The sequence below is a fragment of the Hippopotamus amphibius genome, chromosome 4, assembly GCF_030028045.1.
Source record: "Hippopotamus amphibius kiboko isolate mHipAmp2 chromosome 4, mHipAmp2.hap2, whole genome shotgun sequence".
Lineage (NCBI taxonomy): Eukaryota > Metazoa > Chordata > Mammalia > Artiodactyla > Hippopotamidae > Hippopotamus > Hippopotamus amphibius.
The window spans coordinates 123,177,214-123,235,955 of record NC_080189.1 but is presented as its reverse complement, the minus strand read 5'-3'; the positions used below and the strand labels follow the sequence as shown (position 1 = coordinate 123,235,955).

The following is a 58,742-nucleotide window of genomic DNA, read 5'->3' as shown; positions in this document are numbered from 1 at the left end:
GTGTGCGTGACCCCCAAACACCGGGTGCCCTCAGGCGGGCTCAGAGCCGCCATGCAGCTCCGGGCTCAACAGCTGGCAGGTTCCTGCCGCCCCCATCTTGCTAGGCTGACCCTTGACCCTCCGTACCATTCGTCAGTGCCCACGCATGCGCACCCTCACTATCGTGTAATAGGCATCTTTTGGCTCCCATTATGCATACAGCAACATACAAGCTTTCTCTACTTCCTTCTCTCTCTCCTGCCTCTTCCCATTTTGAGTTGCATTCTTGCTACTTTCTCAGAACATATATATGTTTCTATATTATTTTTACACCCATAATCTCACCTTTATTTTAGCCATGGATCGGCAATTAAGTGTGGGACGTGCTCACCATCAGTCCTTTTACGCAAGTTTCCCCAATCATCTCTTATTAGGTGAAACTCATCCCACTGAACCTCAAGTGAGACCCAGGGCTGACAACTTAATTGCAGCTTCATGAGAGACCTTTAGGCAGAGGCACCTGGCTAAGCTGCCGGTAGATTCCAGACCCACAGAATCTGTGAGATAATGGTTGTTTGCTATTTTAAGCTGCTAAATTTGAGGGTAATTTGTTATACCACAATAGATAACAAATACCCCAGGATATCTCAAAGTTGATCGTCCCAGGTTCATTTTGAGTGTGCCCAGTTGTTCCCATTTTTTTTTTAATGTGGTAAAATACACATAACATACAAATTTCCATCTTAATCATTTTTAAGTGTAGAGTCCGGTAATGTTAAGTACACTCACACTGCTGTACAAACTATCTTCAGAACTCTTTTCATCTTACAAAACCGAAACTCTATACCTATGAAGCAACAACTCTCACATCTCACCTCTCCCAGACCCTGGCAACCACCGTTTCACTTTCTGTCTCTATGAACTTGACTACTCTGGATTCTTCATATTAGTGGAATCATAAAGCATTTGTCTTTCTGTGACTGGCCTGTCTCACTTAGCATAATGTCCTCAAGTTCATCCATGTTGTAGCATATGTCAGAATTTCCTTCCCTTTTAATTATAGTATACCATTTTATGTACATACCACATTTTATTTATCAATTCATCCACTGAGAGACGAGTTGCTTTCACGTTTTGGCTGTTGTGAATAATGCTGCTACAAACATGAGTGCCAATAGGTCCTTTTACTTACTTGTTTATTTATTTATTTAATATTTATGTAAATATTTATTTATTTTGGCTGCACTGGGTCTTAGTTGCACCATGCTAGATCTAGTTCTACAACCAGGGATTGAACCAAGGCCCCCTCCATTGGGAGCACGGAGTCTTTTTTTTTTTTTAAGAACTTTTATTGAGATATAATTGACATACAATAGACTGCATATATTTAAAGTGTACAATTTGATATTTTTTTCTTACTAGTAATGTATATATGGCAATCCCAATCTGCCAGTTCATCCCCCCCACCCCCCCACCCCCTGCTTACCCTCTTGGTGTCCATATGTTTGTTCTCTACATCTGTGTCTCTAATTCTGCCTCGCAAACTGGTTGATCTGTATCATTTTTCCATATTCTGCATGTATGCGTTAATATATTTGTTTTTCTCTGTTGACTTACTTCACTCTGTATGACAGTCTCTAGGTCTATCCATATCTCTATAAATGTCCCAATTTCGTTCCTTTTTACAGATGAGTAATACTCCCTTGTATATATATACCACAGCTTCTTTATCCATTCCTCTGTTGATGGACATTTAGGTTGCTTCCATAACCCAGCTATTGTAAATAGTGCTGCAATGAACATTGGGGTGCATGTGTTTTTTTGAACTATGGTTTTCTCTAGGTATATGCCCAGTAGTGGGATTGCTGGGTCATATGGTAATGCTATTTTCACTTTTTCAAGGAACCTCCATACTGTTCTCCATAGTGGCTGTATCAGTTTACATTCCCACCAACAGTGCAAGAGGGTTCCCTTCTGGGAGCATGGAGTGTTATCCACTGGACCACTAGGGAAGTCCCTAGGTCCTTTTAACAGAGAGGTTCAGAGTTTGGTTGTTTTTTTTTTTTCCAGGAAGTTTCTTGGATTGTAATTTTAAATATTAGTTTAATTCCATTGTTTTGATCTTCTGCAGAGTCTCCAAGTATCACAATATGGGACCTACTTTGCCCTCCATTTCAATCACTTTTTCTATGATCCATTTCACATCTTTATTTACCTATTTATTTTTTTGCCTATGTTTTTCTTCAATATCCTTTATTAAAATTTCATTAGAATCTATTCTCCCTTGGATACCTTGTAACTGAACCTTCGTTTCTGAGAAAATTTTGTATTTTCCTATTGTTTTCCTGAGTTCAATATTCCCTTGTTTCATTTCTCACCTTTCCCTTTTCATTTTTGTATTTCTTGTTCAGGATGTTTCATCAAATCCCCAAATGCTGTTTGAACATATTTAATCCAGGATGAAGTATTACATTATAGTTTTCTTCAGCTTTCACACTTGTTTTTCTGTGGAGAATTTTCACTGCTGGAATACTTTATTTTCTAATTTCACAATAGTTTTGTATGGATGTGATCTGGTCTTTTCTATTTTCTTGCATTTCCTCAGCAGGTTGGGAGGAGGCATTGGCATGCTTTTTGTTTCTGAAGGATCCTTAAGTTTCTCCTTGTTTCCTTCTTTTCCTCACTGCCACATCTCCAATAGGTACCTACTTTCCCTGTAGAGCTGAGTCTCCCACAGAAGAGAGGGGGAAACTTGGAGAAGATGCCACTTCCTTTCCTATACACTATCAAACTGCTTTTCTGTAGCCAGTGAGATGAATTACCAAGTCCTAACTTGCATTCTGTGTTTTGTGTTGGACTTTTTCTTTCTGAAGGTAACTTTTCTGTCTTCTGTACCCCTCTACTCTTTTTTATTGAGTCTCTTAAATTTCCTTTCCCCTGCTGTCCACACCCATAGGTTTGCAGTGGTGAGTGGATGTGATGATGACTGGAGCTGTTGGAATTTGGTTAATTTTCTACTTACAAGTCATTTGAGCATCATGGTATTCTCTGTCTCCTCATACTGCTGAAGAGGTGGGTCATGTGTGGTTTTATTTGCTCTCCTTATTGGATTTATAGATATTTCAGGAGGGGAAGCGGGAAGGTTCAGAATTAGGCAGCCACCATTTTCCTCCAAACCTGAGAGTTCTAACTGAGATTTACATGGTGTTCCCTGGGGTTGGGACCTGGGTCCCCTGCTCACTGTATAAAACCAATTCTAGTCAGTCTCAACTACTTTCATGACTCCAGTCATCAACTATACATCATTAACTCCCACATATATATCTCCTACCCAGATGTCTCCTTTGAGATTCAAAACTTTAGCCAATTGCCTACTCATCCTCTTTATTTAAATGTTTCAAAGGCCCTTGATTTACAGATCTTGCAAATGCCAAACTAAAGCCATGCTCTTATCTTCTGCAAACCCAGGCTTCCTCCAGTGTTTCCTCTCTTATGCCCATCTGTTTAGGTGTATAAGCCAAAATCTTAGGAGTTATTCCTCCCCAACCTCAATTCCATCACCCCTCTGACATCCAGTAATATCATGCCTCTTTTTCCCTCCTAAATGTCCCTCAAATTCACCCACTTCCTCCAAATCCACCTACCCTGTTTAAGCTCCAGGCTTCATTCAGTTGCTCAAGCCACAAACCTGGGAACTTCCATTACTCATTTCTTTCCCTTACTACCACATTCCATTAATTAGCAAATCTTGCTGGCTTTTCTTTCACAATATCTCATTCCATCAATTTCTGTTTCCACTGCTACCATTCTGGTTCAGGCTGCCATCATCCCTCACCGAGCACCCTTTTGCTAAAAGGTATTTTCTTTTCTTCCTGAAAGGTAAATCAAAGCATGTCACTCACATGTATAAAACTTTTCAGTGGCTCTCATTCTACCTAGAATAAGATCCCCCTCCCCACATGGCATGCCATGCCTTAGATCATATTGCCCCTGCCTGGGTTTTTTGCTTTTTTTTTTTTTTCTTTAATTTATTATTGTCTTATTTCTTCAAAAGAATAATTTTCTATTAAAGTATAATTGACATGTAACGTATTAGTTTCAGGTGTACAACATAATGATTCAATATTTGTATACATTGTGACATGATCACCACAATAAGTCTGGTTAACATCCATGCTTTACATAGTTACAAATTCTTTTTTTCTTGTGGTGAGAACTTTTAAGATCTACTCTCTTAGCAACTTTCGAATATACACTACAGTATCATTAACTTTAGTCACCAATGACTTGTTCTCAGACTGGTTTAAGGTTTCATTTTTAGGAGCCCCTCTGGAGTGGGGCACATGGTCAGGTGTCTGTGCTTCAAAGGGCCCTCATAGGAGACAGAGGGACTACAGCTATCCACACAGCAATCCCAGCACACTGCTAGTTCTCCTTTCTCTTGGTGGCTGCGAGCCTAGATATTATCTGCCTGTGTATTAAGTGGGTAGGGTGATACATGGCAGCTTCTAAAGCCCTTGTATTTACAGAGAAAGTTGTGGGTTCGCCTTGAGTTAAATTCTCACTTCCACATTCTCCATACGCCCAAGCAAATTTCATATGTCTGGTAACACCTAGGTGCTGATTGGCTGGGCCTTCTTGTGGCTGATTAAATCACACATGTCAGGGACAGTACCAGATGTAGATTCACCTCCTCATTATTCTTAGAGTGAATGTCAGTTCGGCATTTATAACTTTTCTTGTGAAAAATAGGATGTGAAGCTCCCTTCTTCTTTCTCCTTTTTTATTTCCTCGCTTATTTTCATGTATTTGTTATTCCCCCAGCCAGAATTCTCACAGGGGTAAAAACAATTGAAACATGTGAATCAGATGTCAACAGCAAGCCCTGGTGTTTGTGCAGGGAGCAGCCTTAACAGTCAGCAAAGGAAGGGAGAGGGCTGCACGGGTGGACTGGGTCCCAGACGCTTATAAAACCCAGCCTGAGACTGAGAAAGTGCTGCCAAGAAACAAGATATCTGGATGAACAGAAACATCTTCTAGGATTTGATGAGACAGAATTGGCATCATATTCTCTCATCTAACAAATTGTATGGAGCTCCTGCTATGTGCTAAGCTTCATGTGAGCCACTGAATATGTAAAAGTAAATTAACTAAAATCAAGGAGCTTACGGGCTAGCATAAGAGATAACAACAACGTCCTGCCAGCACTGGAGGACTAGGGCTCCCCAGGAGGTGGGACCATGCCCTGGGGACCCTCATTCTAATGGTCTGGGCCCCTGTTCTCTGCTCGCTGCCTGCAGGTAGATCTGTGTCTCCCTCATACACTCTATTTCTAAGTGGAAAGCTCAAGGTTCTTCTTCCGTATCTCATTATGAGAAGAGCACAGAGTTTAAAATCATTCAGATCTGAGGTTGAATCTCGGCCCTGCAGCATGACCCCAGGGGACTTCTGAGCTTCATATCTATAGAAAGTGTACAATCTATAGCTCACATGGCTGCTTTGTGATGAAGGGAGATAACCTGTGTTATGCACCAGTTTTAGGACCTAGCACATAGTAGGTGCATGTGTCCCCCACATCACTCAGGACTCTGGGTATTTATTAGATATTGCTAATTTATTAATTAGAAGGAATAATCAAATCCATATCCATATAGTCATCTAACACAACAGGTGAGTACAAAACGGCAGATGCTGGATGGTTGTAAGAGACCTGTCAGCATTCTGTCCTCATCCACAGTTTCCATTCCTTTCTATTTATGAGTCAAGTTATCAGAAAATGGTCCTTCCCTCTGTTCACTCTTTCTTTCAAACTTCCTTTCTTAGGTAGTCTTATGATGTCTCAGAGCAAGGTCAGCCACGTCTAATATATCAGAGCAAGGATAACGTTTGGGGGTTATGATTTGATGGGTAGATATGACAAGGTAGGTTCTAAGGTAGTAGGAACAAGTGGGTCACCAAACAGGACCAGACTGTGCCCTAGACAAAGTGATGTCTTTTCAGGCAGTTACAGAAAGCAGCACTGGGACTTCCCTGGTGGTCCATTGATTAGGACTCCACATTTCCATGCTTTTTTTTTTTATAGGAGAGACTTATTTGAAGAAATAGTACAACATATAAAAACTACATAAAGTCTTAATTTCCACTCATACAGTGGTAAATTTGATATAATGCATAATATATCATGGGTTTGATCCCTGGTTGGGGAACTAACATCCCACATGCTGCACAGTGCAGCCTTAAAGAAAAAACAAAACAAAACAAAAGAGGGACTTCACTGGTGGTGCAGTGGTTAGGAATCCTCCTGCCAATGCAGGGGACACGGGTTGGAGCCCTGGTCTGGGAAGATCCCACATGCTGCAGAGCAACTAGGCCTGTGCGCCACAACTACTGAACCCTCGTGCTGCAACTACTGAAGCCTGAATACCTCAAGCCTGTGCTCTGCAACAAGAGAAGCTACGACGGTGAGAAGCCCATGCACCAAAACTTGAGTAGCCTCCACTTGCCACAACTAGAGAAAGCCCGTGCATATGCAGCAACAAAGACCCAACACAGCCAAAAATAAATAAATAAAAATAAACCAAAAGAAAGCAGTAATGAGAGGGTAATAACTGCATAGAACTGGGGACCTGCCTCAGGAGCCTGGGCTCTGGGGGGAAGGAAGGGGAAACACAGGTGAGGAAGGAAGCTGACTATTCACCTCCCACACCGACCTTCCAAAGAGAATTTTCTCCCAGGCAGGTAACGTGACAGAATCTCACCTCCAGTGACATGAAAGCAGCTTTGCAGGGCCTGGGGTACACATGGCTCTGATGGGTTTTCTGCTGGGACGAGAACTGTACCTGAAGGCGTCATAAGAACATGTTAGACATATGTTTCTTCACCTTCACTTGCCACATCATCACCCAGCTCCTTGCTCAACATCCTCCTGAAACCTTCCTCTCTGGCTAATGGCTTCCAGCCTGCTTTTTCTCTACAGGGAGAGACCCTCTGTGTGCAGACCCTCTGTAAGAGTATTCTTTAGAGGATCTAGGATACAACTCAGAAAAAAAAAAAAACCTCCATTAGAGTAGGAGTTCAGGGAAAGCATGTTGGTGGGTGTGTTCTCGTCTTGAGAAATCAGAGGTATGGGGTTGGTGAGTGAGAATAAGTCTCAGCTTCTTGGATGTTGTGACTAACTGATCCTTAGATGCTTTACTGAATTTAGAAGGCTAAATAATGAAAACTTCCTAAAACGTTTTTGAAGAGCAATGAAAAAATTTTAAAAGCATGAGAAAAAAAGATGTCAATCTCATTAAATTATAAATATAGGCAAGGTCACAAAGAGAAACTCAATGACGTAAATCCCCAAATCTCAGTTTTTTGCTTGTGGCTTAAATCAGCCGATTCTTCTCGCTTCCAGGGGATCCTGTTCTCAGAGCTGCCAGGGGCCCACTGAAGAGAATCCCACTTAGCAAAGGTCAAACCCATCAGCCAAGGTCAAAGCTGTGGTGTCCCCTCCTGCAAAATTCTCCTGTCAAAACTTTAAGCACAGATTGGATAATAGCATGTCTCATAATCTAAAAGCAAGAATAAAAATGTAAATAAAATAAATTCCTATTTATCAAGAATCAAAGTTATCTGAAAACAAGAGTTGGCAGGATGCCTTTGCTGAACTCTGTGATGATAAATGATACCCAGGCACTGCGCTATCCTAAAGGGCTTTATGACTCACCAAAGAGTCTCATCAATCATGGCTGGATTGGTCTGTGTGGTGTGAATGTTATTAGGGCCTGTGAACACTTTTTTGAAATTAAGTGGTTCATTTAGGGCATATTAATCAACTTAATCAGAAGCCCCCATTTTCCAGTGATCCATGGTGGCAGGATCGGGGGTCTACAAGGAAAAGCATTGACTGACCTTTCTTTGTGATCATAAAACCTTTCACTCTATCCATCCCATCCACGCAAACAACAAATCCCTATCTACGCTCTGTGGTGCCTGCAGTTCTTCTATCCATCCAACACCCCTGTTGACCCATCTGTCCTTTTCTCCTCCACCTCTGTTTCTAATCACCTGCTGGTCCAGTTATTTGTGACAGAAATTGTGAAAGAAAGGCATGCCCTGTTTCCCCCAAACCTCTCATAGGTGTGCAAATTGACTGTTAAATGCTCGGAACTGAGACATTTCCTCAAATGCACAGCTTCTTCTGAGAAATATTAGAGGCTTTGGTGAAACAAAGTATTCATTTATGCCCTGCTTCTCAAAAATCTTTTTACGGTGATTTCATGCTCAGATCCAAAGGCAGACATCATCTCATTTGACTGTCACGTGGGTGTCACACATTCACCCTGTGGTAACCGAAGGTCAATCTGCTGCTAAGAGCCTCTTCCTGAGACTGAGGCTGCTTGGATGTTACAACACCTGTCAAATGCCTTTTCAAAAATAAATTTATCAGAGCGTCTCACTTTCCCTTCATAAGTCGTCAAATTAGGGGAAAAAAGAATTCATTATGCACGAAATCTGAAATAATAGGATTACTTTCTAAGCAATTAAATACTTAACCGTTTTAGCCCTGTGGATGGGAAACCCAGCCAGATGTCTCTTTCACATAGAACAATATTTTAACAAGGTGATGGCAACTTCTTTTGATGGATACACTTTAGTCAAGCTTTAACATGGCTCTTTATTTACAAACAGTAAGTGTAACCTGCATAATGTTCATGCAGTTGCAAACCTTGTCTTTACTTTTTTTTTTTTAACTTTAAGAGTCAGGAATTTCCTCTTTCTAACAGCAGCTGATGCTTTCTTCCTTAAATGATAACACTACTTTTAATTTTTTTTTTTTTTGAAATCAGTAAAAAAATGCATCCACATTTATGTCCGCTTGCTTTGCCAGTGACTGCAGGCACTCTTGTCAGCACGTGCTGGCTCTGTTCTGTGTCTTTAAGTTAGTCTGTCTCCCCCTGATTCTTAATACATGTTGACTTGGAGAAACTGGTCCAGTTATTTTAAGGCATTTCAAAAACGTAAAGTGTCATCACAGGGCAAATAAATAACCATGATGAATATGGAAAGAGCAATAATGTTACAGCTAAATCCATTGCCCCTGAAGTGAGAGGAAAGTCAGTTTGGGGATGGCTGGAGGGGGGTGGGGTGCTTGGTGAGGCCTTACTGCTTCTCCAGGAAAATCACCTTCTCAGATTTTTTGTGTTCAGCTGCAATGGGACTATTTTGCCAATAATCAATAACTCTAAACTCTGTTTCATAATGATTTTTATTGACGTGCATGTCTCTGAATCTGGCCTGAATCAGCCCATGGCACCGGGGCTTAGAAATAATCTGAGAAGGGTCCTGTAGGGGGACCTGATGTCATGATAGTATTTAAGCCATCAGTTCAGACTTTTATGTGAAACACTAATTAAAGGCTCTGAACACTCCTGGAAAAGGTGGCTCCCCCTGATTTCCAAAGAACAAACAAGGCACAGAAGGTGAAGGATGTCTCTAGCCACGCAAGAATCCTGGGGCCACGACAAAGGTTAGAATTGGACGGGTCTAATTGTGAGTTTTTAAATCTTGCTAGGAGAACATGCTCCCTCCCTTTAGGCCAGTAAGTCATATTAACCCAGGAATTGATGTTGCTATTCCAATCTAATCATAAAGGTCACTTTCAGTAATGGGAAAAGGACACATTTGCATATATCACTGGCAGTCCATTGTCCTGTGAACACTGCCACGAGCTAAACAAAGGCTTCTTCTCGCAGTGTAATCATGGGGGACTTCAGAATTCTTATCTGTCTCAGTGGCCCTGAATATATGGCCCACGCCACAATATAAAAATATGACTGTCAGCTCAAGGCAAATTTGTGTTACTCTAAATGCCATGGGAAGTGTCTTGTGTACATGTGTGGGTTTCATCAAAGCCATTACTTACTATAGACCATCATGTTTTCCCTATGACCCTCTCTATAATTTCTAATTTTAAAAGGGGAAGGGGAAATAGGATGACTGGTGTAGGCAGAAATTTGTGGGGAAAGTGCAAATATATGAATTGATTATTGCGAACTACAGGGTTGGCCTGGGTTGAGTTTTTAAGCAGCTTCTCCTTGTTGGCAGAAAACAGCTCCTGACAGATGAGAAGACAAACATCACTGAGAAACACTGCAAACTTCTGTCTCTTTTCAGCTTCAGCTGTGATGAACTGAAGGGCCTGCATCCTTCCCCCAAGGCTGGGACCGCTGGACACTGAATGTATTCATCTTCCCTTCAGGCTTTCCTCACTCAGCATCTTTCCTAACATCTATTTCCTACCAGTCTCCAGGACAGTCTTCAGATTCAGGAAAGGACTGGGCTGGCTGCTGGCACTGGAAACTTTTCTCCATGAATGATTTTTATATGGTTTTGGCAGACACATATAATATCAGAGGAGAGAGAGGTCCCGCTGGCGGGAGAAAATAAAACCTTAACATAACTGTAATGGCCTGAGTGGTGTTTTACATGTTCTGCCTGCTCAAGATTTATGTTAAAATCAACCTTGCAAAAGAGGTTTTAAAAAAAGTCTATCAAGCTGCCAAAATTTAAACAGCTCTTTCTTTCCTATCCAATGACAGTTGGTTTAACAACCTAAACAACCTGGTGCGAACTGGCGTTTCCCAGCAGTCAAAGACCTTGCAGGCCTGGTCTAATGTCACTGGGCAATTTTTCATTTACTTTGTAAATGTCTGAGTCCTTTTATCCTCTCTCTCCTCGCTTCTCCTCACTCTTCTCTTCTTTCACTCTTCGTCTATCCTGTTTCTGACCCAAGGGAAGTAATAGCAATTAATTGAAAGGCATTGAAATTAATGTTTTAATTTGGAGACCACATTTAGAAATGCTCTTTCTTCACCCTAAACCCCTCCCCTCAGACATCTCTGCGAGGCTCTCGTGTTGTCACTCCTACACTACTAATTGCTGATGGTTTCTTCCTGAGTTACTGGCTGTCACTATTCCACGCACACCCGCTCCCCAGAGCAGCTCAGCGCTTCCACTGCTGGGCCAGCGCTGCCCTGGGGGGAGGTGGGGGGAGGCACAGGTCTCACAGATGCAGCTCTTTGCACCCCTGCCTCCACCATCCAGGACTTCTGCCACCCAGGAAGAAGAAACACCTTTGCATCTGCATAACTAAGCAATATTTATATTTCCCTTAGCTGCCTAATTAATTTATCCCACAATGTACACGTTTTCAATCTCTGCCTCTGTCTCGCAAGAAAAATTATTTTCTGCATTGTTTTCTTCATGTGGTTTAAGAATATACTTACCCCGAATGAGGACTGGGTCTCTTATAAGAAGCCGGTCTAACAACAAACCAGGAATGTTTTCTTTCTTTCTTTTTTTTTCTTTGTATTGTATTCATCATGGAGACGCCACCTGCTTCCAAGAAGGAGCTGAGCCAGCGGAACCAGGCAGGCAGGTAATGAGTTTTCATGCTGACTCGGAACCTCAGATGCCCAATAAGTGACGAAGGGCTACAGGCTAAAGAAGGAAAGTGCAAAAGAACCCAATAACCACCTTCAAGGAGGAAGGAGGTTGGCCAGCTGTTTTCCATTCTGAGTGAGGCCAGAGGAGAGAGAAAGAAGCTGAGCTAATGACACCGAGAGAGAGGAGAGACTTGCCAGGAAACCTGGTCTGGGTCTGAGGCTGCGCTACCTCACTCGGGAGCCTTACCAGGGGGCTGATGAGTCCCCATCGCAAGGACCAGATGAGGCCCCTCCAGATGCAGGGTTCTGTGCAGGGACTCTGAATCCCTGCCTGGACTAGGAATCCTCTTGAGTTGATTTGAATTTACAGTGTTTTATATTTGCTCTAACAGTTTATAAACAAAAGGCAATGGTGACAACCATCCAAACAAGAGAATATGCTGCTCTGGCCAACAGCTCTGCTTCCCTCACTCACACCAGCTGCTCGCTACTTCCAGCTGTCTAAACAAGCAACAAAGCCCACATTGCCTTAAGGGGTGGGAGGTGCCGTCATAGAATCTTCCACACGTGGGACTTTTGGGTGGGGATTTCCTAGTGTGAGATGTGAAGGTGGTTATTCCCTGAGAATATGGCAGGTTGGGAGAGGAAGCCTGTGTCCTGTGAGGACAGATAAAAATGCAATGGTCCAAGGGTACTATTTGTTCTCTCATTGGGAAAGACCCCTGCCCCAGCTTCGACGGAGGCATCTGTGAGTCGCTGAGTAGAATTTGCCTAAGTCCTCCTCTCAAGAACTGGGTGACTTAAGCAGGGGAGTGACTAGATGAGATTTGTGCTCTAGGAAGATGCTCTGACAGCGTCAGGGACTGAAATGCCCAGCTCTGGGACTGTATGCAGGAGACAAGAGGGGCAGTGCCCTGGATTAGGAAGGAAGTGGCCCCTGTGGCTTGTATGACACATACACCAAAAGGCAAGACTCCTACTTTGTGGCATCTAAACAGGGTCTAAATGTTAATAGTGATTATCTCTGGGTAGTACGTCAAGGATGATATGCTTTCTTTATAACACTTTATGTTTTCTAAATTATCTATAATGAGCATGTTTTACTTCTATAATTAGAAAAGGTCTATTTTTAAAGCAAAAGAATTACCAAAAAGTTTAGACTAGCATCAAATTTCAAAAGAATTTTAAGGACTAGCCCCTTCATTCGGCACCTAGTCAGTATAGTTCTGGAAAATCACTCCTAGGACGTCTGTGATAGCACCATTCGGCAGCACCTACCATGCTGGTGGCCACCTTGTGGACATCGGGCAACCCAAACGTGGTGTTTCAGTCTGCCGGCCCTCAGCTGGTATACTGGTCCTCATATGCTGGAGGTTTGACAACTGTAGTCACGTAGGGAATGGGCAGTGGGAATAAAATCAGAGATAAAATGAAAATCGAGAAACAGAAAGCTGAATCTCTGCCAACTGAGTGCAGGGCGAACCAAAGGGACAAGCTGGGCTGTGGGGCTTACAAGAGTCAGAGGTGGTGATGGAGGGTGAGTCAACACTGGACAATTCTCCCCACCCAGGTCTGGAGAACCCAAAGGTCACTACAGAGCCGAAGGTCAAAGGCAAATTAGTAATCAGGGCAATGGTAAATCCCAGACACAGGAAGATCTTGATTTGGGCAAATCCTGACTCAGGTACAAAATCTTTTATACTCTTCCTACTGTTGGAAGAAGGTGAAACACTTGCTACAGTTAAGCAACCTGAAATACCAGGCAGACCCTGATATCCAACCAATCACTTGCATGGATTCATTCATTCAACTAATACTTATTGCTGTAGACTGAATATGTGTGTGCCTTCCCCCCCAAAATTCATACGTTGAAACCTAATCCCAAAAGTGATGGTTTTAGGAGGTGGGGCCTTTTGGAGATGATTAGGTAATGAGGGTGGAGACCTCATGAATGGGATGAATGCCCATATAGAAGAGACCCCAGAGAGATCCCTCACGCCTTCCTCCATATTAGGCAACACTGAGAATCCAGAAGTGGGTTCTTACCAGACACTGAATCTGCCAACACCTCGATCTTGGACTTGCCAGCTTCCAGAACTATGAGAAATAAATTCCAGTTTGTTTATAAGCCACACAAAATATGATATTTTATTATAGCAGCCAGAGCTAACCAGGGTACTTACTGACCGCCTACCATGAGGCAGAGACTATGCCTGGCGCTGCAGATAGAGAAAAAGAGAAACAAATTGCTAACATGCATTATGTCAGTACTTGGATGCTACCTTGGAAAAAGTAGTTCATCATTTGCAAAAAGTTGGAGCATATTTAAATTGTCCATTTAGCAACTGAGGTGCCACTTTTGTATAGTAACCTGAGTTGTACCAAGTCCTACCATTGCAAAATGATTCAGTCAATGGGATGTCCTACTGGCACCTTGGGTAAGCAAAATTCAGTTGGGGGGGGTGGTGCCACATGAAATTTCCATTCCAGTCCCCTTCTCTGTGACTCAGCTTTCTGTCAGTACATGAACTGGAATTTTCTAAAAAGTTAGCTTGTCAAATAACACAACTTCGAGAAATCCCTCCAGATCTTGATGTAATCTTCAGCGTCCCTCATTCTGGTCCACTATGATGGTTGTGTATCAGTGATAGTGGTGGTCTCAGACCGACCTTAGGGGTTGATGAGAATCAATAGCATTATCAGTGCTTGTAGATAAATCTGGAGGTTTTAGAGACGTGATACTTTAATCACCGATTTTTCAGGTGTTTTGTTGGGTTAGGTGAAATCCTCCTTTTGTGCCTTTTCAAGAGACCACATACCATCTCTTCCATGGCATTAACCATAGTTGAAATTTTACATTTATGTGTGTGGTTATTTAATTAATGTCTCCCACCCTTTTGATGGTAAGAGTCACGAGGGTAGGCACAGGCACCACGGCTTTCTCTCACAATCTCATCCCCTGAATCTAATGTAGTACCTGGAACAGAGTGAGTCCTCCACAGAGACCCGTGAAAGTGTGAAGGGTCAGGGTGGGGTGAGTGCAGAGTGAGAAGGTTCAGGAAACCAGAGAAAGGTAGAGAAGCCCCGTTCTGCAGCCACAGGGCAATGCACATTTCCCAGGTGGGGAGGTTTGTTTTGTGTCAACTGAATTAAGATAAAACTGTCCCCCTCAACCCTCTTCCCAGCAAGTTTCCAGGGAGATTCAGCCAGGAGCAAAGTGGCAGCCAGGATACTATGAAGGTCAGGGTAGGACAGCGGGGGCCCTGCAGTGCCTGCCGTGAGGCCTGTCGGGGTGGAGCAGCCCCTGGCTGCCAGCTCCTGCAGCTCCTGCCTCACTCCTCTGGGGCCTAGGCAGGTGTGCACTTGGAACCAGCTCCTCTGCAGGCCTCCTGGGAGTCAAGTTTTGGTCAGTGAGAGAAACTGCAGATTCCAGAACCTTGTGGGTTCCAGTCGGTCCTCACTCTCTCCCATCTGCGTCCAGATTTTCTTCTCAACTGCCAGCCCTGCCCACCTCATGGACTTCAGGGTTGCCGCCAGCTCGGGCAGCAGCAGCAGCCTGCCATTGTCTAATCCCTATAATAAATCCTTTCTTCCAAATCACTCCAGTGCTGCTGCCTCCCTGCGAGCCCGCAGACCCACCATCAGAGCAGTTTGAGTCTCTTCCTTTTGGGGGCAGTTGCTCCTATAAATTAAGTGCTTTTATCACTGATATGACAATCATCAATAGCATTAGCTACCAATTACTATGTGCCCGGCTGAGAAATCCACCCTCTGTCATGCAGCTGAGGCAAGGATTTGAGCCTAGATCTGTTGGCCTCTAGTACCTATGTTCTTTTTTTATCATGCCCTGCTTTCTTTTGTATTAGTAAGGTTTTATTTTTAAGTTGGACATTTGTTCTGCTTGAGTTTCACCCATGAGCTGTAGTAAGCCGATGTTTCATTTGAGCAAAAAAACCCAAAATGTAGGGCTGTGTTTAGTAAATAGGGCTGCCTGGAGACACCAGGTGCCGTTTCCTTGGCACTAAAAGGATCACTATTCTATTTGCATGTGATTTTTCAGTGTGAGATGTCATGAATAGGGTACTCAAGGAAGTTGATTTTCCTGAAGTGAAATCAGGGGAGTCTTAAAGGACTGTGGGGCACTTACGTGCATCAAAGTGCTTCTCACGATGCAGGGCATGCTCTGCTCACCACTGTCTCCTTGGGAACAGTGGCTACTTCACCTTCATATTGCTTCTTCACACCTACCACAGCACCTGGCAAACAGCAGGTGCCCAATAGATGCCTGTTGTTGAACAGATGGGTTGTGAGCAAGTTTCATTTATTCCACCCAGCACTTCATTCCACCAGCATATTATTTTCTTTCTCTCATCACTGCCTCTTGGAATATTTTGACATGTTTTTAGTGCGGCAATTCTTACTTCCCCAATATGTTGATTAAATAGTGATATACTTAGCAGTTAGGGCCAGATTTGGGAAGTCTTTATGACAAAGAAATGAGCTCTGTCTGCCCTCTCTGACTCATAACATGTCTGCCATGAGCAAAAACCCAAATTACATGAAGTGATGTAATCGGAGTTTATTTTCAAATATATTTTACTTCCTATAAAAGACTCCCATGACAGACACTCCTTTTCATAGGTAGAAATCTACCTACCTTCAAAATACCCTCAAAATTAAAGGGAAACTTTTGTACAGTCAAATGACAAATGGTTTCGCAAGATTTCACTCTTCTTCCAGTCTTCAGGGATGGGCCCAGGAAAGAATGCCATGTATCAGAGAGCAATCTGTTTCTAAAGTGACACATGGTTTTTCTGACAGGCTCTGTCATCTGGCTGCTGGTGACAGGATTTTTAAGGAAGTTAAACTATGACTTTCAGTGCTTCCTGGCCATTTGGAATTTGACAGTGAATTTGCTAATTTATTTTCCATATAAAACATTTATCTGGTCTTTATGAACCACGGGCTTCATTTCTATCCCCTTTGGGGGATTAACAAGCTGACTGATTTTTGGTAGAGCCTTTCCACTTGCCAAGGTCTTGCTATTCTCAGAGAATTGACACACCATGAATCTATTCAGCCCCTTTCACCTCTGTGATTGCTCAAAAGCAGTAAGTGGTGTTCCTACAGTTAGCAAATATTTATTAGGAACACACCACGTGCAAGGCACCAGAGAGAATACAAAAGCAGTGGAGGAGAGAGGGCCTGCCCTGGTTGTGAAGGGGAAAATAGTTAAGGAGGAGCATGTGGTGAAAGGCTGAGTGATCCAGGACGGCTCCTTGGAGGAGGTGGGTCAGGTTTCCCTAAGCCCTGGGAAGCTGCAAGGTGTTAGAGACCAGTGGAGACTGATGACCAGAGGCCTAGAACAATACACTTACTATGATTTTAAATTAAAGAGTGTTGACAGTAAATAAATAGGCAACAACAGGGTGGAATACCATGATCTAAAAAGAAATCTGCAGCCACAATGAAACAGACAGGAAAAGCCATCAAGTGACTTTAGTTTACACTTTCCTTGATTGCCTCAGTTTCAACCGTCTTATCTTTATTCCATTCTCAGTATTCTTTTGAAGGAGAACTTGTCAGGGACCTAAAGTGATTCCAGGCTCAACTTGGAGTTAGTCCAAGTGGGGCCAACCCCAGCTCCACTGTTACCAGCTTGAGAGAGATAGGCTGTGTAAGACTCAGCTCTCTGGGTGCTTAAAATGAGGGTCATAACACCTGCCTGGACAGATTGTTCGGAATATTAAATAAAAGCTTATGTGTGGAGTCCTTGGGGTGAGCTCAGTAAAAGGCAGCCACAATGGGGTGGTTTGATTCCTCTGGTGCAGCAAGAACGGAGTGTCAGATAGATGTTTCTTTCAGTGGGGGCATGCGACAGGCGTGTACTAAATGTTTACTGAATGAATGACAACTCGTGAAACAAAGGTCCTTCCATTCCATTTAAAAGCTACTAACGATTAAATCAACGTGGCATTCATTTTATATTCCAGTGACACTTGAGCTTAATTGTTTTGAAGAACACCTGTGACAGAAAATGTTCTTATCTACTTGACCTCTGAGGAGATGAGTGAATAGTTCTGGTCTTCTACCCAAACTGCCAAGCACTGCTCATGATGTCTTCCATAAGCGTGAGAAGCTTATGGAGTGTAGTCAAGAGAATGCCACAATTATTTTGATATGACAAGTATTTGGCTGCCAAATTCAAGCCTGAAGAATTACGAGTTATCTCCCTTTTACCTCCCATAGTGTTTTTCTGGGTCTTTACAATAAGTGGCTCCCCTTCCCTTCATGTAGGAAGAAGATCAGTTGAGTTTTTAGAAATATAAACAATGCATTGGTTTGAAATATACTGACTTTCTTTAAAAGGAAGATGCACCACCCAGCAGAGGACATAGTTTCCAACTCCTGTTTCTCAAAGAAGGGCTTTGTTAGCTGCTTTGATAGGCAAACGTTGAGTTTTTTTTTAAATTAATTAATTCATTAATTTTATTGGCTGTATTGGGTCTTATTTTTTTTTTGCTGTGCACAGGCTTTCTTTTCAGTTGCGGTGAGTAGGGGCTACACTTCGTTGTGGTGCATGGGCTCCTCATTGCCCTGGCTTCTCTTGTTGCAGAGCACGGGCTCTAGGTGCGTGGGCTTCAGTAGTTGCAGCACACGGGCTCGATAGTTGTGGCACACGGGCTCGATAGTTGTGGCTCACGGGCTCTAAAGCGCAGGCTCAGTAGTTGTGGCGCACAGGCTTAGTTGCTCTGCGGCATGTGGGATCTTCCTGGAGCAGGGATCGAACCCGTGTCCCCTGCATTGGCAGGGGGATTCTCAACCACTGTGCCACCTAGGAAGCCCAAACGTTGAAATTTTTAAAGAGACATTTCAAGCCCCAGGTATACAGTCAGCTCATTGACACGTTTCAGGAAGAAAAGTATCTGTAAAGATGTCAAATGGGAAAAGAAAGGCCAAAGGATAAATAGATTATAGAGTGCAGCATATCAGAATATGGGGGAGGGGGTGAGGATATCAGAATACCTTGGTATTCTGAGCACCACATGGGTCAAATCAACTTCATGCTTCAAGGATATCCTGTTTTCTGAAGCTACTGTGCTTTGAACAATTTTGTAATATCCATTGGAAGTAAAATATAACCTGCACCAACTCACCTGTATTTTTTTAACTTTGCCTCAATAAGCCCTTCAGATGTTCTAAGGTACGTAATCCATTGCTGGGGGCAGAGCATTCATAAAAGCTGATGGTCTCCAAGAGAAACAAGAGGCCCCTGCTCCTGGCCACTTTTCTGGAAAGGAAGAGTGGCTGGGCAAACGACTAATGGTGGCCATGAAGACAACAGCCAGTGATTGCCTGACACCCCACCAAATGCAGGCACTGCTCCAGAAACATTTTATTTTCCGTCCCAGCTTTCCCTTTGCCCCCTGCCCCGCCAACCCTGTGTCCTCCAGATTTTCCTGACTTCTTTTTATACTTGGATTTGTTCTCTGAATACTCGCAGCAAAAAAAAAAACCTTCCTAGATGGCCACAGACACAGATTCTCCAACCTTAAAAAGGAAAAAGAGAGGGATTGTGATTCACCCCTGTGCCAGTTCTGGCTACAGCCCAGCTGCTAGTGTTGCTCTTAGGGACCCTGGAGAACTGAGAATAACCCAGGGGTGAACCTTCACAAAACGGGGGCTTTGTGTGTGGTGGGGCGGGGTGTGGGGTGGGGAGGGAGGGGAACTTGGCAGGGGAGAGTAACACCTTCTGGTCAGGCCACTTCTCTCCGCCCCATGGGTGTGTTCCTGGGCCCTAGTAACTATCCATGAGTAGATTTGTAAAAAAAAATGAAAAAAACCCCAAAAAACAAAAAACCTCCATGAATGACTCTTAAAAGATTCAATATATGTGTGGTGGGGGTGAGGGGAGATTGCTTGCTAAAATGCACATATTAAAGGTGTATAGGCAGAGATTATATTAAATTAGGAAAAATAACTGATGTACATGGTATTTCCACCTCAGAAAGCCTTTATAATTAGGGGAGAACAGTCATGTGTAGTCCCCAGAGGCTGTCTGACTACCTAGTAAGATTACAGAAAATTTTTCTTTTCCATTTTGGGAAAGTACAGGGAGAGGAAAGTGAGGACCCAATCTGAGTTAACACGATCTACCCTTTCAGGTCACTCATGTTGACCTGAATGAAATATCGTTTCTGTTCTTTGCTTTAAAATGATTTTACAGCTAAAAACATAAAAATCAGAAATGGCTATGCCTGTTTCTGTTAAAATATATAAATGTAAGTTATTTTCAAAGAAAAACACAGAGGCTATATAAGTTTACTTGTTACATGATTCTATTTAAAGGCCTCTGCTTTCAGGGACAGAAAAATGGCAGAAGTACGTTCCCTATTCCCCTCAAGCTTGAGCTTGACCTATTAGAGTTGAGGAAGTTCACCCCTAATTGACTTCAAATGATCAACTTCAATTAGTTTTGATAAAAAAATACCATGTAATCAAATCACCACTGAGGCATCTGACAGTGCTGCAAAATTGATCATTTAAATCATGGAACTATTCTTTTTAAATGTAATCTATGAAAAAAATCACAAAGTCAACCACAGGCTGGGACAATATTTTAATCAGCTCTGAAAGACGAGGATTATTATGTATAAAATATAAAAGATCATTCAAATTAATTTAAAAAAATTGACCCCGGTAAATAAATGTGCAAAGTATATTAACCACAATTTACATATAAGAGGAAAAGCAAATTAGCAAATGTTTCAAAAATGTATCTGTCCTCATTTGTAATCAAAGAAATACACATTAAAACAACCCTACAGGGCTTCCCTTGTAGCACAGTGGTTAAGAATCCGCCTGCCAATGCAGGGGACACGGGTTCAATCCCTGGTCCGGGAAGATCCCACATGCCATGGAGCAACTGAGCCCGTGTGCCAAAACTACTGAGCCTGTGTTCTAGAGTCTGTGAGTCACAACTACTGAAGCCTGTGTGCCTACAGCCCATGCTCTGCAACAAGAGAAGCCACCGCAATAAGAAGCCAGTGCACCGCAATGAAGAGTAGCCCCCACTCTTTGCAACTATATAAAGCCCTCGCACAGCAACAAAGACCCAATGCAGTGATTAAAAAATAAAAATAAATAAATAAAATTTAAAAAAAAACAACAACAACCCTACAATGTGATTTTTACAACTTCCCGGGGAGCATCTTTTTACACTAATAGCAACATCCAAGGTTATCAAGGTGAAGTTGAGGCTGGTTCTCTTTCTTCTTTGCTAGAAGGATTATACACTCTTGCAGCCTCTTCAGAGAGCAATATGAGTGGGCCTAGGAAGAGCCATAAAGATTTTTTTTTTCCTTGGAAACTGATCAGTAAAAGACTAAAGGTAGAGGTGTGGCCTCCTCCATTGTCACACAGTGACTGAGTGCCCATGGGGGAAGGGTGTCCTGAGCTGACTCTGAACCCCAGCTCAGCCCCTTCTTGTGCCTGCCACCACCACTCAATGCCTCAGATTCCAAGTCTGTGGAATAAGATTAATAAAAACTTATCTTCTGGGGCTTCTGTAAGCCTGAAGTGAAATCATACATACTTTTAAAGTGTATACTTTCTTAGTATGAAGTCTATAGAAATCATGAGATATTTATACAATAATATGTTAAATAAAATATAAAATAATATGCTTACTCTTATTGAAATTCTTCATGTGAATGCAGTGTTCAAAAATAAAACAGTTGTATAAGGTTAGAGGGATTGTGGTTAATTAAACATGATTTTAAGGTTGTCACACTTCTATTTATAAAATTAAATTGTGTACCAAAATCAGGGCACACAAGAATGATTCTACACTTTAGCATATAGTCAGCATATTAAATCAACCAAATGTACTTTGTAGAGAAGAAAAAAGACTATATCACTTTCCTAACCAATCATTTACATCTACTTAGTTCAAAATATTTCCACTTTAAGAGAATCTAGTTTGTATTTCTATCAAACTAGCACTTTAGAAGTTGACTCATTCTGTCATAGACACATATAGACTATTCAGAAGAAGCAAAGAGAAAATCTTAAGAGTTACTCTGGCAAAATATAGAGGCATAAAAAATTTTTTGGAGTCATACATTATTTGGAGCTATTAGACAATAACTTCTTGGTCTAATTAGACTTTTAAAAGTTTTACTAACAACCAAAAGCACGAGAATGTGATACCATATGCTTTTTAGCAAATAAATATTCTGAGAATATTACTAGTTAATTAACCAATCCCTCTGGATTTCAGCTTCTTAAAAAGGAGCTGATCATATCCATACCTCAGGGTTATATGGGAAATAAGTAAAAAAACCTACATAAGCATGTAGCATGATGCCTGGCACTCAGAAAACAGCTTTTCCTTTTCTTCCCCAATCCCACCTACTCATTTTTTTCTGAGAAAGGATAACATGCCCTAACTATTTTGATGTGAGAATAATAAATGAAATAATATGGCAAAAAAAAAAAAAGTGCTCTGAAAAATAAAGTACCACTCTAAATACACGGAGTGTTATTACTAAAAAAATACATCTGTAGGACTAGGGAAAATACACACATGTCTAAAAATGTTTTTAATTACAGCAAGGTTTTTAATCACTGAAACAAGATAATAGCTTGAGAGTCAAACAATTCTCCCTGAAAATCTTTAATATATTAATCTAGGCATTCCTTCTCATTCTCTTTTTCCTGTTTTCAACACATTATTTTACTTTTGGTTTCGTTTTGTCCACATCTCCTTTCTCTGGTTTATTACATTGATTTCAGTTAAGTTTATCCTTGCTGCCTCTCTCATTTCCTCTGATTTAAGAGAAAGATAAATAAGAAAGGAGCGTTGTGACAAGCCAGACTGAAGCTGGAGGCAAAAGGAAATGTCAGTCATACTGTTTTTATTGAAAAGTTTTATTATTTGTTCATTGTGGATTTTTTGTGTTTATGTTGATTTTTTTTTTAAATACTGCATTAAAATATTTACCCTGATCACTGAGTTTTTTGGCACCTCCTGAAATTTTGTGCACAAGGCACATACCTCATCCACCTCGCCCTCATCCCAGCCCTGCAAAAAAGGCAGGGGGAGGTCAGAAAGCTGGAAGTTGTCCTAATAGACACAGCAGCAAAGCGCACAGGCACACGGAAATCTAACTTGATTCTTCGGCTCATAGGAAGAAACCTGCATGTAAACCATCCCGCTTTCTGTCTTGCCAAAGAGAGGAAAAAAAAGAGGGAAAGAGAAAAAAGCTGTCTGAAATTTTTACAAACACACATCCCTTCCTGGAGACATTACTCTGACATCCTGGACTCAGTCTCTTGGCTGAATGTCACCTAAGAGCAAGATGGATTGTTAGGACAGCAGAAGAGGCAGAAAAACAACTCTGCGCCGTGCTGCGGGTTAGCCCATGGAGTACAGGTTCCAAACTCTGATTTGTGGGGAGAGGATAAAAATGATTCAGGGAAAACGCATTGAAATGGGAACAAATAGTACAAGTTGTAATGAAGGGGAAACCCTGGAAGAAAGTGTCTGTGTAAAACTGCCTCCTTTTGATTGTGAGGTCAGCACGTTTACATTTTTCTCCTTCCAAGGGCACAGCAAGTCACTATGTTCTATCTGGAGCAGGCTGGCCTAGTCTGGGATCTTTTTTCTTTCTTTTTTTTTTTAAAGCTCTTTATTGGAATATAATTGCTTTACACTCTTGTGCCAGTTTTTGAGGTACACCAAAGTGAATGAGCTGTATTTATACATATATCCCCATATCCCCTCCCTCCTGCCACTCCCTCCCACCTTCGCTATCCCGGCCCTCTGAGGCATCACCCATCATCGAGTTGATCTCCCTATGTTATGCAGCAACTTCCCACCAGCTATCTATTTTACATTTGGTAGTGTGTATATGTTAATGCTACTCTCTCACTTCGTCCCAGCTTCCCCTTTGCCGCCCCCCACCCTGCCCCAACCCCATGTCCTCAAATCCATTCTCTATATCTGCATCTTTATTCTTGCCCTGTCACTGGGTTCATCAGTACCATTTTTTTTAGATTCCATATATATGAGTTAGCATACGGTATTTATTTTTCTCTTTCTGGCTTCACTCTGTATGACAGTCTCTAGGTTTATCCACCTCATTGCAAATAACTCAATTTCACTCCTCTTTATGGCTGAGTAATATTCCATTGTATATATGTGCCACATCTTCTTTATCCATTCATCTGTTGATGGGCACTTTAGCCTGGGATCTTTCTAACAAGGGAGCCAGGCTTCCATTCCATATTTCGAGATAAGGCCCCAAGTGCCAAGAAGAAACATCTAAAATGAGATGCCGTGCATGAATAGGCTTTGTAGACTAAATACATGCAATTGTATAAAAGGCACTGTTATCACTAACCAAAGGCACAGTGGATGCTGAATGGCTGGGAAAATGTATTTTCTTTGAACACTTCAGCCCAGCTTGATTCCGAGCCATGTGGGACAGAGGTTAGAAGAGAAATGAATGGCAACAAATCATTCCATTTTAACCACTTGCCACCTTCTTCCAGGCTCAACCGCAGGAATCTCAGCTCCGAAGGGGAAGAGGCAGGGAGGAAGGAGGAGAAAGAAAACTTGAAATGTGTTCCTGCTAAGAAAGTGAAGAATCAGCTTTCCAAATGAAGCCACTTGGCATTAGTGACCACAGCTTTGGTAAACCAGCTAAACCTGTTTGATTGACGGCTCAAATTAATTCACTGGTGAACAAAATTTAGTCAGATCTCGACTCTGCTATTTACCAGCACTGTTACAGAATGGCTCTGTGCCTCAGTTTTCTCACCTGTAAAGTGGGTATAGCCATAGTCACTACCCTACAGAACTGTCATGAAGGTGAAATGAGTCAGTACATGTCAAGTGCTTAGCCCAGCTGCCAGGTAATTAGACTCACTGCTTTGATGAACAGCATCTGAGCTGTAATTTTCATACATTTATAAGTAATTTATAAAAATCTTCAAATGCTTGTTAACCCCAGCCCTATCCATCAAAAAATGCCATTTTCTTTCTTCTGATATACCTTCCTACCTCATTGCAATATTTTTCATGACACTGGGCTGAAGACATGAGGAACTGTAAGCAGAAAATCCAACCAAAAAAGAGAAAGACTACATTCAATTCTTTTAGATCCCAGTCTCATCGTCTCAAGACCTAACCAGGTGAGAGGCGTAGATTAGATTGGTTGTTCAGGACCGGGAATGATGGGTGTGTCCAGACGCCTATGCTATATAAAACTCAGGAAGCATTACTGTTCTGAGGTTGTTGAATGTCTAATGCTAATAAACGGCACACCCTGTAGCTTCAGAAGAGGTAAAAAAAAAAAAAGTCCCAGTCCATGGCCTGCACTGATAATCAAGGCCAGCTGCCTGGACCAGTGTCCACTGAATCAGGCAAGGGTGGAGGGAAGAGGAGAAACAGGGGGACCCATCACTACCCGGGGTGGGGGGGAATCGCCTGTCCTGCTGCTGTCCTTTTTTTTCTTTTTAATGCATTAGTTTTACCTATATCTTTATACTTTTTTTTTTTTTTTAATTGGCTGTGTTGGGTCTTCGTTGTTGCACACGGGCTTTCTCTAGTTGCAGTCAGCGGGGGCTACTCTTTGTTGTGGTGCACAGGCTCCTCACTGCCATGGCTTCTCTTGTTGCGGGGCACGGGCTCTAGGCACATGGGCTTCAGTAGTTGCGGCACATGGGCTCAACAGTTGTGGCTCATGGGCTCCAAAGCACAGGCTCAATAGTTGTGGCACACGGGCTTAGTTGCTCTACGGCATGTGGGATCTTCCTGGAGCAGGGATCGAGCCTGTGTCCCCTGCATTGGCAGGCAGATTTTTAACCACTGTGCCACCTAGGAAGCCCTTGCTGCTGTCTTTATAAAAAGGGACTCCCTCTTACTCAGGGAACGTCCTCCAGCTGGAAGGCCATGTCCTGTGGAGAGGCCTGGCTCCACTTGTCTTTGGCTCTGTTGCCTGGATTGCACCCTGGTTCTTGTTAGGCACTCACTAGTCTCTCTGCCACTAAGAGAAGCATTTGCCAAACAGAGTAGGGATGTAATTTGAATTCCAGGGTGAAATACTGATTAGAGTTCACAGTGTCTACTGCTGACTAAAGTCACAGGTGTAGTAGCAAGAGCCCAAGGTCAGACTCACAAGACCCCTATTCTCTCCATGTGGCCTTGGCCTAAGCACTTAACCTCTCTGGGCTTCAGTTCCTTCATCTGTGAATGCAGATAATGAGTTGTAAGGAACTAGCAAGAATGTTGTCAGCTCTAAAGCCCTTCAAAGGTGTTATATTGTGATTCCTGTCACAGCTCTGGGGGTTGAGCGAAGATCACTCAACAGAGCTCTTGTTTGGTCCAGTCTGGCACCTCGAGGCCAGACTCAGCGGCTGGTGACAGACACAGCAGCTTTCTGGGCCCCATTCTAGTGTTGCATCATCCCGGGAGGAACAGGGTGAGGCTGAGCCAGCAGAATTCAAAAACAGCTTCCAGACTCTTACTGCCAGAGAGGGCTTAGAGTTGTAGGGTTTCAGAGAGACAAGTTGGTACATGACTTTGATCTTTAGCAAGCTGCAAAGTTTAACACAAAATACAAATAGGGTGGATTTGTGAGTGTGGGGTGGTGGGGGTGAGAGCGAAAGAGAGATTCCAAAACCGCCATTAGCAAAGAACAATGTCAAAATGCCCATCTCAGCCTTGTGAAACCCTTCTTGGTGGAGATGAGTTTCCAAGTCAATCAGAGAAATACTCCCATTAGCAGATTTCCAGATGCCTTCCTGTGCTCTAGGGAGCTGCCCACCTCCCACCACTGCCTCCCCCCACCCACCACAGCAGAGAGAAAGTTCAAGATAGAACAAATGCTACTTTGTGCAGCCTCTAGGCCTGATTCTAAACCAGGCAACTCAAGCTAAATTTCTCTTTAGAGAAGGCCATCCCCACATTGTCTTCAGAGAGCTCTGTGTCTTTTAGCATTTACCTGACACCTATTGGGTGCAGGAATAATAATAAAATCCATGCCTGACCAGATGCCCACTGCTGTCCCCTCCATTTGTCTGGCAGCTTGGTGCCCTCATCATTACCTTCACCCAGCCTTACTTTCCTACACAGGTGCCCTGGGTGCTGGATGGTGGAAACAGAGAGGGGAAGGTGCAAAACCAGTGTTAATGGTGGTAGAACTGACCCCCTTCCCGACCACAAAAATGGGACTCTCCCCACTCCAAGCCTCAGTTAACTACTTGCTGCCCCACCCTGGTGTCTATGTTACTGTTACAGGAAGCTGATTTGATCAGCAAAAAAGTTGATATTGCTTCTGGAGTGACTTGGAGAAACTGCCTACAGTTCAAATAGTTACAGTCCAAGCATCTGATCTCCGAGGTGGATTTTTTTTTGTCATTGCAGTGGACTGCTAACATTCATAAAGCTCAGTGACCACCACAGGTCACCCTAACCAACACTATGCGTTGAATAGCACATACAGGCAGTAAGCGTCTTTTAATTGGGCCTCCCTGATGGGTCTGCATTCTTAATTATTGATAAAGTGGGTACTAATTTAACTGCTGTGGTTGCTTTACCTAAATTCTTATTTTGCATTTTGAACTTTCCTCTTGATACAATTTAAATGGGAATGAGTCAAGTAAATGACCATTAATATTTTTAAATAATCGGTAGGAAGTGGACAGCACCTCTCTGTCATAGGCAGCTATTTGTCTGCACAGAACTCCTCGAATAAGTGGAAATGAATGGACAAGAAATAATGCGGCAGCTCCTCTTGGCCTACGATTGTGCCTTATAAATCTGAGTGACTAGGTCCACACGCAGATTGGTTGGGCCTCCTTCAGGCGCCGATGGGCTGTGAGTCCTCCCAACAGGGCGCTGGGCCTCCAGAGCTTTCCCAGGAAGAGCGCGGCTGGGCTGCTCCCGCGCCCTGGGAGCTTGGATTCCGCAGAGCCTCCAGCTCCTGGTTCCCGTGCCTGGGGAGCAAGGAGGGGCCTCCTTTCCGCTCCGCGAGACCGCGGGACACCCAGCGGAGGCGCGGGCCGGAGTGTGGGCCTGCGCCGTCGGAGCCCGCGGGCCGGGAAGCGGGAGCCCTCACCCCGGGCCTTTCCTGGCGACTCCCAGCGTCCGGCCATCCGCGAGCCTGCCCCGAGAGGCCTGGGCTGTGGGCGCAGCCAGCTCGGGGCATCCCGGGCATCGCTTCGAAACCCCAGTTCTCAGCTTCGGCGGCGCGATGAGAGTGTGCGCGGCGAATGGCACCAGCACCATGTACTCACCCCAACCTCAGAGCCCGGGGAGCTCGAGCTGAGCCACCGAGCAGCGGCCCCCAGCAACACGGCGCCCCGTCTCCACCGCACACGGCTCCTCGGGGAAGGAGCGGGCTGGCGGGGCAGAAGGACCCCGACGCCGCGGGGCATGGGGTGGCGGGGACTGCAGTCTGGAGCGCCCAGGCCTCTGGGACTGCTCTCCTGCGCGCAGAGGGGCCGAGCCCTTCCGCGGCCCGCAGGCCTTGCCCCGGCCCGGCGCCGCCACAGGTGCCTCCGGCTCAAACCCGGAGCGGCGGTCCCGGTTCGTCAAATCCCTCACACTACTGCTTCAGTAGCATGAAGTCGGGGGCGAGGGATCGGAGTGGATAGAAGCCAGGTCGCCTGGCAGCAAGGGAGACAAATAGGGCGCACTAGGCGGCCGGAGATGCAGGCGAGCGAAGGGTAGTCGGCTCGAAACTCTCCGAGGGTGATTTTAACAAACCGAGAGGCGCAGCATATGGTTTCCATGTTGGGCGGACGATACAAAGAATAACTTTGCGCCCAGGGGGTCTCCTGTCACCAAAACCCAGCGATCCCGACTTAGTAGGGCCTGAGTGGCAGGAGGTTGGATTTTTGGTTGAGTTGCAATTAAAGGGAGATAATTATGCCCGGGCCTCTCAGCTTATTAATATTTATAGCCTGGAGCGACAAGACCTTCGCTCCCTGGAGGCGGATTTTTCAGGTCCAGGCGCAGAGCCCGGATGTCTCCGGAGCCAGGGCTTCCCCAGTAACCCGTGAGGAGAAAGCGTGATGGGTGAAATGGAGACTGTCCGTCTTCTGCGTTTCTCCTAATTATGTGAACGGTGGAAGTCGGGCCTGGGTGTGGACCCGCCCCACGGGAACCGCTGTCCGTGCGTCCCAAAGGCGGCCGGGCCGAGCACCTCGCAGGGCCTCCCGCCCAGCCCTCCGCCCGCCCCCGGGCAGCAAGGATTTCGGGAGCCCAGTTATTGTCTCTATTAATTACCCAAACATTGCCTTCCTGCAATATGTTTCTAGCTCCCGGGACAGGCGGGGTGTTAGAAACATGTTCCAATAACTAGGACTCGGGGTAATGCTCCCTCCCTCCCCTTGGAAGCCTGCGGGGCGAGGGCGAGGAGGAATGGTTCTGCTAAAACGCCCACGTCGGGCCTCTGTCTCCATCTGCGGGGCGCCGCGCTGCTCTTCCTCCCCCGGGCGGGGTCCCAGGGCGTCGGCGAAGCGAGAGGGGTTCTCTGCGCCCCGCGCCGCACCCCGGGCCTGGGGGACGCGCCAGAGCAACGGGGAGGCAGGGGCTGTGCGGGGCGATCCCGCACGGGCCTTCACCCCGGGCGTCCGGCTCACCACCCGGCAACGCTTACTAAAGGTTTGCAACGCGTCCTTCACGCCGCGGCTGATTTCTGCTTTCTCCGCAAGGCTGACGGGGGCGGGGAGGATGCGAGTTCTCCTCCCGGGAGGTGGGGGCGTCCGCCGATTCTCTGGTAATAAACTCCTGGTTCCGCGGGGGCGCCGCCGCGGTTCCCATGGCAACGCAGCGACTCGCAGCAGCCCGCGGGAGGCTGCGGATGGAGCTCTTCTCTGTGGCCGCCGCGGCGGCCAGCCTCTTCCTGCTCCTGGTCTTCCTCATCTTCATCTCGGTCTACGTCGGCTCTGGGCCTCTCCACCAGCCTCTGTCCCAGAACTGTTAACTGAATAAAGGAATCTGTCGTCGCAAGGGATGCTCCTGATGGAGCTGCGCGCCACAAAGGAAGGCACCTGCTACATCCTACGGGTATCAAAGTAGTCCTCGCCTCCGTCACTAAGGCCCAGATGTGGCGACACCAGACATGGCTTCACAGTTGTGCTCAACCCTTCCGATCGGCTCCGAGGGCTGGTTAGCACCGACACTAATAAATGAGGAAGACTCCGTGTGTATTAAAAGGGTGATCAACAGGATTTTATTGTAATGATAATGGATTATAGCATAAAGATATTTATCAGAGACACGGATGGCACTGTACGCGAGTTTTCTTTACAAACAATCTCTCCTTATACACACACTCACACCTGAGAAGAAAACGTTTTGGCAGGCACGAAATGAATTTTTCTATTTACCCACATAAAGAATGTGGGTAACTCTTGAGTGGTAAACAGGACGGAACAGTGACACTAGATAATTTACAATGAGTAATCTGCTACATCAAAAATAAAAGCTATACTGTTCATTCAGTCCATTGTCACTTGTATGTGTACAACCTTTTTTAACGTGTTAGCCCAGTTAGAAAAAAATAATGGTAATGATGATAATCTTCAGTTTTATCATGGGAAAGTAAATCTGATAGAAGGGTAATCTATTTGATGCTAATGTCCAGTAAATAAAAACACTTGCTTTTTATGGCTAATTTACACTTACTGCTTGAAACAGATAATGTATACTGATGTTTTCATTTTCTTGACCTTCCAGTAGGGTCTTGGGTGACTGCCATATATATTATCCATTCAACACTCCCTCTTATCCTGCTTTTTTTGGTATTTTTTAAAATAAGCTTACAATTTTTTAGAATAGTTTTAGGCTTGTAGAAAAGTGGCAGAGTTTTCCTATACCCAGCCCCAGTTTCCCCTATTGTTAATATCTTGCATTAGTGAGGTACCTTTGTCACAACTAATGAACCAATACTAATACGTTATTATTAACTACATACTTCATTTGGATTTCATTCATTTTTAAATTTTCCTTTTTCTGTTCTTAGATCTCACCCAAGATATCACATTACATTTAATCCTCCTGTCTCCTTAGGCAGTGACAGGTCCTCAGACGTTCCTTGTTTTTGATGACCTTGAGAGTTTGAGGATGTTTAAATTGTGATATACTGTAATTTACATATAGTGAAATGCAGAGACCCCAAGTTACAGTTTTATGAGTTTTGACAATTGCATATACCTAATATAATCCACTTTGCATAGAAAACATCCAATCTTATACTTGAAATGTTGTCATACAAATATTGTCCATGTATTTGTATAGTTTCTCCCACATATATACATAATTTACTAAAAATTTTCCCAAATCTTTCAATTCCAACTTAATATTTAAAATTTTTCAGTTCCAAAGGATATTAAAGAGCTATTAACCTATTGTTATCTTAATGAGCTGTTGATCACTTAGTTCAATAATCTTAATTTAAGCTACTGATTGTTCTTTATTCCAGAACATTTTCTTCTCTATGGAGAGTAGTCTAGGCATGCTCCTTAAGAAACCAGACAAATCGGGGGAAGAATCAATCTGAGGACGATAACTGGGGTTGCTTAGCAATTTTAAAACACAGATTCTTCATTTTTAAGTTCTTAATATTGAAGTGACAATTAATGCACTCATTCATGCACAGCTCTTGGGGGAACTGTCTTTAAGTACATTTAAGCAATTCTGTAATAGCTCGCTGACTCTCCTAATTGTTAAAAAAAAAAGTGTTTCACACTTCTTAAGTCCTTGAGAATTTGACACATGGTATAACCTCCAAATATACATATTTTAAGTGATGTTAACAAATTTAGAACTGGGAAAGGAAAGAAAGGTCTTACACCCTTGTGAACATGGACATTATAACCCAGAACATGTATCAGGTGAGTTAACAGGTGAGTGAGGCACTTAATTACAGGCATGCCTTGTTTTATCATGCTTTGCACTCCACAGACACTGCAATTTTTTTACAAATTGAAGGTTTGTGTCAACCCTGCACCAAACAAGTCTGCGCCATTTTTCCAACAGCATTTGCTCACTTTGTGTCTCTGTGTCATATTTTGGTAATTCTCGCAATATTTCAAACTTTTTCATTGTTATTTGTTATGGTGATATGTGATCAGTGATCTTTGATGTTACTACTATGACTAACTGAAGGCTCAGATGATGGTTAGGATTTTTTTAGCAATAAAATATTTTTTAACTAAGGTGTGTACATGTTTTTACACATAATGCTATTGCACACTTAACAGACTACAGTATGGTGTAAACATTACTTTTATAGCACTGGGAAAGCAAAAATTTGTAATTCACTTGATTGAGTTATTTGCTTTATTACAGTGTCTGGAACCAAACCTGCAGTATCTCTGAGGTATGCCTGTAATAGAATCTAATTTCCTCTCATTTCTGTGGTATTTCATGCTAGCAGGCTCAGTGGATCATATTTTTATGGCTGGTAATACAGAGGAATGGACATCAGAGAGAAAATGTAAAATTTAAGGCTGTGTTTCGCCTCTTTGCTATTCACTATTCATGCATGACTATTTTTAAGAAGCCCAGTGTGTTTGAAGCCCTGACCATATTTAGTTGGAGCTGGTCATGTCAGAGGATGCTTCTGTCAGTATCCAGGAGCTGCTTTCCAGAAGAAATTGTTGGCTATTATAGCTTTTAGAGTCAGGCCATTTTGTGCCTACACAATACTGGCCCATGTTATCCTTCCCAGTCTACAAGTGAAAACCAAGCCAACGAGGGTAGAAGACTGTTCAAAAGGTTTGGGTAGCAGCAAGCAGATGATGTTCATTCTTTTACCACAACAAAAGAAGATTCAAATATCTGTGTGATTAGCATAAATATATTTTCCTCTCGTTCTAAAAAAAATAAATCTTAGTTCCTACCCAAACCAAGTAATATGAACAAGTATCTCCCAGAAAGATAATTCTGGGGAGGAAGAGGATGAATGTTTTTGAGGAGTAATGCCTTTTTAATGAAGTCTACCTTTACTTACAGCTAAGAAAAGACATAATGTTGAACAAGTTAACATGTGTGATATTTGATTATTTGCCTGAATTTGGGTAAACTGTGACTTTCAGAAAGGATGTCAGAAACAGTCTGTGTTTTTCTACATGCTTACAAATTGTATTTCAGCAGCTGTCACTCATGGCTGAGAATTTGGCTGAGTAGAACCACAAAGTCCTATGTGCACTGGGTCAGGTGGCAGTGGCTAATGAATGTAGCCTCTGAAATTAGACAGCCGGGTCCATATCTGGTGCCACCACTGACCTGCAGGTGACCTTAAGCATGTCACTTAACTCTGTGTCCTCAACTGTAAAATGAGGATATTAATACCAACTGTATAAAACTGTTGTGAGGATTAGATGACATATGCACATAACACTCAGTACAAGAAGCACATAGGAAGCATTTAGTAAGTGATAAATATTATCGTTATTATTTTTATTATTAATTTTTAATAGCTACTGTAGCCAGATAGTGTATTATATGCTTGTTTTCAGTAATGTAGACAGCAGATGTGTTGCTGCATGAAGCCTAAAAACTGAATCTCTAGGTTTGAGCCTGCCTGGCCTGTCCACTGTGATTTCACATGCTCTCATTCCTGGCCCGCACTATTCATAACCTTGTCCTAAATGCCGCTAATTTTGCTGTGTTCTTCATTATCACAAAAGATATGTAAACGGAAAGGAAATGTAACTCCAGGCGAGACTGCCCCAAGCCCCAAGTGGATAAGCTGTGTGATCATACACCAGTCCTGACCAGACTCCCCCAGGAACGCTAAAGACAGGACCACCTGCAAAGTTTCCCCTAGTTACTCAACACACTTTAATGAGTAGTGACCAAGTGTCAGGCTCTGTTCGGAGCTGGCTATTCACAAATAAGACACAGTCCCCACCCTTGAGAAGCTTACAGTGCACTGGGGCAAGATACAAAAGTAAACATGCAATTAGGGGACAGGATCACGGGATGCAGACTGAGGGGTGCGGGAGGCAAGAAAAACTTCCCAGCGAAGATGCCTGATGTGGGTGTTGAGGAAAAATGTGGCATTGATCCATGTGAGTAATAAGGAGAGCTGAGCTGAGAAGGATGGAGAGAAGGGGTGAGACTCCAGAGGAAGAAGAGATAAAGCCTAGCCACCAATTGGGTGTGGGGAGTAAGGGAGAGATGAAGGGGAAGGAAGACCCCCAGTTTCCATTTGGTGGACTTGATGGATGGTAGAGCCACTGACTGAGGGGGAGTCCTGGAGAAAGAGCAGGTTTGGGGAGGAAAATGTCTTGTCTGATCTCAGATACAATAGTTTGAGGTGTCCAGAGAACATGAACTTGGAGATGTCCAGTCTACAGATGGATACCTGGGTGATATCTGATTTGGAAGCATAATGAAAGCCTGATTTCTAGGTTTTCTAGGGTGTCCTATATGATCATTCCTATAATCTTTAACTTTTAGGTCAGGAAAATTTCCTGTGAAAAATAAACTTTTGGTTTTCATCAATGGGAAAATAGAGTTCACTCTGTAGAATGTCACTTTATAATTAAACACATATTTCAATCCTTAAAGTATATGCAGAATTAAAGTTACCTCGTTTATTAGCTTAAGATGTTTAACTACTATAAGATTTCTCAAGGAGTTTTAAGAATTGTGAAAATGGATTATAATAAATACATTTCACTCCTGCCAATTTCTTTGCCTATCCTTCTAGGCACACTAAGAGCCCGAGTTTGAAGTTCTAATACCTGTGAACAAAGAAATCACTCTTACTGACTCAGATGACCTAATTGGGGCAGGTGTTGAGGGAGAGAGGAACCCATAGCCTAGAAGAGAGATGGTGTGACACAGCAGGTGAGAGCTTGGGCCTTAGAGTGAAGGGGGGAGTCTGAAACCTCGCAGGCTTTACTACTTGCTAGCTGTATGAACTTGGGCAAGGTTATACCTCCCAACCTCAAGGTTATTTCCTCCTCTAAAAACTGGATACCACACTAGTACTTTTCTTACTTATTATGGAGATTCAACCAGGTAATCCATGTCATAGCCTTAGCACAGTACCTGCAACATAGTACGTCTCAATAAATTTAGCTATTATGATGACCCACTTAACTCTCTTGGGGCCACATTTTATTTAGAATAAGTTGTTACCTCTTGGGTTATTTACTTCTGAAAGTCTGGTTTCTTCCAACAAGCCATCCTGGGGTTTGCTATTTATTGTCCATAGAATTATGCCTGCACTTAAAATAAATGATACCAGAAGGAATGGCCCTACCGATTTCAGAGACTACAGTTTTACATCAACAAAAACAAATATAAAGTTTTAGGTGTCATTTCTTAGGTAAAATTGAGATCTTGCTCCGTGCTTCTCCTATCACGGCAGCAGCAACAAAAGGCTTCTTTCCTCTCAGATGAAGGCCATGCTTTCTGCCTTTTGCTTTAGTTGACTTTTGCATCTGCTCTCCCAATGTTTCTGAAAAAGGCCTGAAGGGTGAACTCTGCAGACTGGAAATTGAGGCCAGCACTTGTGTCAGTGACTTGCTGCAGCATCGTGAGCTTTGGTTAAACACAAGTATAAAGGCTGCTTCTCTGAACTCTGAAACTGACACACTAAAACTTGGCTTCAAAAGAAAGCGCAATTGACACTTCTGTTAAAGTTGGCATTTGGCAACAATGATGTATAGCCAAGGACCCTGCCTACTTGCACCTAAGGAGCGAAGACATCTGGGGACAAGGCCAGAGAGGGGCTGTGCCTTGTAGGAGGACTACCATTCTGCATCAGAAGCCAGAGCCTTTCCAATATGGGATGGTCTCAGGACAGCACCCTGGGGTGCAGGGTGCAGGAGGAATGCTGTTCTCAAGCTGAAGCATTTTGTTCTCAAGCCCTTTGGCAGCAATGCAGCCTGCAGAGCCTATGAGGGGGCAGCAGACAAGCTTCCCCTCCTCCTCACACATAAGACTGTCACTGTGGCTTCTACAGCTCCCAACTTTTCTTATGCACACAGTATACATATTTTCAGTTGCCTGGTTATTGTCCTTGAGTTAAAAAAGGACCCCAGAGTGAATCAAGGGGTGTGGGGTTAGGAAGTAAAAGGTCCCAGAACCTGGACTATTTTTGAGGCAGAAGAGTAAATATGTAACGGATAAATATTTGTTGAACACTGAATCACTGCCTAGACACACGTCTGTATTTCCTAAGCATGATAATATATGAAGACTCATATATTATCCCATTTTGACAGATTAAAGTGAGCCGCATCAAACTAAGCAATTTCTCAATGATGGCAAAGAAGTCAGTTAGCTGAGCTAGAATTTCAGATCCCTTAATAATGAGCTGCACGTGCGCACGCGCACACACACACACCTCTCAGTATCAAAAATACCATTTATATGCAGATCAAAACTGTAATGAGGTACCACCTCACACGGGTCAGAACTGCCATTAAAAAGTCCACAAACAGCAAATGCTGGAGAGGGTGTGGAGAAAAGGGAATCCTCCTACACTGTTAGTGGGAATGTAAATTGGTGCAGCCACTATGGGAAACAGCATGAAGGTTCCTCAAAAAACTAAAAATAGAGTTGCCTTATGACACTGCAATCCCACTCATGGGCATATATCTGGAGAAAACTATAATTCAAAAAGATACATGCACCCCTATGTTCATAGCAGCACTATTCACAATAGCCAAGACATGGAAACAACCTAAATGTCCATCGACAGACGAATGGATAAAGAAGATGTGGTACATATATACAATGGAATACTACTTAGCCATAAAAAGAATAAAATAATGCCATTTGCAGCAATATGGATGGACCTAAAGATTATCATACTAAGTAAAGTAAGAAAAAGACAAAGACCATATGGTATCACTTATATGTGGAATCTAAAATATGACATAAGTGAATTTATCTACGAAACAAAAACAGACTTGCAGAGAAGACTTGTGGTTGCCAAGGGGGTGGGGGGTGAGGGAGGGATGGACTGGGAGTTTGGGATTAGTAGATGCAAACTATTATATACATAATGGATAAACAACCTTGGTCCTACTGTATAGTACAGGGAACTATAGCCAATATCCTGTGATAAACCATAATGGAAAAGAATATGAAAAAGAATGCATATATGTATAATTGAGTCACTTTGCTGTATAGCAGAAATTAACACAACGTTGTAAATCAACTATACTTCAATAAAATACATTTTAAAAAATAAAAAAGAATACCATTTATAAAATCTTTCTTGACAAAAATGCAGAAACTAGGTGATGGGTGACATATGTTAAATGTTAGATTGCTTCCTGGTTTTTTGTTTTGTTTTGTTTTTGTTTTTTATTATTTTTTGGGGGGTACACCAAGTTCAATCATCTGTTTTTATACACATATCCCCGTATTCCCTCCCTTCCTTGACTCCCCCCACCACAAGTCCCCCCCACCCTCCCCGCCCCAGTCCTCTAAGGCATCTTCCATCCTCGAGTTGGACTCCCTTTGTTATACAACAACTTCCCACTGACTATCTATTTTACAGTTGGTAGTATATATATGTCTGTGCTACTCTCTTGCTTCGTCTCCTTCCTGGTTTTATATTAAGCAAAAAGGGCAGAGCAAATTACCAGACTTCTGATTTTTCACATAAGTGTTTGCCTAGGATTATTTCTATTTCTCAGAAAACAACTTGGAAGTATATAAGCTACGCAGTTACATTTTTGAAAAAAATCATTTTCAATATAATCCCAGCAACATCACATGAGATACTTTCATATTGCTGTCACTTGGAATAAAATACAGAGAGAAGCACAAGCTTGTATAAGAAGGGGAAGTGCCAAGTCAATGCACAACTTTAATATTGTTATTAGTCCATTGTGTACAGTAATTATATTTTCCAAACCAAAGCCTGGTATCTGTTCCCGTAAATACACGTGAGAGCAATAGGGCAAATATTTAAAACCAAAACAGTCTCAGAAAGTTTGGATGATCTTTTTACTGTATTCTTAAGTGTGAGGAAAGTATTTGAAGACAACTTGGAAATGCCTGTACATTCTATTACTATTGACTTTAATTGTACCTTTTCAGTTCTTGTTCTATATATTTGCCTATCTCTTAGAAACCTAAAATAACTATTAGTAGTGGCAATTGAACTTAAGAATCTTAAATCTTAAAATATTAAATGTTAAACTTCAGATAATACACTGCTATTTTTTCTCCCAAGATAAACTCTAAAGACTATGTCCACAAAGGCACTGGAAAACTGTATATTGAATAATGTCAACGTGGGCAGACATAGTGGAAAATCAGACAGGAACATCTTTCCCCTCAATTTAAAAATCTGTATTTTCTCTGAATTACGTGGCTGCTTTTGAATTTCAGTCACTGCCAGATATGTCACTATTTGCTTGATTTGAAGGAAAAAATTAAAAGAACTCAGAGAATCATAATATCTGGAAAAACTTATTTACTGAGTACGTAACTATGTGTCTGAGCTTCGGCGCTCAGACACAGAAAAAGAACAAACCACCAAACCAACTTATGGCAGATTGGCTCTGGCCTCAAGGACCCTCTGGGAAAACAGACTGGTGGTAAGGGGATGGCTGCAATACAGGTGGGAAGGTTGTGACTGGGCAAAGGTACATGCCTGGAACTGAGGTCAGCAACTCACCCTCCAAAGCACAGCCAATAGTGGTTGAGTGACATCACCCAGCATGGTGGTTGCTTCACTTCTCTGCTTCTCAGGGATCAAAGCTTCCAAAAGTTTTCACTGAAGGATATTGCTCAGGATTTAATAGAATCTATGTCACAGTTGAAAATATACTTTGTGGGAATAAAGATAGGGGGTCATCTTGAGGATGAGTCTGAAATTACTTAGCATATTTCTTGCAGCAATCTGTTTCTGCTCAGTAAGTTGTTGTTTTTTTTTTTAATTTTTATTGGAGTATAGTTGATTTACAATGTTGTATTAGTTTCAGGTATACAGAAGAGTGAATCAGTTATACATATAGCCACTCTTTTTTAGGTTCCTTTCCCATATAGGCTATTACAGAGTATTGAGTTCCCTGTGCTGTACAGTAGGTCCTTATCAGTTATCTATTTTATCTGTCAATCCCAATGCTCAGTAAGGTTTTAATGTCAGGTCTTAAGAGTAGGTACAGGAGTGCAAACCACAGGAAAGCAGGCACTGGACAAGCTGCAACCTGTAAGCTAAATATGCAGCCTTTTCAACGGTAAGATTAGCTCTGATGAGGAACTAAAACCAATGTATTTGCTCATTTACATATTCTAAGTGCTTGATATTGGCCAAGTTACTAACACCTCTCTATGCCTCATTTTCATCATCTGCAAAATGGGATAATATTAGTAATTACCTCACAGGGTTATTGTGAGGATTAAATGAGATAATTCATGTAAAGTACTTGGAACATTGCCTGCAACACAGTGCTATTATATTTTAAGCCAAAATATAAATAGTGTCTGAAGTAGAGATACTTATAAAAGGGAAAAGATGCAGTTTAAATAATTTAGCTTGGGAGAAAGGCAGAATTTGTGTTCTGAAAGCTTCCCTTATTTTTATCTTTTACTTATTATTCATGTGAGAATCATTTGCTAAAAAGAGGGTCCTGGACTTCCCTGACAGTCCAATGGTTAAGAATCTGAGCTTCCACTGCAGAGGGCACAGGTGCGATCCCTGGTCAGGGAGCTAAGATCCCGCATGTCACACGGTGCAGCCAAAAAAAAGGGGGGTGCTCCTTACCTTTCAGAGATTCATACTGAGGTATTAGTGGATGAAATGATATGATAGCTGGGATTTGTTTAAAAATAAGGCAGTTGGTGAGGGCTGGAGATGGAGGGAGAGTAGAAATGAAACAAGATTGGCCATTATGTTGATGGTTATTAAAGATGGCAATAGACACCTGAAGCTTTGTGAGACTTGCCTCTACTTTTGCATATGTTCAAACACATATTAAAAATTTTTAAATAATAATAAAGTCAGGATTTGTAGCTTCTATCTTCTCCTATGTATAAATTCTCCAGTGGAGACTGAATGTTCAATTTTTCTTTTCAAGCTAGGCAAGCATGAATTTATGTCAACCTGATGCAGAAATCATGTTGCTACGGCAACTTTTCACCACATTAAATGACTGCAGAGTCAAAATGGCAGCAGGTTTTCTCCAGGGGATGATCAGAGTAGTGCAGAGAGAAACTCACTCTGAAGACTCCTCCTAGCCACCCCCATACCCTCAAAGGGTCTCTATCCCCCACCTGCCACAAGGGATTGAGGGGTATAGATGCAAACAGAGTTTTAAGCACAGAAAATTAGGGATGAGGAGCCTCTGGTGCAGACTCTTGGAAGAAGCCACCTAAATTCTCACTCTGTTGATTGGACTTCATGTGAGGGCCACTGATTGACAAGCAATGAGTTCTCCATAGGAAAACAGATCATCAGTGAACATCAGTTTCTTTCCTTTTATGCCCTTTCCCAGCGTGTGCAACTGGGTCAATAGGAATCCAAGCCGAATTCCAACTTCCTGCACACAGGACTCTCTTTCCATAGAGGCACACTAGGCACTTTTAGAATCACAAGGAAACCATCGTGTGGCCAGGATCTATGGTCATCATTAAGTCCATGGTCCTGCCCTTAAAAGACTTTCTCTAAATCATTCCATATGCGACCTAAACAGCAACACGAGGACAGAGGGACCCCAGGCAAGGGGCAGGAGGGTTCATTCCACAATACAGAACGGGCTCTCCCTCTTGGCTTTGCTTGTTGGAGGGACTCACTGTGGTCCCCACTCCTCAATCTGTTTGCCGCATCACCGTGGGCAAGTTGTTTAATCTCTGTGTGCTCATTTCCCTGCTTAAAAAAAAAACGGTTCCCTCAAGGTTGTGATGAGAATGAAATAAGATAAAATATGAGGAAAAGCCCTGAAGAATGTATGGGTGATTGCTACTCATGAGAATGGGGGGAGGGGGGGAATTAAAAAGCCACTTAAATCATTCCTTTTTCCCCTTTTTCTTCCTCCCTCCCTCCCTCCCTCTCTCTCTCTCTTTCTTTCTTATAAATACCACAAACCTGCCTGAGATTTTTAGCATGTTCCTTGGAGATAGTCTCCTCACATTTTCAACAATCAGTCTCTTTTCCTGGGCATTGTTAGTGAGCACCTAGCACATGGCACACTAGTCCTTGGATTCAATCATCCATCAAATTCCCAGCTAGGGCCTCTCATGCTAACTCACAGTGCTGTCTTTCTGCTTCAATCTCCCTCCAGCCAATCGAATTCAGTACTTTATCATGCACACGATTATGCTGTGTCTCTGAAAACTGCCTACATAGTACAACCTGGAAACCTAGCTACCTGGAACTGCATCTACTCGATCAAGAAGTCATCTTTATTATGGGAGTAATGAAATGTTTATTTTGGCTGAGTCAACATGGAGGGTTTGTTTTTTGTTTTTTGATGTTTTCCCAACACTTGGTGCTGGCTGCAAGAAACTCCCGGCATCCTGCTTGGCATCAGGGATTCAAAACATTTTTAAAGTGATAGAACGTCTGTGCTGGTGTGTATTTTAATATCACTTCATGGTTTTGAACAGGCTGTTTTTCAAGAGGTTGTTTCCGTTCTTTGTTTTTTAATTATTATTTCAGGTAGAAATGCTGACAAATGTAAACAGTCCTTATTTAAAGCTTTTTATTTTTTTTCTTTTCACTCTTGAAAACTGTCCTTCCCAATCCTGTCTTTGGTTTTCAGAATGTGTGATGCTTGTCAGGCCTTTGAATGGTATGTTAATTATAAATTGATTGAGCATGTCTTCATTTAGTTATCGTAGTGTGCTGGCTGTGGGAAGGGAGGCACATTCTCCCAAGAGCTCCCCACGGGGCAGAGGCCCCTTAGCAGAGAGGGGCTGAGGCATGAAATGTAGCACACACGGCAGGGAGCCTGCATGAGGGAGAGTGTGGACCAGAGTCTCCATTGAATCCAAAAGGCAGTAGGGATCCACTGTAAGTCCTACAGCAGTGACACGAGAGCCTGTTGAGAGCCATCATCTTGTGGTCTCCTCCTGTTACTTAGGTTAAGTCTATAACAATCCAATCAGATCATAAAGCAATCTGCTTGATGGCTGGGCAGTCAAATGGCAAATAATGGTCTAGATGGGGCTCAAATACACTAAATTTAGGTGTGTCAGTATTACACAAAGGAACTAACACACTGTGAACATACTCAACCCAATTATTTAAAAATAGCAGTGGAACACCTCCCTCATTTCTAGGAAAAATATACCAAGGATTTGTTAAGGAGCAGGAAGTCTGGAATTAAATAGCTCTATGAAGAAGAGCTCTGTCTCTCAGTTATACTTGCCATCATCTTAGAAAACAGACAGAACGTTGAAATTCATGCAACACTGCAAAATCCTGTACAAAGAAGGGGAAGCCTTTGCATAAAAGAAGTTCGAACTCCAACTCAGAAAATACCTACATAGATGTGAAAAAGATACAAGACCCATCAGCCAAACGGACTATTCACGCACTGTAAATACAAGACTTATTTCACAGCCTGCCAGTTTGGGAGTAAAAACAGTGTCCAATCAACAGCTGAAATCTCATATTTCTCAAGACACAGTATCACTCACTCAGCAGGGGCCCCAGCCCTCCCCTCAGATCCCCAGAATCTTCCCAAACACTTCCAGGACTTGGGGGGTGGGGGACAGACGGCTGGGGAGAGTGGAAGTTGCCTCTCTTGGTTCCCATGTCAGCTGTACAATTTTCCTTCTCTTCTGCCCTCACACCAGGCTGTTGTGTGTGGCTGAGTGCGGGGAAGCTGGGAGCTGCAGGGCCGGCTCAGCCCACACGTGGCTCCCTGAGGCTCTGTGTTGTGTGCCTCCACCTCCATAGCCACTGACAGTGCTTTGTTTGCTCTCTGTGTTCCATGGAAACTTTAGTGAAGCAGCTCTTCATTTTTATCCCCTCTTATCATCCACTCTAACTATTACAGGCAAGAGCTCTAAAGCCAGACAGACTTGGGATTTGGGCCCCTGATACCCTTCTCTCTCTCTTTGCGGTCCCTATGTGAAGTCACTGAGTCTGGTTTTCCCAGCTGTAAGATGGGGATGATCATAATAGTGCCTCTGTAATCGGGATGTCCTCAGGGCTGAACTAACCGATCCATGTAAAAAGCTAAGCCTGTGCCTGATCTTGATCAGGCTCTCAGTAAACATTATCTGTTTCTGTCCATGTTGCTATAGTTGATGTTGCTGCAGCTGTTGTTCAGGTGACAGTCCCCTTCGTGTGGGCATTTGGCCGCGAGTCCAGGGGTCAGGCAAGAGAATGGTTATGTGACCAGCACTATGCTATTGGAAAAATGCAGCCCCATAAAGCACCCAACACAGTGCCTGGCATGTGGCATCTGCTCAACAATGCTGATTTCCCCTGTGGAAATGGCCCTCCCCTTCTTTAAACACATGTCTGTCACCTGTGGTCTGAAGGGCACACTTGATTATATATTCTCTCCTTGGGTTTGTCTGTCTGTCTGTCTTTCTTCCTTCCTTCCTTCCTTCCTTCTTTCCTTCCTTCCTTCCTTTCCTTCCTTCCTTCCTTCCTTCCTCTCTCTCTCTTCCTTCCTTCCTTCCTCTCTCTCTCTCTCTTCCTTCCTTCCTTCCTCTCTCTCTCTCTGTCTTTCTTTCTTTCTCTTTCTTCCTCTCCTTCTCCTTTTTTAAGCTTTTCAGAATCCTTTCAAAATAACTGTGTTGTTGTTTAACCTTTGTGTCCCTGCAGCACCTAGCTTGCTCTTGGAGAACTGCTCCTGACCCTGGAAACAGATCTGCTCTGCATTGTGGGAACTCTGCCTTCCGGCTCCACCATGGCCACCGGAAGTATGTAAAGTCCTCAGCCCCCAACAGCATCTACATCAGCCTGCTCCAGGCTCTCTGCTCCCCAGCTTCTCTTCTGTCCAACACAATAGGCCTCAGCTTGTCAAGAGTCTTCATGACACTGAAAGGAGTCCTCAGACTTTTAAAAATAATTCCCGGAGTCCAATAACCTTCAACATGGGCCTGCTGTAAGAACCCTGTGTCTGATTAAAATGCCATGAGTAATAGCATCTGGCTAGAACAATATCAGCAATTTGGGATAATATTTGTTCTGCCTGCTGATCAGGTGCTCTGAACCTAAAAAATGGAAAACCAATTAATGATTACTTCTTTTTTTCTGCGAATGGAAATACTAAAAAGAGTGCTTGGTAATAAAAGTCTGGATGCCTCTGCTCTAGTCAATTTCATTTTACAGATTTTTCATGAAAATTAAACCAGAGGGGGCAAAACAGGTTATACAAGAATGTATGAATATTACGAGCTTTTAAGGGAAATGCCTGATTTGCCTGAAGCCCAAAAACCTTTTTTTTTTGTTTTTTTGTTTAAGTCTGGGGGCCCCTAGGCACCCATGCTTAGCTTCCTGGGGGAAATGCACTGTTGCTTTCCAAGAGCAGCATATCCCAAGTCCTTTTCAGATTTCTGACCACCTAGTCAGTGGAGGGCAGAGACACCTGGAAGAATATTCCCCAGCTCTTTTCCATTGCCCTCCAAACCCAGGTCCCCTCCTGCCTCACTCTTGCTTGCCAGCCAGCTTCTCTGTGCTTGGCCGGTTATGGCAAATGTGTGGAAATCCTCTCCTGCCCCAGAGCCCTGGGGGGAGTAGGTGGGAACCAAACTCCTCATTATCCCTAAACCATAGAGCAGGGCATAAGATAAGCTATTCTGACCATACTGGAACCTTCTGTAAAAACAACTTTCATTATAGCTTTATACTTTTCCTATGATGACCCTGATCATATTGTTTGAGAAGCCTTAAAATCAATACCATGGTCAAACCACAGAAGAGGTAGGTAGTCTGGAGGGACTATTTCACAGTTTGGGCAAAGTGATGGCTATTTTTAAGTCTGTGCTCTTAGACCTCATTAGTGCTCATTCTCTTAATACTTTACTTTTCTCTAGATTGCTCATATTAATAAATAAAGCATGTGTAGGGAGGGGTCTCTCCTAAAAGAGGAGCTCATTCATCCTTGAAAGCATGTAGGATTTTTTTTAAGTGTCTACTTGGGGAAATGCTGTGGTAGCATTAATAGACAACAGTGTTTTAATTAGAATCTGATATATTTGTATCACAAAACCTGGTAATTTCAACAATAAAGCACTGTGATTATATGAAACATTTTAAGAAACTGCTAAATACACTCATGAACCACATTAAGATTCAATTTCAGCTCTCGTTAGCAATACCAACTAATATTGGGTGCATTTGGTTATCTTAAGCGTATTAATTGATTCTGTATTGTCAGAAAGAATATTGAGGGACGTTCTGTAGTCGCTGTCATGCATCCTGCCCTGGCTCCTACCTGTATGTGTCTACTCATTAAAGATTTATACAGCATTTTTATTTTTATTATGTGTTACCTTGAATGCTAAATAGATACTTGCTATACTTTGCTTCCCACCAACCTTGTCTGTTCAATATGAGCCAGGGTCCAACTGGGATAAGCACTGAGTACCAGGCCCAGGGCAGAGCTTGGCAGACCGGGGCAACGTCCCAAGTGCAGGCTCATGAGGCAGCTGCATCATTTTCAAGTCCCTTCTTTCACATGATCATTCGTTCTGCTACTACCAGGGCCAATGACCTTGCATCTAAGTCACAAATATGAGTTTGTCATGTAACTTGAGTTAAGACTTTTCAAACACAACTTTATTCCACTTTTGGCTGGATCACGAAAGTACCGATTGCAAGTTTCCCTGGGACCTGCAGCAAGAGATCTGGGTATCTGAAAATAGAGCTACCATATGATCCTACAATCCCACTCCTGGACATATATCAGGAGAAAACCATAACTCAAAAAGATACATGCACCACTATGTTCACAGCAGCACTATCCACAATAGCCAAGACATGGAAGCAACCTAAATGTCTACCAACAGAGGCCTGGATAAAGAAGATATGGTGTGTGTATATGTATATAGTGGAATATTACTCAGCCATAAAAAGAATGAAATGATGCCATTTGCAGCAACATGGATGGACCTAGAGATTATCATACTAAATGAAGTAAGTCAGACAGAGAAAGACAAATATCATGATATCACTTATATGTGTAATCTAAAAAAATGATACAAATGAACTTATTTACAAAACAGAAAGACTCACAGTTTGTTTTACTAACATAAAACAAACTTATGGTTACCAAAGGGGAAAGGTGGGGGGGAGGGATAAATTAGGAGTTTGGATCAACATATACCCACTAATATATATAAAGTAGATAACCAACAAGGACCTACTGTATAGCACAGGGAACTCTACTCCATAACCTGTAATAACTTATATGAGAAAAGAATCTGAAAAAGAATGGATATATGTCTATGTATAACTGAATCACTTTGCTGTAAACCTGAAACTAACACCACATTGTAAATCAACTATACTACAATTAAAAAAAAAGCAATCTGGGTATCTATAACTTTTAGGTTTGCTCAGGGTACAGTTAGTAAATGCTACACAACAATCACATGCCTCCTAGGATCTTTCCTCTCCTTAAGTACCTGGATGAATATGCAAAAAATGAAAGCACAGGAGAAATTAGAGCAGAAGGCATGACCTTAAAAGATCAACGTATAGCACAGAAAACAGCTGTCAAGGAGGACTGGGGGGTTCACTGAGATGCGAAAGAGAGAAGCATTTTCTGGGCAAAAGAACAGCACGTGCAAAGGCCTGGAGGCACGATGTACTGGAGAGCAAAGCAGGCTGGGCTGACGGAAGCAGAGCAGTGTGGGAGCTGAGGTGAGGCTGAGCCCAGCTGGAAATTGCCTTAAATTTCAGGGCTTTTTCTGAAGGAGCTGAGCAGCCAGTGAAGGAAGGAGGTAAAACAGAAACACATGTAGTTTGTTTGTTTTTTAAACATAGTTGCCGCTGTCTATACTCTGTGTTATAGCCTGCTTTTTCTTTTAGCTGTATATCATAAACATTTTCATGTTCTTCATTAGAGCCATTTTTCATTGTAATATGGCCAGTCACTCTATGAGTCCCCTTTAATCAGGTATTTAGATTGTTTTCAACATTTTTTATTATTATAAAGTAGAGTAGTGCTGAGTAACTTGTACCTAAAACTTTTCCTCCTATTTAAAATTAATTCTGTGTCAGGATACATTCCTTGAAGTCACACCAGCAATTCCTTGAAGTCACGTGGCAATATTAGTTTCTTTGCTATTATGACGCTTTGATGGGGGAAAATCATTATCTTCGAGTTTTAGTTTACATTCCTTTGATGACTAGGAAAATGTAATAGATGTCCATATTTATCAACAAGTATTCTTAGCGCAAAAGGGAAAGTCATAAAGCAATTTATTGAACAGATAAAGAGAACATCAATTTACCCCAGTAAATCTATGGAATGTGGAGAGAAGCAAAACAATTTTAGACTAAGCTAAAGTTATTTTCTAAAACTATATTATTACTTAAAAATCAATGTGTTTTCTGAAGACTAAATAAATTGTTCTTTGGAAGAAAGGCATTAAGATAAGCTAATAAGTTATATCTACAGACAAGTATAGTGAAATCAAGTTATCTATAAGGTAGATACCAGAGCAATCTGTTTATGTGGTTTAAGCACAAATCTATGCCTAAATCAGTGTCCAAGTATCTGAGAACTTGTCTATTCCACTAATAGAAACACAGGCTCGACTTCTTTTTATTGACTTCAGGAAGTGCCTGGAATGGTCTCAGTGGAGGGGGGCTCTGTGTGGGCCTCCACTGGTTTTAAAATAGTTCCTTCACTGAGCCACCCCACACAGGAAAGCTGTGTTTTCCAGCCCATTAGGACAAACTCCCAAATCAATTTACAACTGTGTTCATGAAAGCTCAGAGCAAGAGAGCTGGCAGAGGGCTTCCTAGGTGGCACAGTGGTTAAGAATCCGCATGTCAATGCAGGGGACACGGGTTCAATCCCTGCTCCAGGAAGATCCCACATGCTGCAGAGCAACTAAGCCCATGCACCACAACTACTGAGCCCATGTACCACAACTACTGAAGCCCACGTGCCTAGAGCCTGTGCTCTGCAACAAGAGAAGCCACGGCAGTGAGGAGCCTGCGCACCACAATGAAGAGTAGCCCCCGCTCACCACAACTAAAGAAGCCCCACGCGCAGCAACAAAGACCTAACACAGCCAACAAATAAATAAATAAATCTATTAAAAAAAGAGAGAGAGAGGGAGAGAGCTAGCAGAGTTCACTTCAAAGCTCAGTTTCTAAGAGGAAATCTGCCCCTCTCCAGCTGCCCCCAGGATAGGACCCTACTCTTAAAAGACTTGTTTGAAATCTATGCAAAATCAGACTGGTCCTCAGTGAAATAATTACCACCATTGAGCCTCAGATGGCGCAGATGTCTGAGGTCTGCCTCACTCCATCACATGGAAAGCCATTGGCCAAGAAAGGCCCTGGTGCTGAGTAGGACTACCCTCTTCCTGGGGATTGTTTCCCAGAGTTAAGGTGACACATCCCAGAGGCAAGCCCTGGAGGGTTAGCACTGGAAAGCCCCAGCAGAACGGTGCAAAGCTGGCCCCTGGTGGGCACACCCAGTACAAATCACAACGTGGCTTCCCAGGGACTGGGGGACTCTGTGCTGAGGCCACTGATTAAGTCATGGGCAGGGAGAGTCTCTGGAATCCACAAATTCCTGTGGTACGAAGTACCCCTCAGTGCTGATATTAACTCAGACCTTGGAGAAACCCACAAGGGCTCTTCTCCATTTCCAGCCCGTTTCCACAGGTGATATAGACCAGAGACCATACCCTCCTGTCATCAATGCTCTGCCCTGCAGTCATAAGTTCAACGCCTATTTAATACCCTTGTGAAAGCCAGTTGTTTAAAACTGGTTCTAGAAAAGGCCGTGCCACTCCAAACTAAAACACTGAGGACAATTACTCGTTTAAGCCCAGTCAGCATAGAGCCACTAGGGATAAGGTTTAGTCTCTTAGCCATGGCAGTTTGTTATCTTGGAGCCTCTGTCATACTATTTTTGGTGACCTCCATATGCATCAGATTGAAGAAGAGAGAGCGTTTTGCTGAAAGCCTCCATGTGGAAAGCCAGTTGACTGGACCAACCCTCCTTGATTTAATTATTGTCTTAGGTAGAGTCAGCAAGTGGGGCAGTGAGCAAAGGACCTGAAGAGGGATGAGAAATCTCTCTATAGTACTTTCTGCCTCAGGAAAGAGGGGCTGTTCATTTGTTGGGGGGGGGGGGGGGCGCTTACTGTTCTCTTCCAAGCTCCTGAAACTGGACACCATGCTGGTGAGGGAAGAGGATGGAGAGCTGGGACAGCACAAATAAAAGGGTAATTAATCAGGTCGCTACTTGGCTTACAGCCATCGCTTCCCTGGCAACATGGGTCCTTCACCTGTCAGCAATCAGTCTACAGGCAACTTTCAATTATCAACGCTCTTGGATGGGGCAGTGATGTGGATAATCCAAAACAGCAGATAATCCCTCCAAATCATTTAATTTATCTTTTGAATGGTTTTCACATGTACACACATGCAAACACACATGACTCTTTCCTTCCTCATTATGTTCTGCTTAGGCCAAAAATCAAATTGATGTGCATTCCTGGGCATATATCAGTTGATAAGAAGGTTGACTGAAGGAAGCTAGTCCTCAGGTTAAACATTTTCTGTGGATCATCACTCATGGATAATCAAGGGTTTAATATATTGATTTCATTCATAGACTCAAAGGACTGGAAGGAAACAGGAAATTATTCAAGTCAAACCCTTTGCTTTGCAGATGAAAAAACTAAGTCCTGAGGCACTTGCCTAAAACCTTTCGGCTGGCTGATGCTCACGGGTTGTCATTATTTCATTCACAAGACTTGTCCTTCCATCAACTTTAACCAATTTGTGCCCAATGGGGAAAACCACAGGAGCCAAAGTACAGTGTCTGCTCAAGAGCTTCTCGTGACCGCACAGGAGGATGCTACGATGCCGGGCCCCAGACCAGAGGCCTAACCCTGGTCACTCACTAGAACTGCCCAAGGAATATTAAAAAAAAAAAAATCTGTGACCAATTAAATTAGGATCTGGAATTAGGGCTGGTCATGGGGTGGGGACACTGCAGCTGAGACCCAGGCATCAGAGTTTAAAAAGGTCTTCAGGTGAATCTATTGTGCAATCAAAGTTGAGAATCACTGCCCAGAGCCAGAATCCTGACTCCTTCCCCTACTAGTGACATAATCTTGGACAAATTCCTTCCCCTTCCTGTGCCTCAGTTTTCTCCCCTACAAAATGGAATGATGAGGATAATGGTTTAACAGTTGCCTTACTGAGTTGTTGGCAGGATTAAATGGTTTAATATATAGAAAACACCTGCAACATTTCTGTTATGGACTAAATGTTTGTAGCCCCCAAAAATTCATATGTTGAAGTCCTAACCTCCATTGTGATGGTATTAGAAGAAGGGCTTCGGGAGATGATTAGGTTTTGAGGGTAGAGCCCTCATGAATGGAATTAGTGCCCTTATAAGAAGAGACACAAAGGACTTTGCTTTCTCTCGCTCTGCTCCCCAACATATGAGGATACAAGGAGAAGACAGCCATCTGCACAGCAGGAAGTGGGATATCACTAGACCTTGATATTGGACTTCCCAGACTCCAGAACTGTGAGAAACAAATGCTTGTTGTTTAAGCCACCCACTCTATGGTATTCTGTTACAGCAGCCCTGACAAAAACAAGCTCCCAGTACACAGAAATCACTATATAAATGTTAGCCACTATGGTCATTGTCATTACTACCACTGCTACTACTGCTATTACTATTATCCGAGGCCCTATACAAGAAGGGACATACTGAGGGTGCGTCTGGAAACAATGGGCTTTAAAAGAGACCCTTTTGAAAAGCTGGCTTGTGACCTTGAGTTTTAAGGTAACTTCTCTACTCAACAAAATATCCAAGGAGAGGGATGTAAGTGTAAGTCCTGGGAAGAAATAAAACAGCTTCTGGAAACAGATTCACCATTTAACTTGTAGGAAAGGAAGAGCATTTTAATGGGTTGGATTTGAGTGCTATCTCTGTTTTTTAATTACTATAGCATTTGGTCATTTTTCACCTAACACTTACAATATTGATTTTAACCATGCAACAGTATATTGTCAGAATCTGAATTTGAAGCATTACAGAACCTATATTACATGTAGTCACAGCTCCCTTTGAGCCCCTGTGAGGCACCTTACACTGGGATGAATACTGAAATGTGTATTTGCTTCCCTAGACCCATGGTGTTAGGGAACACTTTTGATATCAGTATACTGGTGGTTTCAAGACTTTAAAAAAAACCAAAAACCAAAAAACAAAAAACTTCTTAAGAAAGAGGATAATGAAGGTGCCCCTAGTTTTCACTCAGTGTGCTCTGATTCCTGGAAGAGGTTGGCAAATATTTGCGTAGCATCTCTCAGATTGGAGTCTCATCAGGACCCCAGGACCTGTTCTCAAAGAGCCTACAGTAAACTTGATTCTTTAGAAGCGTGACTCTAATAGCTGTGCTGGGCTGTCACAGCACAGGGAGGAACTCAGGAAGGAAGTCTAGACATAGAAGAGCAGGTGCTAGAAACAGCAGGGAAAATTTTCCAGTAGCTTCATCCACTCAGTTTGCTCCTTTCTTGAAAGTGAGTCTCCTTTCTTTGAAAATGTAGACTCCACCTTAAAGTTAGTTTACATTTTCACTTTGTGCTCTGAGTGTTAAATACTGAGTTTTTGCTCAAGAGCTTTTCTGGGGGTGTTGGGCCAGGCCTCTATTCCTGGGTTTACCTGTCGCCTTCATGGTCTTCTCTACATCTCTCTAGGGCACAGCTCCTCAGTAACTGTGAATGCTTACAAACTTCTGCCACAAGAGCTCATTAAACACAAATCCACTTTCGTGGCACTGCTGGCCATCCTCATCCAGCATCACACCTGAAAGAAAAGGCCTGGGCTCTAGAGTTCAACAGAACCGTTTTGAAACTTCTAGCTGCAAAATCACGATGCCCTGAACCTTAGTTTCTTCATTTGGTTCTGTGAAGATTACATGAGATAACTTGTGTAAAATATTTAGTACTGCCCCTGGCAGATACTGGCATAAACGGTAGGTAGTATTATTAGCTATTATTTAACATCTCACCTGTTGTATTTATCTTGGGTTTTCCAGGATAAATAGAGCCAACGTGATATATAGAGTGAGACAGAGAGAGAAAAAGACAGAGACAGAGATTTATTATAACTAACTGGCTCACACAATTATAGAGGCTAAGAAGTCCCAAGATATGCAGTCTGCAAGCTGGATACCCAGGAGAGCCATGGTATAGTTCCAGTCTGAGTCCAAGTCCAAAGACAGAAAACCAATGTCCCAACTCAAAGACAGAGAGAGAGAGAAGGTTCTCTCTACACCTTCTATCTTTTTGTTCTATTCAGGCATTCAGTGGAGGATGAGGCACACTCATACTGGAAGGGACATTTACTTTACTCAGTCTACCACTTCAAATGCCAATCCCATTCAGAAACACTCTCTCAGACACATCCAGAATAATGTTTAACCAAATATCCGGGCACCCCGTGGCCAGTGAAGTTGACATATCAAATTAACAATCACACTTGTCAAAGCATACGGTGGTTTGAGTCAAGTGCCTCATCTCTGATGAGGCTGCACTGATACCACAGATAGGGCCACATCAGGGAAATACTCCTTCTTGGCCAAGGGAAGTCAGGCAGACATCCATGGCCTGAGGAAGGGAGTTCAGGGAGTGATCTATTGTATTTTTATCTCTGAAAATTCTGTCTTCCAGAACTATCAGGTGTATTGACTTGATCCCAGTGTTCTAGGAATCTTCTTCCATAGGTTGTTAATTTCTCTACTTGTTCTGAAATAAGACTATAGAGTGAAGACCAAACTACATCAACCTTTCTGGTTGATTTGTCATTTTCCAAATTTAAACCTCAATTTTTTTCAACCTGGACCCTATTCTTTGGCATCATCCCTTTTCCCACTCTTACTTTATGTAGTTTTAAGCTTCCAGGTGTATTCTCAAACATTTTTCTTAAGTGGTTATTGTATAATCATACATAATCCCAAAGGCCAGCTTGGAAAATATGGGCCAAGAACCCCAGCTCCTGGCCTAAGGAGGTTACAGCTGTATGATGTTGACACTTGGATGACTTGCTGAGGTTATCTAACAAATATTTATTAAACATCCACTTTGATTAAGGAAGCATGAAGGCCCAAAGACTAATGAAAGACTGTTCTCGAGGGGCTCACAAACTTGAGGAGAAAATAAACAGGGTACAAGAGCAAAAGAGTATAACCAACACTTGACTCCCTGCACTGCTTATAAGCTGTAACCTTGGACAAGTCTCTTATCCTCTCTGAGCCTTACTTTCCCCATTTGCAAAGTGGAAATAGTAAAACTCTTCGTGATTGCATATTGGGAGGTTTAAATGAAACAGCATCGGAAAAGCAACTGAGCATGTTAGGTGGCATAGTAGACAATCAATAAACTTCCTGGTCATACAGCAATACTCACACATACCTTAAAAAATCTCAAGACATTTTCAAAACTGAGGAATGTTTTTAATTAACTTAAAAACTAAACTTTGGGACTTCCCTGATTCTCAGTGGTTAAGAATCTGCCTGCCAATGCAGGGGATATGGGTCCCCTGGTCCGGGAAGATCCCACATGCTGCAGAGCAGCTAAGCTTGTATACCACAACTACTGAGCCTGCGCTCTAGAGTCCACGAGCCACAACTACTGAGCCTGTGTGCCACAACTACTGAAGCCCAAGTGCCTAGAGCCTTGTGCTCCACAAGAGAAGCCACCACGAGAAGCCCAAGCACCGCAACGAAGAGTAGCCCCCAATCGCAGCAACGAGGGAATGCCTGCGGCGGTGCAACAAGGAAGACCCAATGCAGCCAAAAATAAATAGATAGATAGATAGATAGATAAATTTATATTTAAAAAAAACTAAACTTTTACATACAACATTGCTATGTTAACTAAACACACACTTAGTGGCAACCATTGGTTCCAAGGACCAACTGACTGTCCATAATTTGCAGGGTGAGTTGCCGAGGGGCAGGAAAATGATCCCTCATCCCCAGATTATGCTGGGCAAATCTGACAAAAAGAAATCCAAGTTTTTATATAAAGTTTCAGAAGATATTTATCATAAAAAAATTTAAGGCAATATTATGTTGAAGATGCAGATAATAAAATATTCTTTCTAAATAATCAATATTGTGCAAACTGATTCAGTGAAGTCTTTTCTTTTCTTTTCTTTTTTTCAAAAACTGCCCGTGTGAGTATCACCACACCTTGTTTATTCACACCGATAAGCACCCTTGGAAACTCATTGTTTAACTCATAGAACTTTGGACTTTGTGGAAGTGAACAAACTCTAAAATCTACTTATTGCTGATGTTGTTGATGACTGTGCTTAGAAACTATTTATCCAAATTTGCTTTGCACCTGAGAACTGTCTGCAACTGGCAACAAATATTAAAATACTACAGTTTAGTAGTTGATAGATTCAACTATATATATTGAAAAAACAGATGTGTTCCTAAAACTTGGCTAAGAAAGTAAATTTCTTTCTTTTCTAAAGGGAACTCCCTCCTACACTGTTGTAGCAACATAAACTGGTACAACCACTGTGGAAAATAGTATGCAGGTTCCTCAAAAAACTAAAAATAGAGTTTCCATATGGTTAAGCAATCCCACTCCTGGGCATATATCCAGAGAAAACTATAACTCAAAAAGATACATGCACCCCTACATTCATAGCAGCACTATTCGCAGTAGCCAAAATGTGGAAACAGCCTAGATGTCCGTCGGCAAATGAATGGATAAAGAAGATGTGGTACATATATACAATGGAATACTACTCAGCCATAAAAAGGAAGGAAATAATGCCATTTGCAGCAACATGGATGGACCTAGAGATTATCTAAGTGAAGTAAGTCAGAAAGAGAAAGACAAATGCCATATGAGATCACTTACACGTGGAATCTACAGTATGAAACAAATGAACTTATCTACAATACAAAAACAGACTCACAGACATAGGGAACAGACTTGTGGTTGCAAAGGAGGAGGGGAATGGGGGAGGGATGGATTGGGAGTTTGGGTTTAGCAGGTGCAAACTATTTTATATAGAATGGATAAACAACAAGGTCCTACTGCATAGCACAGGGAACTATATTCAATATCCTGTGATAAACCATAATGGAAAAGAATATGAAAAAGAATGTGTCTATATATGTATAACTAAATCACTTTGCTGTACAGAAGAAATTAATACAACATTGCAAATCAACGATACTTGAATAAAATAAATATTAAAAAAAGAAAAAAGAAAGTGAATTTCTAAACATAAGATATTTTCTAATTGGCTTTATTTTTTTTAAATAAACATGTTCCTTTGGAAAATATTCTAGCACAAATACATAATAAAACCACACATATGCATATATTAAACAAAATTTGTTTTCACATTGAGGTGAGGAGTAATCATTTCAATTTTGTTATTTAAAGTAGTTACTGCACAGCAAAGTGTAAATGCAAAAAATATTCAAGAATTTTAAAGACTTTTTATTGTTTTTAAACAATGCAATACATAAAAACATGTACAGGGTGATTCTTTCTGTGCCCACCCATCATTCAGCCTCAACAACCATCAACCCTGTGGCCAAACCTGCCCCCTTCACACTCTCATCCACTTCTTCCCTCCCACACTATTTTGAAGCAAATTCCAGACATATAATTTCACTTATAAACATTTCAGAACTAAATAAAATGTAATGACTACTTTCTTTTCAAAGTAAACATATCACCATTATCATGTCTAAAACAATTAACAGGGTACTTCCCTGGTGCAGTGGTTAAGAATCTGCCTGACAATGTAGGGGACACGGGTTTGATCCCTAGTCCAGGAAGATTTCACATGATGTAGAGCAACTAAGCTCTCACGCCACATTACTGAAGCCCAAGTGCCTAGAGCCTGTGCTCCACAACAAGAGAAGCCACCACAATGAGAAGCCCGCGCACCACGAAAAAGAGAAAGCCCACATGCAGCAACGAAGACCCAATGCAGCCAAAAAAAAAAAGAATAATAATAAAAAATAAAACAATCAGTCCTTAAAGTCATCAAATGTCTCATGTTCAAATTTCCAATGTCTCATACGTGTCATAATCTAATATTTTTTAATAATCAAGATCCAAGTAAAGTCCATGCTTTGCTGTTGTTTTAATGGGTTTTCTAAGTTTCTTTTAAATTACTGGTCCTCCTCCAACTCTCTTTTTCCCCCCTTGCAATTTATTTTCCAAGAAATTAGGGTGTTTGTCCTAAAGGGTTTCCTCTCTCAGAATTTTGCTGATTATATCCTGGGGTGGCAGGAAAATAAAAACATCTTTTTCTGTACTCTATTTTCTGTAAATTGGTAGTTGGAAGCTTGATCCATATGTATGATTTTTTAAAATGTTTTCTTTGGCTTTCATCCCCTTTTATTCATTTAAGTTTTACTGAATACCTACTATGTGTCTGTTACTGCTGGTTGCTATGGAAACAAAGATGCCTCAGGAATTTAGATAAGAGTGAAGAAAATGCATGCAAACAGAATCATAATCAATGTGTTCAGTGTTTTTAAAAAAGTGTAAAATAGCTTCTAAGGGAGTGCCAGAAGAAAGCAACTAGCTTGCCCGAGGGAGGCTTCTTAAGGAGGTGACTTTTGAACTAGGTTTTGAAAGATGTGTAGGAGTTTTTCAGATGAGAATGTAGGGAGAGATGAAGGGAAGGCAATTTCCAATCCAAGATATCAGCACATGTGAAAGCAGAACACTGTATAAGAAAATAAATACAGCTTGAAGATCTATCCGTCTAAAGTAGGACTGTTGATGGCAGAGTTCCTGAACTGGATAAAAATACCTATAACTCCCTCTCCCCTATTTCTGCTCCAGGAAAATCAGCTGCTTGGTTCCTGCCTCCTCACTCTCTACAGGAGTCTGTGGCTTTTACAGAGTTGATCGTCATGGCCAAGGGGAGCAGTAGCAGAACATGGAGAAGATTCCAAGAGCAGCAGGAGAGAGAGGTCAGGCAATCTGAGCACTTGTGACAAAGCTTGGGCAGTGCCCAGCTGACCTGGCCTGTGCCTGGGACCTTTGGCACAATATTTTACACATGTATTCAGAGGCAGCCTTTAGTGAGATGGTCAAGAGAGCGAAGTTTATTCTGGTCCCCTTAGTACACTCCTCTCATCTCCTCTCATCTTGCTCCCATCACCCCCACTCCCCATAATATAAGGGCAGAATCTGATTCTGCAATATGAGAAGATGCCTGTGGGAGAAAGAGGACTGAAGGGAAATGTGGGGGAAGGAGGGTGAGAGAAGCAGAAAGCTCCCAGGGTGGCTCTCCCGGTACAAAGTTCCTGCCTATCCCAGGTTGCCTCTCTGAGACTGTGTCAATCCTGCCACAATCACTATGCTAACAATACCCCTTCCCCCTGCTTGCTGGACTATTTGTCACTTATTTTTAACATGTTGTGATCATTTCCACCTTTGGTCATGCTGGTCCCTCTGATATGATGCTCCCATCTCTCCCTTTTCTGACTGGCAAACTCCTACTCATCGTTCAAGGCCAGCTCAGGGGCCTGGATGACCTGCCTCTATCACTGTGCTCTCACAGCACATGCACCAATTTTGGCTCCTGCATCTGACGCTCAGTATGACCATCTACTCATGTCCTCCGTTTCTCCTCTATTTGACTTTTTCAAAATAGGACTGTACTCCATTCACCTTTAAGTCTCAGGGCCTAGCCTAGTGCTGGCACATGAACATATTCAGTGAGCACTTGCTATGTGACTAATTGAAAGTATTAACTAGAAAGATTTGACTTTCACCCTTTGCCTCACTCCACCTTTTTTTTTCCTCCAGTTATAAGAGGACATTGTAGATGGTGGTCTAGATACAATGTCCTGACTTGGCATAAGGCCTAAAATTAAGGCCCAATATTATGCATGTCTTGACATCTGGGGAAAATGGAAGACCTCGAATGACCTAACCACAAGTTCTCCTCCCCACTCTGCTCCAGAAAATAAGGGCCTCCAGCCACACAACCCTCCTTATTAAATGGACCAGGTGCTAATTCCTGAGTAGTGGGTTTCAGTTCCCTGCCAGCCATCAGAATTCAAATAAGCCAGTCACATCCTCCCATGGGAATCAGGGGGCACTTCACCCTCTTGATACTACAAAGAAGGCTGCCCCCCATCCCCACACACAGCTCCTGGTTGTTCATTCCATTCCCGAGTACGATCTTCACGTGGCCCTGTGTGCAGTGCCCTCCTCCCCCTGGCTGTGAGTGTAGGTGATCAACAAACTGCTGTCAGTCTCATCTGTCCAGTGTCAGGGGTTGTGTGTCTGGGCATCCCCATAACTCTAGGGTGCGAATTCTGGCCTTACCGATGGCGTGAAAAGGAGGTGATTAAAACAACCATCGATTCCAGAGGAACAGTGGTGATGGTGTGAAGTGGCAGCCAGGTTGGCTGGGATGTAGAAGACCTAGCAGTCTTGGTTCATCTCCCTCTCCAGTTTCCTATCATGTTGGGTTCTTGAGCTTTTTGGTAGTACTGGTGATCTGTCCATGGTTCTCAGTGCTATTGGAAAAAACCTTACCAAAATGTGCATGGACCTCAGTAAAAGCTACAAGGGTTATGAATAATACTACATTTGGGGTAACCCAGATATTCCAAAACATGGCAGCCATGGAGTGAAAGTACAACTTCTAAAAAGGTCTTTAGTTGAGAATGTCTGGCCTAGACCAAGCTAAGTTTGTAGGGTTGCTGAGGTTATAAACTCTAAGAGAGCCCTGGGCTGATTCCCTTATCTCCCATGTTGTTTTGCCCTCTTCAAACCTACCTTAACCCAAGGGGAATCCATTCAGGAGCAAAGCACTGCCCAGCTGGGGTAATCCAAACAAGAGTAGATTTCTTTGGCTTGAATTATTTCCATAAATGCATCACTTCCCACCCGGCATTAGTGTTAGGCCAGTGGAGTTATTCAGCAACTGCCCTTCAAGTTTGTGAAAGAACAGGCTCCTCCCAAACAGCAGCTCTGAGACAGAAACCACAAGTTCAAGATGCAAATCAGTGTCCCTTCACTTACGACGCTTACTATATAATAATTTTTAAGATACAAGTAATAGAAAAATAGGGAAATGACAACCATATAAAACCAAAATGAAGAAAACTCCAAGCTTCAGAAATGTATCAGAGTGATG

The 58,742-nt window shown here is 42.6% G+C and overlaps 1 long non-coding RNA gene across 1 annotated transcript; it reads right to left on the bottom strand.

Moving 5' to 3' along the window:
* Positions 1 to 12,751: 12,751 nt before the first annotated feature.
* Positions 12,752 to 58,438, bottom strand: LOC130852478 (uncharacterized). Its single transcript, XR_009053361.1, has 3 exons — positions 58,382 to 58,438; positions 13,458 to 13,508; positions 12,752 to 12,793 (listed from the first exon to the last, which is right to left on the bottom strand). It is a non-coding gene; the product is annotated as an uncharacterized LOC130852478 (long non-coding RNA).
* Positions 58,439 to 58,742: the final 304 nt, after the last annotated feature.